This window comes from Sapajus apella, unplaced genomic scaffold (assembly GCF_009761245.1).
Source record: "Sapajus apella isolate SASKATOON/1434 unplaced genomic scaffold, GSC_monkey_1.0 scaffold140, whole genome shotgun sequence".
NCBI lineage: Eukaryota > Metazoa > Chordata > Mammalia > Primates > Cebidae > Sapajus > Sapajus apella.
In genome coordinates, this window is record NW_022437080.1 from 3,149,007 (window position 1) to 3,221,095 (window position 72,089).

Genomic DNA, 72,089 nt, shown 5'->3' on the forward strand with positions numbered 1-72,089 from the left:
GTCCAGATTACTATTAACGTGGAGAAAAGTAAAAGGGCAATTGTCTACCAGAAGGGTCTGTTTTTCATGAACCCTGGATCCGAATGGGGGAAAGGGCCAGATAAGAAGGAAGGGCTGTTTCCAGAGGAGACACTTGCTGAGAATAGTCAGCTAACCCTAGTAAGTATTGGAAGTGTTAATCCAATTTGCTAGAGATCATCCAATCTTGAGTGCCCCCTCCTTAGGATCCAGTGTAACCTCTCTCGTTCACTGCAGGATTCACACTTATGTAGATGCCTGACTGTAGGAAGCTTGTCTGGCTTAGGAGAGGGGAAGTCTTACCGTTCATAGTAATTTGGATTTAGGCCAGGTGAGGTGTTTGTAGAATCCACGGGCAGCACTCTGAGTTTGTCTTCGTGTTTCCAGTAAGTTCAGGCAGCTGTGGCCCCTTGAATTGCTTTAATATTAGCATCGTTGCCCCTGAAGAGGACTTTGTCGAACGCTCTCCTGAGAAACAACCAGATGGAGTCACGACTCCCTTGAGTTGCTCAAGGCTTGCTACATCATCATGCTGCGTTCAGTCTGTCGCCTGATAAGCCCACTCCAACATCCACAGCTGACCAAGATCTTTGGCCTCCGCTAACATTTTCCATTGACAGTCTGCCCAAGCCCTTAAGGGGCCTAATGTAAGGTAAACAGCCTTCCAAGCCTTAAAAATCCTCATCAAGGTATCTGTGGACCAGGACACAAATCCTTCTCTGGGGTCATTCCCGCCTTCCTCACTAATTCTGAAGGATGCTTTTGCAGGGACACCGTCCTCCCCTTCCCCCCACTCCCCTCCCCTCTCCTTCCCTTCCTCTCTCTCTCTCTTTCTTTAACTATAAGTTCTGGGGTGTATGTGCAGAACATGCAGCTTTGTTACATAGGTACACATGTGCCATGGTGGCTTGCTGCACCCATCTCCCCATCATCTGCATTAGGTATTTCTCCTAATGCTGTCCCTCTCATAGCCCTCCTCACCCCCTGACAGGCCCTGGAGTGTGATGTTTCCCTCCCCGTGTCCATGTGTTCTCATTGTTCAACTCCTACTTATGAGTGAGAACGTATAGGAGACACCATTTTTCCATCCCACACCGCGGCAGCTAGCCACTGAATTTCAGCTTTTTAGGTGGAGATCCCTCCCTACCAGAACACTAGACAGCCAGACAGCCCCTTCTTCTTTGGTTCCTGGGTTAGGAGAGACAGGGCCACAGGGTGAGGGAGAAGACATTTTCTCCTCCACGCAAGAGATGTCCCCTCCTTCTTGGTCCTCCCTTTTTCTCAGTTTTTTTTAAATTGCATTTTAGGTTTTGGGGTACATGTGAAGAACATGCAAGATTGTTGCATAGGTACACACATGGCGGTGTGATTTGCTGCATTCCTCCCCATCACCTATATCTGGCATTTCTCCCCATGCTATCTCTCCCCAACTCCCCACCCCCTGCTGTCCCTCCCTCCCCTATTTCCCCCCAACAGACCCCAGTGTGTAGTGTTCCCCTCTCTGTGTCCATGTGTTCTCACTGTTCAACATCCGCCTATGAGTGAGAACATGCAGTGTTTGATTTTCTGTTCTTGTGTCAGTTTGCTGAGAATGAACCAACCCAAATGTCTTCTCAGTTTTTATTACTTTGCTGCGTTCACCGGCAAAGCAGAGGGCAATTGATTGCCACTCATCACTGTCAGGGTAGTGTTATGCTGCCTTTTCCTCTACAGGACGCCAGTCCTCTTCCGCAGGGTCCCACCCTCAAGCTCTTCTTCCCTGAGGGTTCAAGCCCCTGCCTCCTGTCCAGCGGCATCCTGGTGAGAAGCAATAGAGCTTTGTCTGTGTTTCGTGATTTGGAGCACCTGTTCAGTAGGAACTTCAGAGTCCTTGAAGAGGCAGGGATATGACCTTCCTTGCCTTTAGTCACTTTAAGTAATGCTTTAGCTGGCTCAGCACAAGGGTTGGGCACAGCAGGTCCCAGCAGCAGAGGTATCGCTCCAGCTGTGCTTAGGAGACCAGCCTTGGCCAGATGTCTCTGCTTTACCAGTTCACTCACCTGCCACTGCAGTCTCCAGGGACAAGAGCGTCCTCTTGTCTTAGAGTTCCCTAAATCACCAGGACATTGTTAGGGACACAGGGGTAGCCTGCTCTCAATCCGGGGACATGCCGTCCTCCCCTTTCATTATTCAGGCCCAAATGTCTTATAATGTCCAGCAACTGCCTAGTGGAAGACTGACCTCCCTCCTGGGCAACCACAAATCTCCGGCCCCAAAGGTCAGTTCCAATAGTGTGGGTTTATTCAAATACTGGTGCTACCACTTGCCCAAGCTAATGAGTACCTGGGGGAAACCAAAAAAATATAGAGAGTGCCATACAACACACAGCAATGCTACACAGACTGACTGGAAGGCTTCCAAATTTTGAGTCCCACCCACTTGGACTGTCCAGGATCCTTTTGCCAACTGATTGTCCTACTGGCTGGGTGGGCCCCGTATCAATTTCTTAACCATTTCCAAAATTCTCCCCTTTCTTCACCACCACTTGTAGTGAGTCCAGGGGATTTTGGGGCTGACCAGGAGCAGTGGCTCATGCCTGTAATCCCAGCACTTTGGGTGGCCAAGGCAGGAGGATCACTTGAGGTCAGGAGTTCAAGACCAGCCTGGCCAACATGGTGAAACCATGTCTCTACCAAAAGTACAAAAATTAGCTAAGTGTGATGGCACATGCCTGTAATCCCAGCTACTCGAGAGGCTGAGGCAGGAGAATTGCATGAATCTGGGAACAGAGGTTGCAGTGAGCCAAGATCATGCCTTACACACTCTATCCTAGGCGACAGAGTGAGATTCTGTCTCAAAAAAACAAAAAACGGGGATTTCGGGACTGACCAAGAAAAAAGAAACTACAAGCAAGAAATGACCATTAGCACTAGCACACAATGAGCTTTATTTGGCAACACTTTGACAGGGTGGCACTGTGTCACCCAGACTGGAGTTCAGTGGTGCGATCTTGGTTCACTGCAACCTCCGCCTCCTGGTTCAAGCGATTCTCCTGCGTCAGCCTCCCAAGTAGCTGGGATTATAGGCATCCACCACCACATCCAGCTAATTTTTGCCCACTTCTAAGCAAAACTATATGTGACTCACCCATAATTCCCTGGAGATCAAAATCCTCCAGATGTCTCCTGATCACACATAGCCCTAGCTTTTCAACAGCTGTAGCAAGAGCTGCATAATACAAACCCAAAAAAGAGCAAGCTCATTTATTTGGAATCCAAGTCACATGTATTCTGTCCAGTCAATGTTGGTTACTAAATACAAACCTTAATTAAGGAAGTAATTTTTTTTTTCCAGGAAAGGTTGGGAGAGGGAATTTAAATGGTGTCAACTTTTGACCAAAATGTGCTTGTACTGACGCAACTCTCTTTCTCCCACACCTCTTGCAGGATAAGAGGGACCATTAATATAGAATAAATGCCAGAAAAGGTATAAATGTAATTCTATATCTCTCTAGAGAACATGTGAGCAACCAATTAAAAGTGCAGCCTTCCGAGGCCGGGCGCGGTGGCTCACGCCTGTAATCCCAGCACTTTGGGAGGCCGAGGCGGGTGGATCACGAGGTCAAGAGATCAAGACCATCCTGGTAAACATGGTGAAACCCCGTCTCTACTAAAACTACAAAAAATCAGCTGGGCATGGCGGTGCATGCCTGTAATCCCAGCTACTCAGGAGGCTGAGGCAGGAGAATTGCCTGAACCCGGGAGGCAGAGGTTGCGGTGAGCCGAGATCGCGCCATTGCACTCCAGCCTGGGTAACAAGAGCGAAACTCCGTCTCAAAAAAAAAAAAAAAAAAAAAGTGCAGCCTTCTTCGCTGGTCTTAGTCTGTTCTGCCTGGTGCCACATGCCTGTGGGCTCTTTTTAAAGCACAGACTTAAGATTGAAAGTATTGCTGAAGCATGATCGCTAATGAGGGGTGGCACTTAAGCTATCTGGGGGACCACTGTTGGACACAGTCTTACAAAGGCAGCTGTCCAGCTTTGGTGCTTGATTCCTGACTAGAAATTATGAAATGGAAAGGTGCTCTAAGGACTTGCTCAAAACCTGGTCTTTCCTTTTTTTCTTTTTTGGCCCCTTATAATAAAGGAGCATTGTTACTACTGGAAAGTGTTTACAGATTATTTCCAGTATTGGAATGTGTTTTTTTAAGTAATGGTAATATTTTGCCAGTGGTTCATTTGGATGATAACTAGTTCCTATTTTTAATATTAAAACTACATCCAACTCATGGTTTAGCCTTTGGTTGCATCTTTGTGTGGTGGGTTGTGGACTGCCACACACCTTCCCCGCTCTGGGCCTATGTGTTTTCTCTCCCCGTATGTTCGTTGGGTTAGAAACTTTTTTGCCTTTCCCTTAGGAATGGAATAAAGTTATTCTGAAATGATCTTTCACTGAAGTAAGGGAGAGGGAAATCTAAATATACCTATAAATTTTTTCAAGTTGGTCCCAGTATCATAAGATGGGTTGACCTGAAAGGGTATGAGGGTGGGGTTGGTTATCAGTATTTGTTTTCAGAATGAGGTGGGAACATCTTTCCTTTGCCACGTGCTTTGTGTTCGATATTTTCATGCTTGGTTAGAACAAGACAACTCAGCATAAAGCCTTGAGCATAAATTGTTGGAATAAAAACATCTCATTCTGATGACTTAGTTTAATTTTTTTCTTTTCTGTTAAATAGGGGTGGGAGGAACTGCACTTTGCCCCCAAAGGGAGGGTGTCTGCACTTAAAATTTAGAAACTCTTCAAAAGCTCATGATCTTATCAGATACTGCCTTTACCACACTCCTGACCTAGATTAGTAACAAAAAGATGAAATAAGTTCTTGTGAATTAAGTTATCTTAATTTGAGAATGTTTTCAATGTTCTAGGTATCTTTAGATGTGCTATTATGGAATTATTTTCTTGCCAAATACCTTTGTTGGCAAAAATTATTGGTCTCATGAGAGCTGATGTAACTCAGCTCTTTGGCAAACTTTAGTGGACTTTGGTGAGCTTGTAGTTCTACTTCACATCTTTAAAAAGAGTTGTTTTTTTGTTTTTTAACTCTCAAACCTACTATCCTTTCTGATCTAAAAACTCATCTTTGGGATAAAGAGTTGAGTGTCCTATGGTTGTCACAGTTCATGAGGTCAGGGACACCTAGCCTGGCACCTGGGCTCTGCCCCTCGGTAGCCGGGAGATGGGAGCAGCAGCAGTGGCGTCCCAAAGACGCTCCCAGTTCCCCTATCGGGAAGGGGGGGTGCACTCAGCTCCCTCCACATTCTGATGTTTTCCCCGATGTGCCCAGGTTCTTGGCCTCTCTTATCCCAAGAATGGAGGAAGGGGCCCAGGAGGCGGTGAGCTTACCATTGGAATAAATATCGTGGACCCAAAGAGTTTAGCAGACAGCGATTTATTAGATAAAGAGTTTGCCGAGAGCGATTTGTTAGGCAGAGAGAGTAAGAGAGGGAAGGAGAGACCGCTCCCACGCTGTGGTGGAGGGGATCCGAAGAAGGAGTCCGTCCGCACGGGTAAGGAGCCAGTGGAGTTTGAACTTTGGAGTTATTCCCACCCCATTCACGTTTTTATCCAATGAGAGGAGTTCTTTCAAACTTCCTCTGGAGTAATTGATCTTTGACTCTGATCTGGGATTGGTTGCTTGGGCCCACAATAGAGCCCCCTCCTCCAGAGCTCTCGGCTTTTTGAACAAAGAAGCTCACATGGTATAATCCCAGTACTCTGGGAGGCCGAGGCGGGTGGATCACGAGGTCAAGAGATCGAGACCATCCTGGTCAACATGGTGAAACCCCGTCTCTACTAAAAATACAAAAAATTAGCTGGGCATGGTGGCGCGTGCCTGTAATCCCAGCTACTCAGGAGGCTGAGGCAGGAGAATTGCCTGAACCCGGGAGGCGGAGGTTGCGGTGAGCCGAGATCGCGCCATTGCACTCCAGCCTGGGTAACAAGAGCGAAACTCCGTCTCAAAAAAAAAAAAAGAAGCTCACCTGGAATTTCTACCTAGCTCATGCGTGGGAAACCTAGACAAAGAACTTTACATTCCCGGATGGGGGCATGGATGGAGGCATGGCGCGGGGATACGCCTGCCTTTGAAACCACGCCCCTTGTGGACGAAGTTTTTTCTTTCCTTAACACAGTCCCTCACCTCCACAGCTGACAGATTCCGACAGAAGTGTATTTAAATTCTTCAGTAGACAATGCTGTGGAGGGCAAGGGAAGGGGTAGGTCTTGGTTATTAAGATACAAGCTACTATATTTTAACCACTGGCTGTGGAGGTTGGTGCCTGGATGGGGTCACTGTTCCCTTTTTACAAGCTACTGTATTTTAAACCCTGGTTGTGGGGGTTGGGGTGCCTGAGTGGGGTCACTGTTCCCTTTTTTTAAACAAAACAAAGGAAAAAAATTTTTACGTTTTGTAAAAATGGTAGGGAATTCCAATGTCCCTAGCCAGAAGGGACCAGTTCCACTGAGAAGCGAACAGTGGGAACTCAAAATTTTGGAGACACTGGAGAAAGGGACCTTGGCTTTCTGTTAACTGGCAAACGTTCCAGCGGGCTCTGTTTTTGTTGTGGTGTGTTATGTTGTGTGTACACATACATGGACCTGAGTCAGCTGAGTTTATAAGGTTCAGAAAAGATGGTACAGTCTTTATTTTTGTTAATTTATCTCAATAGAGAGAGAGGAGCAGGGGCGGGTAGGAGAAGAGAGAGAAGAGATCTAGAGGAGAGAGGGAATGAGAGAGGAAGAGAGAGAGGGAGAGAAAGAGAAATTATATCTAAGAGAACCTTATGAGGTCAATACCCACCCCTCTTTATCAGTCTGAGAGAGACTTTTGTTAGTCAATTCGGTAGCCTCTCTCATTCGTTTTTCTTCTGTCTCATGTCAATCTTACCTAATAAGAGACCACGCTTATTCCAGCTTACTTCTTCTCTTTAGTGAAGAATGAACTTGGCTTCTGAGCTTCCCATTTCTACATCCTGTCTAGCAGGGGTTACTGGTTTTAAATTTACAATAAAAATGTAAAAATTATATTAGAGTTTTAAACTTTGCTTTTGGTTGCCAGATTTGAAAGACTCTTTTTCTTAGACTATGAGTATCAATCACAAATTATATCTATAATTTTCCCAATTTTCCATTTCCCTCAAAACTTCGTACCACATGATAGAAAGCAAGAAGAACTAGAAAGCAAAGATATACTTCCAACATGATCTTTCTATGTCTTGAGAGGTTTCTTGTCCCATTTTTTCTTGAAATGATCAAATGATAAACAGCTCTATTGTCTATACTTAATTTTGATATGTATTAAATGTTTTAATCTTCCAAATTTGCCCAAGTAATTATCAACAGACTGGGAAGTTAAAAAGAAAAAAAACTAAACAATTTTGGACATTCATCTCCTGTGACAAACATCATGTTTGATTCCGCCATAAAAGAGATCTAATTTAATCCAGATAGGTAATTTTATATTATAGGAGTTAAGCATTTTAATCCCTATTTTTATAGGAAAACAATAAGGCTCAGAGTACTTAAATAACGAAATTGAAATCTGAGTGTCAAAGCCTTGGCCTTTGTATCACTGCCTGACATCTGAAATCTGTTAGTATTAGTAAAAGGCACGAAGGAACATGGGGACAAAAGCTACAGTTGCAGTAAATGTATATCCATCCAAGTATTATTTAAAGAAGTGCTTTACAGTTGCTTTACTAAAGAACTTAAGGTTATCTCAGAGGTTTTTATAGAAGTTCTCTTTTTCTTATCCAAGACTGGAAAATTTACCACACCTGTTTTTAGTGTGTGGGTAGCTAACAAAGCTGATCACCAACTTCTAATCTTTGCCACCTATAAGAAGACAGATATTTTTAAACATGTTTCCCTTGAGAATTCAGAGTTGTTTCTTTCTTTTTTTTTTTTTTTTATCTTTCATAATGGAAGTCTGGACTATGTGATAAAAATATTTCATTTTTCTGTTCTAGCACCTGGAAACTTGGAGCCCTTGAAATGTTCATATAGAGGGGAAATAGTTTAGTAAGTTGTGGGGTTTTGCTGTCCCAAGCTCATTGGTTCTCAAATTTTAGCACACATGTGAATCGCCTGGAGATCTTGTTAAAATACAAGGACCTAAGTCTCAAACTCAGCAATTCTGATTCAGCAGGTCTGGAATGGCACTTATGAATCTGAATGCCTCACAAGCTCCCACGTGCTGCTGCTGCTCGTCCGAGAGCCAAACTTGGAGAATCACTTCACTTGCTAAATCACATAGTTCCAAAAAAGAAACAGGAACATTTAACCACTAAGAAAATAAATAAATCTCTAATGCCAGACCTCCTGGAAAACTACAAGTCAGTATTTAACATTTTTTTAATGATAGATATTTGAGCCTATGTGTCAAAATCAGATTTAGAACAGCTATTTTGGTCATAAATTATGATCTCTATCAGAAATATCTACTGAAATATTCAAAAACAAACCCAGCAGCAATACCTGTAAATCTCATACGATAGCTAAATCCATTAAAATGTATATTAAAATTTTTGCAACAACTTTGTAAGTACTTAGAAATAAATGTAAGCCAATAATGTTGTTTTATATTTCAGAGTTCTCTCACTATCTTGTATACACATTTTAGTATTTTTAGTAATAATATAATTATAAACTTCTTAACTTTGTGTTACAAAAATTCCTCTGAAGCTGTATGGATATACATTATTTTTTAAGGTTACGTAGCATTCTGCTCAAATAACAATTCACAATTTGCAGAAAAATTTTATTTAATACATATTGATTGATTGCCTATTGTATACCAGTCACTTTTCCAGTTTTTCATTATTATAAATAGCATTAGTCAATGTTTTCTGTGGTGTAATCTTTATCACATTCACCAAAACAGGTTAAATAGCTCTGTTAATATTTTTTATTAATTATGAATAACATAACAAATAGTGTTAGCATAATTATCTTCATAAACATTGCATTTTCTGCAGTTGATTTTTTCCTTAAAAGAATATAAGATTATCCAGTTTATTTCTAAAACTGTATGCATTCAAATATTGATAAATTCCTTTATAAAAGTATTGTAATATATTATATTGCTTTCAGTATTGTTCTCCCTTAGTCTAGCCAACATGAGGAATTTATCATTTGTTAATTTTTAGACTTAAGAATAGAAGGCATACTGTATCATATATATGTACTACTGCAGTCAGATTGCCTGGGTTGAATTCTAGTGCTACCAGTTACTCTTTGTGAGGTGACTTTAGTTGCTTAATCTTTCTGCACCTGTAAAATGAGCATATTGATTAAATAATTCTGTAAAGTGCTCAGAAGAGTGACTCAAAAATAGACACTTAATGATGCTACATATTATGTCCATTAGTGTTTTATTTAAAATTTTATTACAAAGAAATCATGGACAACACAAATAAATGGAAACACATCCTATGCTCATGGATGGGTAGAATCAATATTTTGAAAATGACTACACTGCCAAAAGCAATCTACAAATTTAATGCAGTTTTCATTAAAATGCCACCTTCATTCTTCACAGAATTAGAAAAACAATTCTCAAATTGATATGGAACCAAAAAGAGCCCACATAGCCAAAGCAAGACCAAGCAAAAAGAACATATCTGGAAGCATCACATTAACCAACTTCAAACCATACAATAAGGCCATAGTCACCAAAACAGCACAGTACTGGTATAAAAACAGGCACATAGACCAATGGAACAGAATAAAGAACCCAAAAATAAAACCAAATACTTACAGCCAACTGATCTTCGACAAAGTGAACAAAAGCATGAAGTGGGGAAAGGACACCCTATTCAACAAATGGTGCTGGGATAATTGGCTAGTCACATGTAGAAGAATGAAACTGGATCCTCATCTCTCACCTTACACAAAAATCAATTCAAAATGAACCAAACACTTAAATTTAAGACCTGAAACCACAAAAACTCTAGAAGATGACATTGGAAAAACCCTTCGAGACATTGGCTTAGGCAAAGATTTCATGACCAAGAACCCAAAAGCAAATGCAACAAAAACAAAGATAAATAGATGGGACTAAAAATCTTCTGCACAGCAAAAGAAATAATCAGCAGAGTTAACAGACAACCTACAGAGTGGGAGAAAATCTTCACAATCTATACATCTGACAAAGGACTAATATCCAGAATCTACAAAGAACCCAAACAAATCAGCAAAAAGAAGACAAACAATCTCATCAAAATGTGGGCTAAGGACATGAATAGACAGGTCTCAAAAGAAGATATACAAATGGCTGACAAGCATATGGAAACATGCTCAACATCACTAAATAATCGGGGAAATGTAAATCAAAACCCCAAGGTGATGCCATGTTACTCCACCAAGAGCTGTTGGCCCAGGAGCCTTTAGTAAATTAAGTTGTGTTTGAGCTTTACTTTTACATATGGTGCTATTAGTGAAAACTTTACAATATAAAATAATTTGTTTCCTGCACTATGTCACTTAACTGCTTTCTTTACGTCTGTAATGTGTGTCACCAACTAACCTGGTTCATGCTTACATGGTTATTTGTTAGTGGTTTCTCTACCACTATAGATTGTCCTTCATGAATATGGAAACTTTGTCTAATTTGTCACTTCTGGATTTTCAGTTGGAGTTCCAATAAATTCACCTGAATAAATGATGAATGAAAGAATTAAAACTGTATGATGGTATTAATAGATATAGGAAACAGAAACAAGTCCACATATATTTATGATGAAAAGTTTAGCAGACCTAAAATAAGAAGGGACTTCTTCAATTTAATAAAGCCTCCTGGGGTAGATTAGTACCTTAATGGGCTCAATGAACCATGCCACCAATACTCATATTTGTTTCACAATGACTTAACTCCACAGTTGGCCATTTGATAAGTTTGGCCAATGTGACAGATTTAAGCAGAGGCTTGATAAGTGCTTGCACATGTGGCTGATGTTCTTGAAACACCTGTTCTTCAGATTATCCTTAGAACCTAGCCACCATTCTGTGAGAAGCCCAACCTAGCCATGTAGAAAGGTCATATGGAGAAGAACCCTATGGAGGACCAGCCAACAGCTCTACCTGGATTCTTAGGCAAAACCTAATACTAATTTTATTGGAACAGAGGAAAGCTGCCTCTAACAAAGCTCTGCTAAAATAAATAAGTTAAACAGTTTTGTTTGGAGTCACTGTTTTGGGGTGTCTCCTTATGCAAAAATAGACAAGTGAAACAGTTGTCCACCTGAAACCTAGGTCAAAACATGTACTCAGTGAGAACAAGACAGGACTGCCACCTGTTGTCACTCTCATCCCACACTGTTTGATTGTTTTAGCTGGTGCATTAAGATAAAGAAAATTTATAGAAACTGGAATGGAAATTTTAAAACTTTCCTTAATTATAGGAGCTATATCTGCCTACTTAAAAAATCCCTAAGAATCTGCAGATAAAACATTAGAAAAATGAGATAATTTAGCAAATCCCTTGGCCCAGGTATCAAATTTATTTCTATATACCAGCAACAAAGAGTAAAATGTAGTTTGGAAAATATAATTTTGATAACTACCAAAATAACAATGTCCAGATATAAATCTAATAGAACATAGAAAATCTTTATACAGAATATTATAAAACTGTACTGAAATACATTAGAGAAGGTCTAAATAAATATGGACATTTACTTTGATAATGGTTGAGGAACTATCTTTAGTAACTTTACTTTTTTGCTGACATATAGAGTCAATGACATTTTAATTAAAAGATACTTTTAAATTATAAAAAAAATTATTGCACTGATTCTCTTATTTATGCAAAGGGAGAAAGTGCAAGATAACCAAAAAAAGTGAAAAAACAGGAACAAAATTCAGAGATTTGTTCTAATAGCAAGATTTATAATGTATAGGAAATAAGATAGGAACAGACAGATGAGTGGACAGAAAGAACACCCAAGAGATCTGCATATATAAGTATATGTATATATGCATATATATGTGTATGCATGTATATATAGATATATGCGTGTATATATGCATATGTATGTGTGTGTATACACACACACACACACATATTACAAGTCAGTAAATGGCACTGGGGCAATTGGTTTTCCACATTAAGAAAGGAAAAATAAATAAATAATTTCTCACTATGAGTATATCTAAAAGTGAGTTTCAAGTGAATTAAAGATTGAACTATTTAAGTCAAATCTTTAAAACTTTTTAAAGTACCTATAAAGTGATTATATTTATGTCCTTGAAAATGGAAAACCTTCCTTAACAAAAGAACTAAAATAGACTTTAGCATAAAGAGAAAGACTTATTTTAATGATTCCACAATCTAAAATTAGAGCATGAAAGGAAACCACAGAATGAGTGAAAAATCAGGCTACGAAGGGAAGGAGGCATCTGCCGCTTCTAGTAAGTGACACAGTTTAATATTCTAAAGAGACACATAATTCCCTTAAAAATCAGAAAAAATCACCCAAATGAAAATAAGCAAAAGTCTGCAAACAAATCCAAATGCCTAGTAAATACGTAAACAAAAATGTCTAATAAAGTAGATAAAGCAAATTAAAAGTAGAGTGTGCTATGGACGTTAGTATCATTAGAGTGGTACCTCATTGGGTAAGTATGTAAAGCTCTGAGAGCTTGTGTGCAAGGTTGGTAAGGGTATAAATTGCTAAAACTACTTTGAAGAATAATTTCACATTATATTGAGAAGCTTTAGATGTGAAGGGGAAAAAATATGATCTTTTGAGGAATTTAGAGTGGATGCCTTTTAGAAATAGGAAAGTGGGAAAAGGAGGCTAGAGCTGTGCATAAAGAAATCAAATACACTCAGAAGTATGCCTTTAAAAGTTACTGGACTCAAGTGTTATGAACTCTTAATGGTTGTTGTTTCAACCATTATTATGAAGTATGGGTTTCAGTTGCATGGTTTTTTGTAATCTCCCTGAGGATAAAAATAAAACAAAGAGTTACAAAAGTGGGGATTCTGTTTATAATGCTGTGACTTCTGGTCTCAAATTGTGTCATGCTTCTTTACGGAAAGGCCGGAATTCTTTCCCTTTCCTTATTCTTTCATTTTCTTTTCTTTCATTTATTTCTTTCCTTTTCTTTCTTTTCTTTCCATCCATTCCTTTCCTTTTCTTTTCCTCTCTCTCTGTAAATACATGCATATTCACGGCACTACTCTGGTTGTGTTTTACTAATATATTCCTTTCCATTTACAAATCCAAATAGAAAGCTGTTATAATTTAACACTAAGGACAGCATTGAAAGGCATGGGTAATAGGACAATTTTAACACATGTGTTGATGTGATAACATAGCTCATAGAATGTCAACACAAGGGGGATATAAGACATGGCATAATGTGTGTGTTTGTGCATATCTGTGTCCATGTTAGTACTGAAAAGTTATATTAAAAATGAACAAAGGGAAAAAGTGAAGGGAGTCTAGGAGAAACCAGGAATAGGCTTCCAGCTGTTCTCGTCCAGGGAGTTACATTGATGTGCTTAATTGTGCCATTCATTATACGATAACACATGCAGAATAATGTCAACCAGGAAGTTCACTCAAGTTTGCTGTAGAGGGTTTTTATGGGGGATCAGTCATGTATGCCTATGGCACCTGTGTGACTGACCTCACTCAGCTACTCAGACTCCAGCCTACCAGAGCAAAAACAGACCATAAATCACCTGGTTAGTATAATCTATCTGATCAAATTTATATTGTGTGACCCAAGAAAACAAATTATATTTTAAAAAATTTTATTAGGCAGGATATTCCAAGAGCTTAGAGCTCCTCCCTGAGGAGCCTGCCAAGGGCCAGTCCTGAATATAGGCCTTTCTTGGGAGTATGCAGGGTTATGCAACACAGACCTGAAAACTTAACCCTTTCTGCATAATGATTGACTAATATATTTTGATATGTTAGATGCTTTAGGTCTTTTGCAGCTGAAGAAAAAGCAAAGCTATATTTATAAAATAATATCCAATTTTTCTTTAAAATACCATAGTGGTAAAAAATGGAAACTTTGGGGTCAAACTGCCTTGAGTTTGACTCCCAGGCTAGCTAGTAATTTGCTAGTGACTGCAGATAAGTTGATTAGTGACCGGTGTCTTAATTTCCTTATCTTTAAAATAGGAATATCAGTATTATATGGCTCACAGGATTTATTGTGAGTGTTGAACAAAATAATGCCTTTGAAGCCTAGAATAATCCTTGGCATAAGTAGCATTTATTAAATATCATTGTTATTATTATAGTTTTATTATACATTAGCATATGCATAAGAAAGTAGATCTAGGGATATGCACAAAAAGTGTTCCAAAAAGCTAAAAGCATATGAAAAGAAACCACCTCAAGCTATGTAGGCTATTTTATAAAGAGAGAAGTGTTATGGTTGTGTAAGATAGTAACATTAGGGGAAACAAGGGATAAAAAAGAAGTCTCTGTATATTTTTATAAATTTTTTATAGGTTTAAAATTTGTCCAAAATTTAAAAGTGAGGTAATTTTATATTATATTTGAGTAGTAAGTATTACAAAGTAAGGTAATGCCAAGAATTGGGACAGCTGAGGAAATGACAGGGACACATCTGCCCCACTGGTAGGAGTGTAGCCTTGTGGAAGCATTCTGGAGTACATTGTGGGTATAAAAATTCAAATTAAGACTCTCCTATGTGGATATTCAGTCAGGCTGGTAGGAGAAATTTTAGTGATAAAGAATATACACAAACCCTTTTGGAAGTCCCAAGGATTTTTTTCTATAGTTCTTGGCTGAAGGCAGCCTTGTCCCCTTAGTTAAATAAGTTAGAGTAGAAACAAAGGAATGTGGGGAGTTTACCTAACTAACTTGTTTACTCATGTGGTTCTAAAATTAACCTTTGATCATTCCAGGTGGCTCTTGGGGAGAAGACGACCAGGGATATTGCCCACTAATGGTGTTTGCTTTGGGCATCAGAACCTGTCCTTTAGTCTTCAACCTCTAGAGGTGTTGACCCAACACTTTTGTCATTTAATATGTGCTGAATAAAGGCCAGAGGGGCCAGTGTGTGGGGGCCAACAGCTGCTATCTCTTTACAGCACTCTTCAGGGAGCCTGTAAGTGGTCATGGAAACCTAGCCCACTCATTCGCTGTATTCTGTGTATGAGTGAATTAATTCATCTATCACTGAGTCAGAGTCTGCAGGACAGATCCCCATAGGTGGTGACCCCAACACTCATGCATTGGACCTGAGCAATTTTGCTTCCAGATATATATCCTAAATAAATCCTTATACAGGTCCATAAAAACACTTGTTTGGCATAATTTATGCTAATAGGAAATTAGAAGCAACCCAGATGTCCATCAACGGGAGAGTAGATACACAAAGACTGAAGATGTACACCATCAAAAAAAGTGCAATTGTTAAAAAAAAAGTGAGCTAGATGTAGACATTGTAACATGATAATTCTTAAAAGTAGTGTGGTGAGTTAAAAAAAAAGAAACTGAATAAGATTATAATGTAATGCTATTTTATAGAATAAAATATCCTAAAACAATACTAATAGAAATTAAGAGCCCATAAAAAGTTACCCATAAAACTTATAATAATTGTTTTCTTTAGGGAGAATGGTAGTAGAAACAGATAGGAAAGAAATGTTATAAATACATTAATATGAGAGAGATCTTACACAGATTAATGAGGATAAGGTGCCATGAACTCATAAATATAATGAACTCAATCTTCTGCACTTGAGATCCAACCATATAATAAAAGGAAAAAAGAAGAAGTAATATATAAAACTTTGTCTATATGTATATCAAAATTAAAATAGTGATAACCTCTAGGAATCACTATTAAAGAGGAAATTTTTGTTTTAATGTTATTTCTATAACATTTGAAATAATTTAAGGAGTCTGATGTGTAATTTTTGTACTCAAAACATAAAATGTGAATAATTAGAAATTAATAAAGTAACAAGACTGCCTCACTGAAAGCTATGTAACATTACTGAAAGAAATTAAGGACCTTAAAAATGGGGAGCTATGTCATGTTTATAAGTTAAATGACTCAATATTAAGATTTCTGTTCTCTATAGATTTGATGCAATCCTAATAAAAATGCCAGCATGCTTCCTTTTAGTAGGAATTAACATGCTAATTCTAAAGCGTAATGGAAATGCTAGTGACTTGGAATATTAAAGCCTAGAAAATCAAAAGATGAGAGGCCTTAAACTACCTGACTTCAAAAATTGTTATAAAGTTGCTGTAATCGATATAGTATGATATTGGTGAAAAATAAACACATAGATCAATGAAAAAGTATAATAAGCCTATATATTGACAAGGTGCTAAGACAAATCAATGGGGGAAATAATGCCTTTTCAGTAAATCATACTAGAAGCTGTATATCTGTATAGAAAAGGAATGAGCATTAGCACTCACTTTATATTACACTCAAAAATTAATAGGGATTACAGACTTAAGTAGAGAAGCTAAAACTATTCATTTTCTAAACAGTCTGAAAAATATCTTTGTAATTTTAGGCTGGGCACAGTGACTCATGCCTATAATCTCAGCACATTAGGAGGCCAAGGTGGGTGGATCATTTAAGGTCAGGAATTCAAAACCAGCCTGGCCAACATGATGAAATCCCATCTTTATTAAAAATACAAAAAAAAAAAAAAAAAAAAAAGAGCTGGCATAGTGGTACGCTCCTGTAATCTCAGCTACTTTGGAGGCTGAGGCACGAGAATTGCTTGAACCCAGGAGGCAGAGGTTGCAGTGAGCCAAGATTGCACCACTACACTCCAGCCTGGGTGATGGAGTGAGACCCTGTCTCAAAAAAAACAATCTCTATAATTTTAAAGAGGGTATTTTTTTGAAGATAGGACACCAAGCATGAATCATAAAACAAAAAGTTGATAGATTGAACTGCATCAAAATTTTTTAAAGTTTATCCTCCAAAAGAGCCTGATGGGAAAAAAAGACAATCACAGGAGGTTAGAGGAAACATTTGTAATGCATGTATCTGACAAAGAGTTTTATCCAGCATATATGCACATATGCACACATATGTATGTGTCTTCATAATAGAAAGATTCACAACTTGTTTTAAAAATGGGCCAAGTGTTTGAGCAAACACTTCACAAATGAAGACACACAAATGACTAAGAAGCCCACGAAAAGATGTTCAACCTTGTTGAAGAAGGCAATACAAAATAAACTCATAGATACATATCACCATCAAAGTTTTTCCAAACACCTGACAGTAGCAACTGTTGGTACAAATGTGGAACAACTGGAACTCTCATACACTGCTGAGAATATTATATTCCCTAGGTTGTCTAGGTTATCTAGGGAATATAATACAGAAAAACTACTTTAGAAATCAGTGCAATCGTTTAAAAAAATTAACAAACACCTAGCGTGTAAACCCAGCTAGTCCACTACAAAATATTTACCCCCCAAAATTGAAACATGTGTCCACGAGAAGACTAGTATATAAATATTCATGAAAGTTTTATTTACATTAGTCTCACACTGGAAGAAACTTGGCTGTTTACGAACCACCGAACGAGCAAAAAAAATGTGGTATATCTATACAATGGGGCACAATAAAGCAATTAGGAGAACCAACCACATGACTCAATCTCAAACCCCTTATTCTCAGCAAATGAACTTCAATATCAAAAAGTGCTTATGGGTTTATTCATATAAAATTCTAGAAAATGCAAGCTAATATATAGTAACAAAAAGCAGATTAGTGATATCTTGAGACAAGGAAAGAGGAAGGAAGGATTGTAAAGAAACACAAAAACCTTTCCAGGTGACAGATATGTTCTGTATCTTGATTGTGAGAAAGGTAGTTTAAAGGGTTCATATAAAGGTCAATACTCAATAAATTGAGCACAATTGTCAATACTCACTAAATTATGTATTCTAAATGGATATAATATTCTTTTGGTAAATTTTTCGTAATAAAGTTAATAACAAATGCAAAAAAATTGCATTCAAAATAGACATTATTATGTTTCTTCACTGGAAGTACATACAAGACAAAAAAGAAATTGTATTCCAAATAAGGTTTGTGAGAAGCAGTTACGAGGCTGTTCCAATACTAAGATAATGCTTGTCTGGACATGGCATTAGAGATAAAAGATGTAATCAATAATATTTGCTGACTGATTAGCAATGGAAGTTGGACAAAAGGAAATATTCAAGAATCTGACTTGAACAACTGGATGGATAGAAGAGCTATTTACTGAGATGACAAAATTGGAAATTACAAGCAAATATGTAAACAAAGAGCACATTTGAGAAATTGCCAATAACAACCTGATGACTGAGAGGTATGGCCCCCTAAGGTTAATCTGTCAATTACCTGCAAACATTTTTCTTCCTTCTCAATTGGCAATCTTTTGAGTAAGGACATTCTTTGCAAATAGTACATTATATTGGCCTGGGCATCGGGAATATTTTCCCTCTTAAATCTAACTCAGAATTATTCAGATGAATAAGAAATTCTATAGCATTCATCATCGTTTAGTACAATTTTGTCTCTTTCCCTTAAAATTATAAAATTCCCTCTGTGAGAGAAAAATACTCCATGTAATTAAATGTTAGTATTAACATGTTATATAGAAGTTTCGCTGTTTTAGAGTAGATAAATCAGTTCAGTGGGCACCCAGGGAGATGCAATGATAGTTAAACCCATGTAGGAGATGTGAGAAGGAGAAGAGGTAATTCTACTACTGGGAATGTATCCTCAAAAGTTCATAATATACATGTACAGACGTGTCCATGGACTAAGATGTTCATCAAAGTATTCTTTAGAATAATGACAATAAAAAGCGAAACATTTAAACAGGAGATGAGTTAACATAATTTTACCTATTTATACAGAAACATCTTTATGACATAATTTCACAACAAAAGAGCTTATTAATTATTATGTACAGTCAGATGCCAATACAGTATACAGTATAATGTTTATATGTAAATATACATTAATAGAAAAATATATAAAAGTCTATATAATAGATTATTACTTGCAATGGATTTGTGGTTTACATTAAAATGTTTTGCTCAATTTTAGAATTTTCTATAAATAATAGATAATTTGTTTAAATACTACATTCTTTTTTAAATGCACACATAAGGAAAGAATAATAGTTATTCACCAAGGTCCAGGCCTGTAAAATATGGCACTAATAATTTTTGTTACCAATTCCAATTTTATACTGGAAGAGAAGAAATGCCTGACCTTCAAAAATGAAAAAACACCTCGCTCAGGTATATACATATGTAGATATTATAACCATTAATTCAAAAAAATCATATAAAAACATTCCTCATTACTGAGCAATTCCTCATTCCTTTGGTCATTAAAACATGTAATTTGATTTACTTCAAAACTAAAGGGACAAGTCCAGTTTTGTACTCTTGTAAATTATGAGTCTTTCTTGAAGAAATTTGCGGCATTACATAAAAATGAATCAGATATTCAGAGTCACAAAATTTATGACTCCTTATCTCACACATTCATAGGTTTCATCTCTTCATTTGCAATTTATCTATATTCTGTTTTAAGGAACTAGGGGGAATCTCCTGACTAACTTTGTAAAATCAACTTGTCAAACTCTTGTACAGATCAGAAAAATGAAGGAATTCATATAAATATCACCCGTAATGGGGATACATAAGGGTGATGACAATTGTATTAATAGATTATAAGAGTATGTGCTTATATTTATAGGTTATACACACGCACGCACATAAACATACATACTGTCATTTGGGTAATAAAGCATTTGCCATGAGTAACGAACATAAATGACCTTTGAGTCAGACAAATATTAATTTAAATCACAGCTTAACTGCTATTTATTTGAGAACTCTCAGGAAAATTAATCTTTCCTAAATGTATTGTTCCCATTGGCCAAATTGGGACAATATGGCATAGCTGGAAGAGTTGTTTCCTTGAGTCAAAAGAAAAAAAAATGTGTATAAAGCACCTGATACGAGCGGCTGAATAAGTTATTGAAATCACCACTGTAATAATAGCAAAAGAACTTAATATGAATACTTAATATGCACAGAAAACTAGGAGGCCCACCAGAAACACCATACATGCACCATCATATTAGCCCAGTTAGCTTCATCATCTGCAACCTATTTGTTAATAATGAATTTTAAATTATACAGGCCAGACTCCAAACTAATTGTCTTTCTCCTTCATTTCAGAAAAATTTCCCAGAGATGACTTAAAATAACACTTGCATTGAAGGAAGGAAAACCAATATTCTTAGAAGCACAATATCTTCAATTTTAAAGAATTATATTTGAGAGGAACATATACAATAGACAGCTTGGAAGAGCATTCTGGGAAGAAATAAAATTCACCCCTCTTCCAATGTGAAACATAATAACAACGCCTTTTATTTGTATGGATCTTTCGAGTTTAAACACGGCTTTTAAACACATCTTTCTCTGAGCAAGCTCTTCCTTTGACAGCACCTTCCTCAGTGCTGCCTTCATGGCGTCATTCCATAAGCTATAGAAGACTGGATTGAGTGTTGGAGGGATCACAGTGTAGAATACAGAGAACACGAGGTCCATAGCTGAAGACGAATCTGAAGGGGGTCTGAGAAACTCAAAGCCTGCAGCTCAAAGAAAGAAGGTAACTACAAACAGGTGTGGTAGGCAGGTGGCAAAGCCCTTGGTCCGGCCCTGAGCTGATGGGATTCTCAGCACTGTAGAGGAGATGCGAAGGTTGGAGAGCACAATGGAGATCAAACAGATGAACGCTGTAAACCTTGTGAACCCAGCCAGTGCAAGCTCATTAATAAATTCCTTAAGAGCAGGCTAGTTTCCGCAGCTGAGGAACATCACAGGCTGTTGAACTGGTGAATGACTCTCTTCCCACAGAGAGGTTTGGAGAAGTTAATGGCAGCATGTGTGAGCCCAGAGAGGCTCCCCGCAATCCACACAGCTATCACGGCATGCCTACAGGCACTGGGATCCATAATGACCTCACAGAGAAGTGGTTGACAGATCGCTGTGTACCTGTCATAAGACAGCACTGTGAGAATGGCCACTTCTGATGAGGCCAGAGCTATGCGCTGAACAAGAGAAATGTAACTGTTGCCAATAAGTGAATTTGCAATGGACTGGGGTACTGTGACAGAGATGCAGCAGAGTCCTGGAAGAGAGAGGTGCTTTAAAAAGCAATACGTGGGGGAATGGAGACGGTGCTCCAAGGTAATTATGGTGATAATGAAGAGATTATCATAATGTCAAAGCCAGCAGGTGTGTCACCAAAAACAGCAATGCATGTAAAATCTGAAACTTAACGCTCATCAGAAAACCCCATGAGGAGGAATCCACGCACTGGAGTCAACTTCACCATAGTCTCTTTGAAGATACCAACTGTGACTCTGTTTACGAAGACAAAGAACAGTAGGAAGAGAATGCCTGACGTCTAATATATCTCTATGTCAAGTAGCTCAATTCCTCAGCATGGAGGTACTGACGTGAGATGAATTTATCTCCATTGTGATCAGTTAATAATCAATTCAAAAAAGTTTTAGCAGTTATTCAGAAATAGAATCCCTAAATGTGATAAACGAGCCAAAAACATTTTCTGGAGCAGAGTTTGGGTTGTCAAAGAGGGAGAAATTGATGGAAATGATATAATGTCTTTACCTTCAATAAAGTCAAAGAAAAGGATCCTAGCATACCAATCTCATTACATCTATGTGATGCCTTCGTATTACAATGATGCACTATATAGCTCTTTTGCTAACCAGCTAATAAGAAGTTACTGATACCGTCTTGCAAATGGATCTAGAAACAGCTCAGAGGCAAATCTAGAAGAGTGGTTAGCTCAAAGAAGAGTCATATTCTTTCCTCTGAAAAGCTCTTAACATTTATAAAAGATTACATTTGGTTGTAATAAAGTTTCCGTAGAAATTTTGACAAATAAAATGTCTCAGATGCCACGGATATCAGGCATTGAATTCTGAGCTTTGGAGATCTTGCAACTAAGTGACAAAAGTTCACCGTCAGAGAACGTTTAATTCTCAAAATCTTCATGACAACTTGGGGTTGGACATTTTCAATCAAATCCATTTGAAGAAATAAAGAGATTTGCTCAAATCTATGTGATAGCAGAATGCTAAGTAGTAGAGTATATACCTTTCTAGTGCTGTGTCTCATTGTGACTTCCCTAATGAGAAAAAACAATATTTTTTCTCTCTAGGACTTGAAATATATTAGATAGTGGGAGCCCATTTCTTAAAATAACCAACCAAGAAAACAAAGCCTCTATACCAGATGTAACAATTGTTAGGAGGATTAAATGATGTAAGTTTTCCTGTTGCATTTTAAATGTGCTATTATTATACAATCATCATCATCATAGAATCATTTTGTGTATCAGAATCACTCTGCTAACTAATTTTTGCCTCTTTGTTTTTCTTTTTAAATATTTGGATTTGTTGAAAGGTCAATCAGTATCATTTTCACTGAGTTTCTCTTACACAAAGACCATTCCTTCATCATTTCTGTCCATTTCTTCACCCTTGACCAATGGTATCTAACATATGGGTACTAAGTAAATACTTATTTAACTGGATATCTACATATTTGATTTCAGTACTATACAGATAAAAACTTAATGACAAAAAAACTTAATGACCAAGTTACATGAGTTACTGCATCTGATTTTCAAGTTACTGCACCTGATATTGTAATTTCTTTCACTTATAAATCCTAAGCTGTAGAAAAAGGTTAAAAATCACTTAAACCAAGATCTTTTGGTTTTGCTGTAATTTATTTTGAGAACTGACTGAAACTAATTTTTAGGAAACTTTTTTTTTTTTTTTCCTACAAAGAACAGTCTCAGGGCTAGAAGGGTCCTTAATGCATCACCAATGGTCACATTCCCTGCTTCATGGAAGCAGGAATCAGAGGAAAGCAGGGGTTACTTTCTTCAAAGTTTCTTTAGCTTTCTTGCTCCTTCAGTTTTCCTGGTCCTCCATTAGGTATGGCTTAATCCCCATTGCTGCAAATCTTAATGCCTGGCTTAACTTGCTCCAAATTTTGGATGGTAGTTTTGGAATTTAAAATAAAATGTGAATAGATTAATGCAATCCACTTACATTTTCAAACTTATTGTCTCTGGCTTGAAAATCAAAAGCATTGTGTTATTTGCCAATTCTAATACACATTGTTACTGTATCTAGGGAAAACCTCTGTCATTTAGGCTCCCCATTAAGGTTTCTCCATAGAAGGAAGGAGAAGAAAAATCATAAGAAAAAAACTCGAACACCCACACCATATTCTGCTTTCAACAACTCCCAACAACATATTTTTATTTTCATTTTCTTTGAAGACATAGAGAATAATTTTTATATCTGATTAATACATGGAAAATTTCATTTTAATTTCACTAGTTGCAAATTGTATTAATTAATTCATCACTTATCAAATTGAAGGAAGGGAACCATATACGTGTGGAGATACACTTAGAATTAAGGATGATGCTGTGAGAGCAAATAAAACCTGTCTTCAATTCTTCCAAGTCATACCGCAATTAAATACTTTATTTTATAATAAAACTAAACATTGTTAGGTGGAGAGTATAATGATTCTTTCAATGTGATTTGTTTCCCCCAAGCATTTTCTCTCCCTTCACTAACCACTCAAATGCAAATTTTATCCTACAAAACATTTCTAAGCTTCGTTTGTTTTTTAACTCTCATATGTTGAAACCCTCAATTTTTTTTAAAGTAGTTCCCTTTCAGGTTCAGGGGTACATGTGCAGGTATGTTATGTAGGTAAACTCGAATTCATTCCAGCAGCTGCTCTAGAGACTTAGCATACGAAATCTCTTCTTCACTGCTTTCCTCTATTTCCTGGGAGGTAGCATTGCCAGTAACTTCAATGAGAAAACGTAGGTCATTACATGTTAAGTCCCTCAGTTTCCTATCTGTTTACAAATGAAATTATTCTCTGATATGATTTAATTCCACCCACTCTAGGATTTCAAAGAAAGAGCTCGTTTTTCCTTTCCAAGTCAGTGACTAACCCCAGACTCAGCCTTGCTCTATCGCAAAGGGGATCTTTGCCATAGTGTGCGCTTGCGCGAGCGAGCTCTCTCGAGCGCACATTTTATGTGTGTGTGTATCTGTGTATGTGTGTGTCTAAAGTCCTCCCAAACTCCATGTCTAAAAAGCCTAATAATGTTGATTTGCTGAGATTACTTTTAATGAACCAATCAGATTGTTTCACTATGCTCTGTTGATAGATGATAGATTAGATATAGATAGATAGATAGATCATAGATAGACAGATATAGATTCTTAAGATTCATCCATTTTAAAGAAAAAGAAAAGCCTTCACTCCACACTTAAGACTTTGTTATAATCTCCCTTCTCTTTACAGCCATGTTTTATGAGCAAAACAGGGTCTCATTCTGTGCCCTGGCACATTTTGTTCAATTTTTAAACCGTCTTTGTTACGCTTGCTTCATGAGTCCTCACAAACAGCTCCAGCAAATCCACAAATAACTGTCACAATGGTACATTCAATGCACTCTTTCTTTTGTTTTATATATCAAACTTTCTTTCTCAAATATATGACACTATTGTATAGTTACTTCTTCTAAAACAGCTCACTTCTGTTGGCTCTATGATGCCACTTGGTTCTGGTTTTCTATTTCTTCTCTGAATATTTTTTCCTAGTCTCTTAATCTGAGTCTTCCGTTAACATTTATTGAAGCTTGATGGTTTCCAAAAATTTGTCTTGAGACTTCCTTTCTGTGCTTTGTTTACTCCAAAATATTCTCGTAAGTGCTTTTTAAAGAAGATAGATTAATTATTTTCCTACACAATAGAAAATAATAGTCGGCTGTTTCAAGCACTGCCGTAGGTCTTCTGGGTGCAGGTCCTCATATCCTACTTCATGATTCACACATTGCTACCCCTGAATGGGTATTTCCTGTGAGAACTCATCGCTTCTTCCAGCCGTCTCCTGTCACTGTTACCTTGCTTTAATCTGCATATCCAATCAAACGTCAAAATTTTATTTGCCTACTATCTGTTGTAGCGACCACCTCTTGCTGTCACATGTACAGATTAGTTCAAACCTTCATTATCTCTGGCAATAGTTTATTCTTCAGTTTTATGTGACTCTAATCCAACTTCAATGCTGTTACCAGGATAAATGATGATGTAAATCACATCTTGTAACATTAATTTAGCTTTTAACTCTTTATTGCCTTAATTGATCACGCAATGATGCACAAAAGGCATCCTAAGATGGCAAGTAATATCTCTACAATGCTTTCTGACTGCCATTCCAGTATCCTCTATTGTTGTGGCTTCTCCAACCCTATGCTAATCTCCATGTCTAATAATGCTGATTGACTTAATTACTCTTAATAAATCAATCCAGTTGCATCACCACGCTGTGTTTTCTCAAATCACACTATTCCTCCTGTCTGGGAGTCCTACTAGAATCCCCCCTCATTTATTTGGCAAATATTTAACTATCTTTTAACACAACTACATTGTCTCTTTACTTTTTTAAATTTTTTCTTTTTTCTTTTTTTTTGAGATGGAGTTTTGCTCTTGTTGCCCAGGCTGGAGTGCAATGGCTGGATCTCGGCTCACTGCAACCTCTGCCTCCTGGGTTCAAACGATTCTCATGCCTCAGCCTCCCAAGTTAGCTGGAATTACAGGCATATGCCACCACACCTGACTAATTTTATATTTTTAGTAGAGAAGGGGTTTCTCCATGTTGGTCAGGCTCGTCTCAAACTCCCGACCTCAGGTGATCTGCCCACCTTGGCCTCCCAAAGTGCTGGGATTACAGGTGTCAGCCACTGCGCCCAGCCCATTGTCTCTTTTCATTTAAAATTCATCTGAGTTTAACTGTTGACCCAAAAAGAATTGATCACTCTTTGGAGCCCAGATTGCATTCATTAAGATTCTTTATAATTTATACTAACTTTATTATATTTATTTGCATAGATTTCCCAGCTTATTTAAACTATGCTTAGTTAAGGTGTGAGAAATTACATATCTTATTTAGAGTTATAACTTTGATGACTCACATAATCACTGGCACTAAGCAGGTGCTACATAAATGTTGGATAAATTCCATAAAATTTGGAGCTTTACTCTCCAGAGTGGATCTCTTGGTAGGAACAAATCTCAGTTGATCCTGAGACTGAGCCTCTTTGTTCCAGAATCAAGCTGGTGTTTCAGTCCATGAAGTTTTCATGTAAGGAAAGGACTGAAATGGTTTTGTATGGACGAAACAGGATGGAACTGCCAGGGACATTTCCATTTCCCATTAAGTAAGTGGTACTTGAAATAAAGCCGGTGCTGTCCAGGCACCAGGGACAAAAATCCTGTGCAGGGAAGTTGGTGTTTCAGATAAACACAATGAGTTCAAAGCAGGGAACTTCATGGGCCTCTCCTTCAAAGAACTGCCTCAGTGGAAGGTAGTTAATTATTATCTCGGTTTAGCTAACTCTTGCAGTCTATGCATTCCAGGTAGGAAAAAATGCATATTATACACAACTTGTTTTCTGTAAATAAGTTCACAGGTTTTTCTAGTAAAAAGTATTTTTTCATTAACTAACAATTTTGTTTAACTGGTCACCGATAAAATCATGCATGATTGCATTGTCCTTAGGTAAAAAAACTACTTAGTAATTATTTATTTACCTAAACTCATGCAGAATAATAGAATCAAAGAATATCAGAATAAAACTAATACTTAGAGAACTAAGCTTTCTTCAAACATGGTGTCTTTTCTAAAATAACTCTGAAGCTGATAATCCAGCCTTCATTTTAACAATCCCCCAGAGGAATAATTTTTACGCAAAAGTGGATGATTTCCATTCTTCAATATGTGTGATTATGGAAAAGGAATTTTTTAAATTTTGGTAAGGACACTTAATATGAAATCTACCTTCTTAGCAATGAAAGAAATTTAAAAAAAATTTTAGGATCAAAAATTTAATATATATTCTACCTGGCAAATATTTAAAAATAGCCCTAAGTCCCATATATATATATCTGATCTCTCTCTCTATATGATTTATATATATATGATTTATATATATGATTTTATATATATATATAATTTATATATAAATATAAGAAACTGAATTATAAATGTTGCAGACCAATAAATTTATTTTGATCTCCAGCGACTAATATAGTACCTCATAAGTACCACAATACAGTATCTCAGTAAGGATCACACACGTTTTCATAAGGCTGTTTATGAACAACAAGAAAGACAATGAATGAATGATCAAAAAATACTCTTAGTTTTTTTTCATTTTGAGGAAAGAATTTTCTATTTTAACATAGTCTTTGATTGCGATCTGATCAATATTTTTGTGAAAGTTTTGGATACAGGTAATAGGTGGATTCAATATTATACTTGATGGTTAGTAGACAAAGAATTCAAAAATCTCAGCATACGACAATTACAGATAATTTAGAGAAAATTGTGGGAGAATTCAAATAGCATAAACTTTAATAAAATACTTCCCATAGATAAAGTCACATTAAAATTTGAGAGATGTGTGGCTTTCTTTGCTTTTTAAAGATTGGTTAAATCTAGTCAATACATGCCAAGAGCATCCAATGCTCATCAAAGTAAACAGTAAAAACAAAAAACCCTAAGTAATATTTCAATTGATGAGTAATATTTTCACTCTACCCTCCCCATCAGACCAAAACTGAATGATTCATTTCAGAATTAAATACGTTAAGAAGACTGTAGACAAATGGATGTGTTAGCAAACAAAAGTTATTAAATGTCATTCATTCCAATTACTAGAAAGCGCAGGGTGACCTATATTTTCAAATATTAAAAATCTTTGTCTTTTAAAAATAAATTTAAATGTATCTATGTTCCTAGAATCTAATAATAATGATTATTAGTTGTATTGAGATAGCTGTTTTCTCAAACAATAATTTTCAAAACCTGTTCCTGACAATACAGTAAACACACTGGCATTAAGAAGTATTTATTTATTTTAAAAGCAAAGATCTGAATCCTGTACAAAAGTTTTGTGTAGACGTTTTTGAGTTCAGTGAAAAATTTAATTTTGATATCGTTGTAAAACTCTTTCTTTCTTTTTCCCACCTACACTTTCAGTTTCCAACTCTTCCTTCTACAACTTTAATATTCTGACTCGTAATTCATGCTGTGAAGATGTTTTCCCACAAACCTCTAGGGTATAAGAAAGCCCATATTCATTTATATTAGTAATAATAACACCGGGCAGTCTGAAGCTGCTTATGTGGCTTACATCAAAAGGGTTTTCCACTCGAAGTTTAATTCAGGCAGGGTCAGGTGGCTCATGTCTGCAATCCCAACACTTTAGGAGGCTGAGGCGGGCCACTAGAGCTCGTGAGTTCAAGACCTGCCTGGGCAACATAGTGAGACCCTGTCTCTACAAAAAATACAAAAATTAGTGGAGCACGGTGACCTAGTCCCAGCTACTCAGGAGGCTAATGTAAGAGGATCGCTTGAACCTGGGACATCGAGGCTGCAGTGAGCCAAGATTGCACCACTGCATTCCAGCACTCCAGCCTGGGCAACAGAGTGAGACCCTGTCTCAAAAAAAAAAAAAAAGAAAAAAAGAAAATTTAATTCACATATTGATGGCGGCCATGGGCCAGCTGGTGTGGTTGTTGCCATCACACCAGCCGCTGCAGGGAGTGTGCCGGGAGGAGTTGAACAGCTCCCCACCCTCACCCCTCCAGCCCTATGCCCGGCTCCATTGAGGTGGCCCCCAGGGCAGCCGGCTATGGGGAGAGGTGCTGTCTGCCTCCTCCCTTACCTCCCTGCAGTGACTGGCATGATGACTGCCACCGGGGTAGCAGCATGGCGGGGGAGCAGTGCGGTCAGAGCTGGGACCACCCTTCCATGGCCAGGGCATTAAGTAGGAGTGGCGTCCACTTCAGGGACCTGGCCAGCAGAGCAGCCACTATGCCTACCCTGCCAAGGGTGCCGAGTTCCTGGGCCTCGGGAGGAGGCTTTGCTCAGGCTGCCCAAGGCCAGTCCTCTGGGGTGACCTCGGAGTGTGCCACTCCCAACAGCCAGTCCCAGGACCTGTGTTCTGCTCCGTCTAGGGTGTCCCTGAACGCCCCTGCACAACCAGCCACAGTTGCAGCCACCAAAGTTGGTGTAGTATACCCAGGCCTCCAGTGTGCTGAGAACAGGCAGGAGCCCTGCCCACCCTGGGCACAGCTGCAGCCATCCAAGTCAGTGCTGTAGCCTTGGGCTTCCATACATTCTTCACTGCTGGGAACAGGCAGGAGCCTCACATCCTCAGGCACAGCTGCAGATGTCCAAATCGGGGAAGCAGACCTGGGTTTCTGTGCTCTTGGGGCCTGGGAAGGCCCCCCTTGCTTCTGCAGGCTCGGAGGTGGCCTGGCCTCTCCCCACTCTCTGCACCTGGTCCAGTATAGAAGTAGGTTGGAGCTGAGCCCAAGGACTGTCACAACCCTGCTGAGTATACCACGATTGGGAGCTGCCACCTCAGCCCCCTCTGAATGTTGGGCCAGACGAGAGTTGATGGGGGGAAGCACTGGCCTCCAGGTGCCCCTTGACATGAGCAGCCTGTGTGCCATGGAAAGCGTCAGGAGGCAGACTGGCTCCTAGGTGGAAGGGAGCAGGTCCCTGTAAGGCCCCATCCTCCGGCCAGGAAGGGCCTGAAGGCTGGGGGCCAGGCTGCCACGCCCATGAACTGGAGTGGGGACTTATGGTGCCTTTTTCTGCCCACCCATGGCCACAGATGGACCAATCCACATGTACTTCCTCCCCTCTGAGGTCAATAAAATCCCCAGGATCAGCAACAGCATGACAGAGGACAACTGAGAGATGACAGGGTGACCAGCTGCAGAGAGGAGCCACCCACTCCAGGCCTCCTCTCTGCTGAGAGCTGCAGACAACATGGGACAACCTGCCTTCAGAGAGGATCTGTCCTCTGTGGGTCTCCTCTGAGCTGTTCTAATAGTAAAGCTTCTTTTCATCTTACTCACCCATAATTTTTCTTGTCATTCTTCCTAGAAGCAGGACAAGAACTCGGGCAAAGTTACCATCACATAGAGGTTTCTGACCAGAAAAAAATGACACTCTTAAGATCCCGTAACAATATTACCTTTAAATTCTCCCTGTTGTCTGTGAGGAGTACTGACTGTTGAAACCTTCACTGTTTTTCTCCTTAATATGAATAGAGTTTGTGATTACTGATTGGAAAATACTTACTGCTAAATTAGAAGGGGTTAGCATCTACATGAAATTTAAGGAGCACCTTATCTGATATCCCATAAGATTTATTTTATTTTTAAATTAACATGTAATATAATTGACTTTTTAGCATACATTTCTATCACTTTTAACATATGTACAGTTTCCAGTAATAGCCACCACAATCAAGATACAGAAGGGTTTTTTCACCCCCCAAAAATTTTTTTCATACTAAATTTTTGTAGTCACATCCTCCATTTATAACGTATGCTAAAAAACTGTTTCATTGTCCTTTATGATATTTTTGCCTTTTCAAGAATGTCATAAATAGAAAATTATATAGTATGTAACCTTTTGAATTTGGCTTCTTTGCCTTAGCATAATGTCTTTAAGATTTATCTGAGTTGCTGCATGTACCAAAAATATGTTCCTTTTAACTGCTGATTAGTATTCCATTATATAGAGTACCATTGGTTGCTTATCATTCACCCACTGAAGAACATTTTGGTCGTTTCTAGTTTTTGACAATTAGAAAACAGCTGCTAAAGACCCTTGTGTATAGGTGTTTTTATGAATACAACAAGTTTTCCTTTCTGTAAGGTAAATAATTAGGAGTAGAATTGGTGGGTTATATTATAAGTGAATACTTAACCTTACAACATATCAAACTGTACCAAGTAACCATACAGTTTTGCATTTCAACCAACAATGCATGAGATTGCATTGAGGATTGCTCTGCATCCTCACACTTGGTAGGGTTAATATTTTTAATTTTAGATATTCTAGGATGCATCTTAGAACATTCTTATGCATTTTCCTTATGATGACTTATGTTGAGGCTGGGCGTGGTGGCTCATGCCTGTAATCCCAGCACTTTGGGAGGCTGAGGTGGGCCTATCACCTGAGGTCAGGAGTTTGAGACCAGCATGACCAACATGGAGAAACGCCATCTCTACTAAAAATACAAAATTAGCCAGATGTGGTGGTGGGTGCCTGTAACCTCAGCTATTTGGGAGGCTGAGGCAGGAGAGTCACTTGAACCTGGGAGGCGGAGGTTGTGATGAGCCAAGACTGCACAATTGTACTCCAGCCTAGGCAGCAAGAGCAAAACTCTATCTCAAAAAAAAAAAAAATCATTTTGAGCATCTTTTCATGTATTTATTTGCCTTCCTTATATCTTCTTTGATGAAGTGTCTGTGAAAATTTTGCTCATTTTTGATTTGGAATGTTTGATTTTTTAACGTCGAATTTTTGAGAGACCTTTATACATTCTGGAAACAAGTCTTTTGTGTGACTGGGAATTCCAATATTTTCTCTGTTACATTAATTTTAATTCTAGTAACAGTGTCTTCACACAGCTAAAGGTTTTAGTTTTGCTAAAGCCCAACTTATCAAATTTCTAAAAACTCTTTGGCTAACCCCAAGTCACCAAGATTTTCTCCCATGTTTTCTTCTAAAGGATTTCTAGTTTTTAATTTTACATTTTATGATAAATTTTGCATATGAATATAAAATATTTCCAAAACTAGTTATAAAAAGACTATAATTTTTCAATAGAATTTCCTAAATACCATTTCTGAAAGTCAATTTTCCATATTTATAAGGTTCTCTTTCTAGACTTTCAATTTTGCTCCACTGTCACATGTCCCATCATAAATACCACACTCATTTGATTACTGTAGCTTTTGGTAGTTCTTGAAATCATGTAATACAATTTCTCTAACTTTATTTTTTTTTATTATTTATTTTTATTTTTATTTTTATTTTTTTTGGGGGGGGGACGGAGTTTCGCTCTTGTTACCCAGGCTGGAGTGCAATGGCGTGATCTCGGCTCACCGCAACCTCCGCCTCCTGGGTTCAGGCAATTCTCCTGCCTCAGCCTCCTGAGTAGCTGGGATTACAGGCACGCGCCACCATGCCCAGCTAATTTTTTGTATTTTTAGTAGAGAAGGGGTTTCACCGTGTTGACCAGGATGGTCTCGATCTCTTGACCTCGTGATCCACCCGCCTCGACCTCCCAAAGTGCTGGGATTACAGGCTTGAGCCACCGCGCCCGGCACTTTATTTTATTTTCTAAAATTATTTTTCTTATTCTAGTTCCTTTGCCTTTCTATATAAATTTTAGAGTCAGATTATGTATATCTTCAAAAAATTCTTCTGCAGTTTTCATTGGAGTTGCATTATACTTATGAAACAATTTGAGAAGAATTGATGTGATTATCTAGGATGACTCTTCCATCCCATCCCATGAACACAGTACACCTCTATTTGTTTATGTCATTGTTGATTACTTTTGTAAGCATTTATAGATGTTAGCATACAGTTTATATATGTATTTTGTTAGAGTTATACCTACTTTTTCATTTTGGAACTGAAGTACATAATTGTGTGTTTTTAGTTTTGATTTCTAATTTTTCATTGCTAAGATAGAAAAGTACAGTTAATTTTTTTTTTTTTTTTTTGAGACAGAGTTCCACTCTTGTTGTCCATGCTGGAGTGCAATGGTGTGATCTCAGCTCACTGCAATCTCTGCCTCCCGGGTTCAAGTGATTCTCATACGTCTCAGCCTTCCCGGTAGCTGGAATTATAGGCATGCACCACCATGCCCAGCTAATTTTTTGTATTTTTAGTAGAGATGGGGTTTCACCATGTTTGCAGGCTGGTCTCGAACTCCTGACCCCAGGTGATCCACCTGCCTCAGCCTCCCAAAGTGCTGGGATTATAGGCGTGAGCCACTGAGCCTGGCCAGTGCAGTTAATTTTCTGTTTTGATCTTGTATCTTGAGACTCTGCTAAAGTCACTTATTTGTTCTAATGTTTTGGCGATTCCTTGAGATTTCTCATACAGGCAATCATGATGTCTAAGAATATGCACAGTTAGTTATACTTTTTCCTTTCTATTCTTCCTGCCTTATATTTCCTTTTCTTGCTTTATTGCACTGGGTAGGATCTCCACTTCTCAAACAAATCAGCAAGAAAAAAAAGTCCCATCAAAAAGTGGGCTAAGGACATGAATAGACAATTCTCAAAAGAAGATATACAAATGGTCCACTACAATCTTGAAAAGGAGTGATGAAAGCAGACATTCTTGCCTTGTTCTTAACCTTAGGGGAAATATATTTACTCTTTCACTATTGTGTATGATGGTGTCCGTAGGTTTTTAAATAGGTATCTTTTATTAGCAAAGGAAACTTTTTCAGACTCTTATGTTCCTGAGAACTTTTATCCATGTATATAACAGTTAAAATCTTACAAGACATTAACTTTATTTCAAAATTGTTTTCTGCACCAATAGGTATAATTGTTTTATTATCTTTTATAGATATTAATATGGTAGGTTACAATACGTAATTTTTGAATATTGAACCAGCCTTGTATTCCTGGAATTCATATCAAATGATTGTAGTGTATTATACTTTCTATATATGTCTGGTTTCAATTTAATACATTTTTGTTTAGATGTCAATGTTCAGAAAGAATTCAGTCTGTAATTTTCTTGTACTATCTTTACTTGAATTTGGAATCAGGGTTACACTGGTCTCATAAATTGCACTGGGAAGTGTTCACTCATCTTCTATTTTCAGGAATAAATTTTGTACAGCTGCTGTTAATTCTTCTCATATGTTTGGCATAATTTACCTTCTGGACTTGGAGATATTTTCAGGTTTTCAGCTACAAGTCTCAGTGCTTTGACATTTATAAAACAATTCAGTTTTTCTATCTCATCAAAAGTAACTTCTGCTGGAGTGATGGATCAGACCTGTAATCCCAGCATCTTGGGAGGCTGAGGTGGGAAGCTCACTTGAACATAGAAGTTCGAGGTTACAATTAGCTCTGATTATTCCACAGCACTCCAGCCTGGGTGACAGAGAGAGACTTCATCTCTAAAAAAATAATAAAATAAAAAAGTAACTTTTTGAAAGTGTATGGGTTTTGAGGTCATTGATTTTATCAAAGCTGTAGAATACACTTTTGTAGAGTATTTGTGGTATTTCTTTACTATAATTTAATGTCAGAGTCTCTACTGATATCCATTGCTTCATTCTTGATGTTGGTAATTTGTGTATTTTCTGATTTTTGTTGTTATGCTGAAGTTTTAGCAATTTCGTTGATCTGTTCCCAAAACCAGTTTTTGGTTTAAGTGATTTTTATTTATTTTCTATTTTATTAATTTCTAATATTAAATATTTTCTTTATTATTTCATGGCTTCTGCTGAATTGAATTATTTTTCCCCTAGCTTTTTAAAATCTTCTATCCAGACCACAAAAAATTTTCTCTATATTAGCAATAAGTCTGTTTTGCTATATTATTTATGTGTCTACTGGAGTAGCACATTTAAATTTTTTTCAATAACTTTTCTTTGCTTTCACAACTTGTCTCACTGGTGCAAAATCTCTAGCATCTGGCCTGCCTTAGGTTTTGATACACCTTCTTCACTAAGCTTAATCATTTCTAGCTTTTGATTTAAATAAGAGACATATGACTCTTCCTTTCACTTAAATACTTAAAGGCCATTGTAGGATTATTAATTGGTCTCATTTCAATATTGTTGTGTCTTAGAAAATAGAGAGGCCTGAAGAGAGGGAGAGAGAGAGTGGAATGGCCAGTGGGTGGAGCAATCAAAACATATACCATTTATCAATTAAGTTAACTGACTTATGTGGGCACAGTTTGTGGTTCCTTAAAAGAATTACAATAGTAATATCAAAGATCACTGATCACACATCATCATAACAGATACAATAATAATGAAAAGTTTGAAATACTGTGAGAATTACCAAAATGTCACATAGAGACATGAAGGGAGCACTGTTGGAAAAATGGTACTGATAGATTTGCTCATTACAAGGTTGTCACGAACTTTCAGGTTCAATAAAGTGAACCACAGTAAAATGAGATAGGCCTATATTTGGTAGAGCATCATTCTGGGTGTGTTTGTGAAGGTGTTTCTGAATGAGATTACATGGGAACTGGCAGACTGAGTAAAGCAAATGTGGAGGCCTAAAGAGAACAAAAAGGTGGAGTAAGAGAGAATTTGCTATGATTGTCTTTGAGGTAGGACATTGGTCTTCTGCCTGCAGGCTGTGACTCATACTGGATCTTACACCATCAGCTTCCCTTGTTTTTTGACCTTTGGACTCATTGAACCTTACACCATCAGCTTTCCTGGTTCACTGGCTTCCGGACTACAAATGAAACTATAGCATTGGCTATCCTGGGTCTCTAGCATACCAGCTGCAGATCATGGGACTTCTCAATGTTTAATGTACTATGAATTACATCCAGTCCTTTTAGGTATACGTATATTTAAACGTTGTGGTTTACATCTCTAGAAGTTTGATTTTTTTAATGTATCTTCCACATCTGTAAACTTTTGAACATATGGTAAACAGTATAAGTGTTTTAATGCCATAACTTGAATAATTCTAACATATGTTTCAATTCTGAGTCAGTTTTGATTTACTGATTTTTCTCCTTACATCATATTTTCCTTCTTTTTTTCATGCTTAGTAAATTTGCATTGGAAAATTTTCTTTTACTGGGTATATTTGTATTCCATAAATATCCTTGAGTTTCTTCTGGAGGGCTACTAAGTTACTTGAATACAGTTTGTTGCTTTAGTCACTTGTTTTGAAGATTTGTTAGGTAAATTAGTTTAGAGCTAATTATTCAAACTCTTGAAGCAAGACGCTTTTGATTGCTGAACTCAATGCCCCAGGAATCCTTAGGTTTTCATTCTGGCACATAAATAGTGTGAGAATTCACAAAATTCCCAGCCTTTGCATAAGCATTGGGCACTATTTACCTTAACCCATTAAGTAGTTCTTTCCTCGTTCTTGGATAGCTTCCTTGCATCCATATGAAGATCAGCACTGAGCTGAACTCAAGCAGGGTGCTCTCTCGGTGTATTAGTCCATTTTCACACTGCTGTAAACAAATACCTAAGACTGGGTAATTTGTAAAGGAAAGAGGTTTAATTGACTCACAGTTCCACAGGGCTGGAGGGGCCTCAAGAAACTTACAATCATGGTGGAAGGTGAAGAGGAAGCAATGACCTTCTTCACATGGTGGTGGGAGAGAGAAGTGCAAGCAGGGGAAACGCCTTATGCTTATAAAACCATCAGATCTCATGAGAATTCACTCACTATCGCGAGAACAGAATGGCAGAAACTGCCCCAGTGATCCAATCACCTCCTTCCCTCCTTCTGAATGAGATTACATTTGAACTGCCAGCCTGAGTAAAGCAAATGTGGAGGCAAATATGTACCAAATATTTTTATTTAATAACTTACTATTATTTTTAACATATGGGGATTACCATGGAGATGAGATTTGTGTAGGGGCACAGAGCCAAACCATATCACATGGCAAGTCGTAAAAGATTTTTCTCTGTTTAGCATTATCTTTTCTGACGCTTTTTATGACAAATTCTGTCTTAGTCTGGATGCTCAGCTCTGTCTCCTTCTTTACATCTCAGTTTTGTTCAAAAGTTGTACTCCTTGATGTAAAGGTGAATGTCTAATTGTATTTCGGTGACTTGTACATACTTGTCATCCATAAATATTTGCCAAATAAAGGAATAAACATTTTCACCATAAGATAAACCTCATCATAGCAACACCTCGTTTAAATATTGCTGTTTTTGTTGTTTTATAACATGTACCAAATATTTTTTATTTAATAATTTACTAATATTATTTTCAAATTGTGTTAGGTAGTTAATCCAAATCAACAGTATATAACTGTGATGAGTCAGGAAACTTCAGTTGTTTCTAAAAGTATTGTGAATTCTCCACTGCTCCTCCAATAAAGGTGATAATAGACTTTGTTCTGATATAAATATTTTTACCTTATTGCATATTTTTTCCTACTGCTCCTATAGCACAGAGCATTTCTATTTATTGGCTTGCTGGATATTTGCATAATTGATGTAATATTTGATATTTAATAACTTTTAATATTGAGTAACTTTACTAATGTTTTGATAATACTTTCAGGAATACTTAAAAAAATTTCCTTATTAGACATGTTCAGCATTGACTTATTTTGATTTGCCTGCTTGACAGTACAGGTACTATAATTTCTTTAATGAGATATTTAAATATATAATCTTCTGAAATCTCAGGTGGCATACATGCAGAAATATTATGCCTTTATAAAGTCAAAAATTTTAAACTTTTTAAAGATAAAATTTTTCTCTGGCATATCTGTAATATTGAAAGTGAACCAAAATGTATTTCTAAGGCTTAGGGGACATGTTTTGAGCAGCCACCCACATCAGCAAAACATTTCTCCAAGCACCCATATTTTTATATGGTGGCTTATATGAGCGATGGCTCAGCCCTGTTGTCCTGCACATGAGGAGGCGAGGCTAGGTGTTCTAGACCAGCCTGGACAACATAGAAACTTCTCATCCATTAAAAAAAAAATACATGTGATTTTCACATAATATATTCATGTGTGTTCCAATGCAAAATAGTAGTTTCAATGTTCAATTATTTTGAGTTGTATTTACACTTCTAAGTTAAACAAACAAACTTAAGAATATGTTAACATTTTTATGATCCCCAAGACCCTGCAACATTCAACCTCTGAAGAATATACAGCTTTAGAAGAATGAATAAATAAATATAATAAGCATTTTTACATAACACATATTAGGATATATTTTATTTCATGCCAATAGTAGGTTCCATGTAAAAATGAGACATGGGTTGGGAAAAATACTGTAATCAAAAAAATTCATAATGTCTAGGATCCTTTTCCAGATTATACTAGAATTAAGGAAATGGACTCGCATTCTCTTATATAGCCATGGGCCTTCAAAAGTGTTCCCCAAAACCATTCTCCATGCTCCAACTTCTCATCTGCCTCACCACTGGGACCCACAGAAAGTAAACATGCTCACAGTACAGGAACTAGAGCTTTGCACTGTTTGTTTTTTGTTGTTGTTTTTTGTTTTTATGTGGAACGCTTCATGAATTTGCGTGTCATCCTTGCGCAGGGGTTATGCTAATCTTCTGTGTATCGTTCCAATTTTAGTGTATGTGCTGCTGAAGTGAGCACTGCACTGTTCTTTTAAGAAGGAGGCAAGGTAAGGGTTGCAGCAGTCCTTGGAGAAAAAGAAGCAGCTCCAGACCCAATTGTGTTAGATGTATTTGCTGAACACTTATGTCCGAATCATGGCGCAGAGAAATATGTGCAGGATACAAATATGAATATTTCATGGGCTTGGGAAGGAGTTAGGCTGCAAAGCAATGCTACATGATGAAGTGTTCAAGTAGGACCAGTCTGAGGAGAGGACACCTCATGGGTTTCGAGTTAGTTAGTGTGGTGAAAAGAAGCAATTTCGGCCGGGCGCAGTGGCTTACGCCTGTAATCCTAGCACTTTGGGAGGCCGAGGTGGGTGGATCACCTGAGGTCAGGAATTCAAGACCAGTCTGGCCATCATGGTGAAACCCATCTAAAAAAAAAAAGGAAAGAAAAGAAGCAATTTCAAGACGCAATTGAACATGCTGAATGGGAAAAAAACAGAGGTTGTTTTCATATGTGGAGAAAAAGGGAAGTTCATATGAAATATTTTATGGCTTGTGGTAATCTTATTTTATCTTTTAAAGGAGACTAAAGCATGTTTTGTTTAAGATCCTGTCTTTAATATTTGCAATTCCAAATTTTTTTTTTTTTTTTTTTTTTTTTTTGAGATGGAGTTTCGCTCTTGTTACCCAGGCTGGAGTGCAATGGCCCGATCTCGGCTCACTGCAACCTCCGCCTCTTGGGTTCAGGCAATTCTCCTGCCTCAGCCTCCTGAGTAGCTGGGATTACAGGCACGCGCCACCATGCCCAGCTAATGTTTTGTATTTTTAGTAGAGATGGGGTTTCACCATGTTGACCAGGATGGTCTCGATCTCTTGACCTCGTGATCCACTCGCCTCGGCCTCCCAAAGTGCTGGGATTACAGGCTTGAGCCACCGCGCCCGGCCAGCAATTCCAAATTTTTATAGTTCTTGTCACTGTTGAGCTAAGGTAGACCATTAGTGTGTCCAGTCACATACTAATTTAATCTAGATTCCAGAATTCCAGAATTCACACCATCAGTGCATTTATTCCCCCAAAATAACTCAATAAAACACTGAAGGATTTTCAGAAGATTGTTGATGTTTATCAAGACTTGAGAGCATATGTTATAAAGGGACCTGAATCCATTATTTTGAAATAACTACAGAGAAGTAAAATAAGTAAAAAAGATCCATTACATCTATGGACAGATTGCACGGTGGAAAGCATAATTGTGTAAGACAACAAACTTGAGAATATGTATTAAAAGGGAAAGAATGATGTTTTTGATTCACAGTGAATGCTTATTCATGATTTTATAAACCATCAAATAGAAAATGATGCGGAACTATGTGGGATACAGAGCTATAGTATGTGTTAAATATAATGTCCCCTGAGAGAAATGATTTGAAGCACTTTCAAATATTGTCTAGGTTCTTCTCTCTTTCTCTCTCTCTTTCACACACACACACACACACACACACACACACACACCCTTGAATCTTTGAATTAAGACAAATGTTAGTATCTGCATTTGGTGACAATGTGACTGTAGTCAAAGATAACAAATGATTATTCTCAAGAGACACACAGCTTGCACCTACTCTGCATTGATTTTTCATTAAGGAGCATAATATTTTATTTGCATTTCAGGCAATGACATGGATTTTTTGGTGAACTCACTCTATTTTGTCTACGTATCTTTAATAGGTTTGCGAGGCAGTTTACAGCAAAAGGCCATAAAATTGTTTTCTAAATAAAGATAATAGATCAAAGTTTTCAATTCAACATGGTATTCTCAAACCCACACACTGAAATAGGACTAGCTTACCCAGTCAAGTGGTGAAGAAAGCTGCCTTGTCAAAACATGTAAATTCCCACTGAGTTTGTGTCCTTAAATTAGAATTTTTTTCCATCTCAGGTTTTTCTATTGCTGATCACTGTCCAAAGCATCTCACTGTTTCTCTTTCCCCCCAGAGTGAGCTCTATTTGTATTGACCTATGCCTCATTATTGGGTACCACAAGAGCATCAGCTTGACTAAGACAACACATTTATGGCAAAATTTGTATTTAAAATAATTCATGGCAAAAAAATTATATTTAAAGTCATCACTCTAAATTTCTTCATGAATTTCCCTTTCCATATTTCCATCTTAATGTTTTTGGACTGTCTCTTGATTTTACTCACCTCTGAGACCTTAAAAAAGCCTTTGAGGATGATATAATTAGACATTGAATGTTAGAAGATGACTAAATGGTGGCAATATACGTTGATCAAAATTAACTCATGACAGTAGGGACATGTTTTTCGAAGAGTTGGGATCATTTCTAATTTAATTGGAATTCATTTATAAACAATTTGTGCTAAATATATTTCCTAAACTTTCTAAGTATCTTTTTCTCCAGATATTATACCATTTTCCCCACTTAAACTAGATTAACTAGTCATTAGGGATAGGGAGAAAAGAGACTGACTTGCTGCAGTTCAATGTCATAGAGCAGATATTCTCATCAGTGAATAAATGCTATGTAGATTTTACCAAGAGTTGTTTCTTTCTTAGTCTTGTTCCACTTGTGAACTTTATTTCACTTGATACTGTTCCCTCATCAATTCCATGTCCGACATCTTTTTGAAAGTCAAACGCATCTATCCTTCCTTCTTAGGACTTCTTTTCAGAGATCATCTTGTCTTAATCCAAAACTCCTTAGTCAGTGCCCTTCTTATGACAGCGTTCACATCCTTGTTTCTCAATGTGTAGATGAATGGGTTGAAGGTGGGTGTGACAATGCCACAGAAGAGAGCAACGATCCTCCCCCGGTCATGAGAATAGCTAGAGGGAGGGGGGGCGTACATACTGATGGGTGTGAAGTAGAAGAGACAGACCACCAGCAAATGTGAAGCACAGGTATCGAAAGCCTTCCAGCGACTTTCAGCAGAGAGACTTCTCATTACTGCCTGAGCAATGAACACATAAGTGCCCAGGAAGATGGTGAGTGGCACCAGGAGAAGCAAAACGCCTAGTACATTGAGCCCAGCTTCATTCATACGAGTATCAATACAGGCTAGTTTCAAAAGGGCTGGAACTTCACAGAAGAAATGGTCCAACACTCTCCGTCCACATCTTGGAGCCATCACTGTGAGAGTGCATTGGACAAGGGAGTTAGCAAAATCACTGATCCAGGTGCCCATGTGGATACAGTGTTTCTGCTTCATGATGATTGGGTAGTGAGGAGGCTTGAAAATGGCAGCATAATGGTCAAAGGCCATGATGGCCAGAAGCATGCATTCAGTAGAACCCAGGGCCAAAGCTATATAGAGTTGGACAACACAACCCCCATAGCTAATGGTCTTTTCTGGTCCCTGGAGGTTGACCAGCATTTGTGGGATAGTGCTGGTGGTGTAGCAGAGGTCCAGAAAGGATAGGCTGGAGACAAAAAAGTATGTGGGGCTGTCAGGCTGGGGATCCAGGCAGAAAACTAGCATAATGGAGATATTTCCAAATAGGGCAAAGATGTAGGCCACCGGAAAGATTACAGAGTGTTGTCTCTAGCCAGGGATGGCCAGAAAATCCCAATATGATGAAATCACCTATTGAGCTTTGATTGTTGATCCACACGTCAGTACTGAGAGGTGAAATTCCACCTGAGACCTCTAAATACCCACAATTAGGGATAGATAGACATCAGCAGTAAGAGGAAGCCACTGAGAATTAGAGATCAGAGATGCTGAGATGAAATTCTCATTTTTGCTCTAATCTGCATCTGCATCTTCATTACAGTAAAATGTCATTTGCATCTATAACCTGATGATGATAAAATGTGGAGTCAACACCATCAATGTAATATTGAAAGATTACTGAGGAAAGAATAAATGCCACACCAGCAACATAGTTGGGAATTTTGCGTCTTTAATATACATCTTCTGGTTAGGTATTCACTCCATCTGGGTTTTCATATCTTCTCTTCTAAAAAGTTTTATTAGTACTGCCATCAACTCTACCTGTCATGGATATTTAACGGTGGCAACAGAGTGTAGAGTCAAACAGGTTGGGAAAAGGCAGAGCTTCCAAAAAACGGGTCAAACGAAGACCAGCATGAAGACTGAAGGAGGATCTGCAGCCAGGGAGAGTGAAGACATCTTGGTGTGTACATCCGCTTTGTGCTGATCCTGATCAGAACCACCATGAGAACTAGAGTACTTCATAAAGTCTGCATGATGAAAGGATGGAGTGCCAGGACTCATTTTACCCCTCCCAAGCTTTAATGATGGTCCCACTCAGAGAATCTAAAAATAGGGTGGAAAAAAGGCCGAAAAATTCGAACAAAATGACACATACACAAAAAATCGGGCCTTAGAAATTTGTTTTGTTGTGAAAAATGCAACTTTAAAAACATCTGGATAAACTTGATGGAATTTTAACCTCTGAGAGAAATAACCAGAAAGAGCTTAAGTATTTGAATATTTGAAATTTGAGAAAGTATATGAATTTCTAATCCTTCCAGCACATATAAGCTTAATCATTTCCCCCCCTCCCTTCTTTATTCTTGTATCTTACTAATTACTGATACTGTTTCTACCACCTAAATTGCCTCTATCCTGCTCTTCCCCATCCAAGTTAAACAATTCCTTTATCATAAAATTTCTAAAGAATAATTCCAATTGCAAATTTTTCCATTCTCTACAATCCCAAATTTCTTTTTTGTTTGACTCCTATCTTTTAGCAAATTGGCCGTGTGTTTTTCTCTAGTTGTTTTGTAAAATAAATTTATAAAAGACTGAGAGTTCCTCCAAATCCTTGTCATTCCATTCAGTAGCTGTGTGACTTTGGAGATGTGATTTCATCTTTGTGTGCTTCAATTTTCTCATCTTTCAAATGAGCATAATTATACCTATCTCATAGAACTAGTGTACATATTAAGGAATAGAGTATAAGTTGCAGACATAGCTCTGTTCTTGTCATATACTAATACTTCAATAACTATGAACGTTATTATCAGTTATAATAGTTATTAACAGTAACAATAACTACTATATACTTACCTAATTATGAATTCCCAGATATATTGTAATTGTTTTCTTTTTATGCATCTATAAACAGTTTACAATGATATTGGTAATAATAAGCAACTATTTATTAGGGGATAGTAAACAAAATGTGTCTGCTCCGAAATCAGCTCAGGATCCTCTGTTTACTTTTCTGATCCTCTCATTTGCCCTACGTCATTTTCTTCTTGTGATCCTGACTTAGTAGGATTCAGGTACTTCGCTGGCCAGCTCTATTTTTCAAATTCTGTCATCTGAGTTATGAACGGGTGAATGAAATGAGTGACAGTGTTAAATGATAGGGATAAAAACTTGCTTCACAGCTAAACATAAGAATCACTAGATTCAAAACTGATTTTAATGTCCATCCGTTAACACTTCTAATTTCTTCATTTGCTTATAGAATGACAATTCTTTTGGTATGCAGAGGTCATCATTCTCTCTGAATTATAATTGCATACATGTCACATAAGATGGCAACTGGACCGATTTCTTCTTTACCATTGTCTCTCACATGTATCCACTAAATTTGTATCTATCTAAAAACGTTAAAGCAGACATATAGAAAATAGTTCAGTGTCCCATGGTCTCCAGCTTTCACACTGGTATTCCTACTTACAATTGTTCTTTCGTCTTCAAAACCACCTAGCTGGTTTGGAGAGCAGTCTTTCCATCCTTGAAATGGGACCATGTACATTTCACTTCCAAATTCTTCAGTGGCTCTCCATATTTTGACAAATTATATTAAAATGCAATCTTGAACTCAGGCTTCATATAACAATGACTTGAACCAGCACAGACATATTCACCGATTCAACCAAACTTGTGACCTTCCCTCTTGACCCCTTGTGTTTTTGCTGATGTGAAATGCCACTGTTGTTATCTATCCTATAAGGATCATCTCAAATACACAAATGTCCTTAAGTATTTCCTGCTTTCCTTCATTACTGGTCATCCAGATCATTTTATTTGTAATTTCTTCATGATATACTCATTTTTATATATGACATATATATGATTTGATAATTTCTTTATGATACTCATACATATATTCATATATATATGTCTATATAGACAGATGTCTATATATGAGTATATGTATGAGTATATCATGATATATAGATATATATCTGTATATGAGAGAGATAGAGATTTTCTTTTGTGTCATTTTTGTACTTGACATGTTTTCCTGACTATATCAATTACATACTTTTTAAAAAGAGTCAGCATGTGAAGCAAGAGCATATGTTAAATGTAATTGATATTTATTACATATTAATCAATTTGGATCCAGTTGAAACCAGCAATCGTGAAGCTTTTTCCTTTGGTGCTCTAATATGTTATTCCTAGACTACATTAACATTGTGATATCATTATTTTTCACCTATGACCTCAATCAGTTTCACTGGTATTTCATCACAACCAAACTCATATACATCATTTATTTTTAAATTCAGAGACCAAGAGGTCAAAGCAGAGTTAAAATATGCTCTATTGGCAGTTTTAGTTTTTTATTGCTAATTCTCAAATTGATGTAACTAATTAACCAATAAATACATTGATTTTACTTACTAAAAACTAATGGACTTTAAATATGTCACTTCATACCCTTGTGATCTGGTTTGTTCAAACAGATCAAGATAATTAAAATACTTGCATATAAACTCCATAGTACTTTAATGACAATTAGATGTAAATTTCCTTTGTGAATTAAAAAAAAAACTGTACAAGACCTTATATAATACAAAAGAAACAGCTGCAATATTAGTAGGACTACTCACATGGTAAAATTACATAGAGGTGATTCTAGAAACTTCTGGGACTTTTTTTTTAAACCTTATCATTTTGTATCTCTGCAATGCCACTCTTCATTCAAACTGGTCCTACTCAGTTCCTTTCTTCTCCCATTTCTCACCTGGGACAGTGAGTCTTTAGGAATAGAGCCTTAGAAATATGATTACCTTTTATATTGTATCCCCAAAGAAATGGAACACATATCACTGCCAGTTGATTAGAAGATTATTAGAGAAATATATTTTGATTCAATACTGAGAAACAATTTTATCGTTACATATATCTTTCTGAATCAAATTTTGCCTTATCTATTATAGTCAAAGGAAGACTTCTTCTGTGTTGTAGGATTTCTTATAGAAGGATACTCCTTAATCAGCATTCAGGTAATTCCTTGTCCAATTAAGATCCTAAAAAGACAATTTTGGAATGCTACCTTCATTCTATCTGGACTGTTTTCTTGCTAGAGTTTCTTTCAGAATCTCATCTAATTACCTGCACTCAGATAATGTTCTAAATCTGAAGGAAGCTGAGTTTCTTTTCCTACATTTCAAAATCAGTAGTATTTTCACGATCTTTATATTTTTCTACTACTTCTCTTCCAATAGGCACAGCTATTTATTTCTATCAAGTGCTATTAAGTTTCTGAGATAAGTTTGGAATATTATGAATAAAATTAATTATATACTCTACCCCAAGAAAGCAGTAAAGTTATTAAAGAAGAATATGTAGCCTGTTCCCTTGGTTTTCCATACACTTCATTCATGCCTAAATATTGAAGACTTATAGCAAATAGAGGTAAAATCAATAATAAGGAAATAACAGCAGTAGATAAACTCAGAAAGTAGAGTTAGGAGAGAAAAAAATGGAAAGGAGAGAAAAAAATGGAAAGGAAAGGAAAAAGAAAATGAGACAGAAAAAAGATAAGTACATAAAGATAGTACGTTCTTATCTATTATATAGCAATAGTCACATAAGTTGCTGTTGAATATAGGAATATAAAAGGAAATGAAAAAAATTGAAAATAAAAATTAAAGATCTAAGACGAAATTCAGTAATTCAGTTTAAATGCCTAGAAAGGACTGCAGGGAGCTCTTGCCTTTCTGACTGTATAAGAATAATACGGAAATAGAAGAGTTTAATTTGCCTAAATCAGAAGTTAAAACATGCTGATGAGTCCCTTGAGAGTGAAAAACTGGAGTTGGGAGACAGAAGAATCTATAGATCCTGGCAAATGGGGTGCACAAAAAAAAATGAAGGATGAGCAGAGTAGAAGTATCTGACCATGTGGTTTATGAAAATGTGAAGCCCATTATTTTAAATGTTTACATCCTAATACAGTCTTCATTAGCTTTCTAAGCATGACTCTAAGAATTAATAAATGAAACTGAAACAATATTTAGATTTTCATTCTACCCGACTTATTTTATATACTTCTTAATATTACTTTGTAAGAACTTTTGCTATTGTTTTAATTCCATGCTCTCTCCCTATCAGATTCCCTTGTTCTAAATTGTCATAGATTTAAACAACCTTTTGTTGTTTGTTTTGTTTTTGTTTTGTTCTGAGACAGAGTCTTGTTTAGCCACCCAGGCTGGAGTGCAATGGTGGGATCTCTGCTCACTGCAATCTCTGCCTCGCAGGTTCAAGTGATTCTCCTGTCTCAGCCTCCGGAGTAGCTGGAATTACAGGTGTGCGCCACCAAACCTGGCTAATTGATTTAAACAACCTTTGATTTATCTGAGTGGTAAGGCTTTGAGAGTTAAATTTTCTCGAAAATCAATATGTTAATATCTACAATCTTCGTAATGGAAATAGCAGTTTCAATCTAAAAAAAGGTTTTAAAAATGCACACCTAAAATATTTAAATGAAAATATAAAGTTTCAAAGGTAAATAACATGATTAGTAACACATATTTTTTCCATCAGTCTCCTCATAATAAAATAGTATTTGACTATGATTTGCAACACCAGATTGTTCACATCAAATTTTCTATCCATAAACCTAAATTTTAGGTATATAATTGCTTTCATAAAGTATGTTTGCTTTCTTCACGTAATATGCCTCTAAAGTAAGAATGATTTTTTTTAAAAATGGAAGAAAGGACACTCAGGCACCACGAGGTTGTAGGACTTGCTCAAATTTATAGATCTAGTAAATTCAGAAGAAAAGATTTGAATAATACAATATTTTGAATACTTCATTGGTATACTTTTCAAAGCTTATTGTCCTCTCAAACAAAAATGTATGTGGCTTGTAGAATTTCTTAAGAATTTTATTTTACAGTTTTACTCCTGAGTGCTCCCTTTACCCTACTCCATGAAGCGATGACAAAGCAAGGTGACCTTTGACTTTGATTAATGTTGCCTCCCCCTTTGGTATTTACCTAATGCTGGGTTGTAATCCATCAGTTTGTCTGGTATGTGACATGGAGATGGGGAGTCCTGGAAGACTGACCTGGGGCCCAAACATGATCCTCAGACCAGTTTGCTGTTTGAATTTCTTCTCAGTCCTCTATAACATCAACTCAGTTCTCTCTGACCTACTGAAATGCCAACTTCAAAAACCAATTCCAACTTATGACCATCCGTAGTATCTTAACTCTTCAGTGAGTTTTCCCAGGAATTTTCATGCCATTGCTGGCTTGCTCTCACCCTTCTGTTTAAGCCTCCAATACTCAAAATAATTAGTATTTACGGCTGCCAGCATGTCCAGGGAAAAAACCAGAGGAACTAGAAAATGAGGGACACCTCAGAAGAAATCAAGAAAATGATCCTAACAAAATACAAACTTTGGACTTGTAAATTTGGAGAGTCATCTAAGAAGAAAGAAAATTAATTTGAGCAAGACTTGATCTCATGGTTGTGAAGATGATTTTTAAAAATTATTATTATACGTTAAGTTCTGGGATACTTGGGCAGAATGTGCAGGTTTCTTACATACCTACACATGTGCCATGGTGGTTTGCTGCATCCATCAACCCATCATCTACATTAAGTATTTCTCCTAATGCTAACACTCCCCTATCTCCCCAGCCTCCAACAGGCTCCGGTATGTGACATTCCCCTCCCTGTGTCCATGTGTTCTCATTGTTCAACTCCCACTTATGAGTGAGAACGTGCAGTGTTTGGTTTGCTGTTTCTGTGTTTGTTTGCTGAGAATGATGGTTTCCAGCTTCATCCATGTCTCTGCAAAGGACATGAACTCATTCTTTTTTATGGCTGCATAGTATTCCATGGTGTATATGTGCCATGGACATTTGGGTTGGTTCCAAGTCTTTGCTATTGTAAATAGCGCTGTGATAAACATACGTGTGCATGTGTCTTTATAGTAGAATGATTTATAATCCTTCAAGTATATACCCAGTAATGGGATTGCTGGGTCAAATGGTATTTCTGGTTCTAGATCCTTGAGGAATCACCATACTGTTTTCCACAATGGTTTAACTAGTTTACACTCCCACCAACAGTGTAAAAGTGTTCCTGCTTCTCCACATCCTCTCCAACATCTGTTGTTTCCTGACTTTTTAATGATCACCATTCTAACTGGCATGAGATGGTATCTCATTGTGGTTTTGATTTGCATTTATCTAATGACCAGTGATGATGAGCTTTATTTCATATGTTTCTTGGTCACATAAATGTCTTCTTTTGAGAAATGTCTGCTCATATCCTTTGCCCACTTTTTGATGAGGTTGTTTGTTTTTTTTCTTGTAAATTTGTTCTTTGTAGATTCTGGATATTAGCTCTTTGTCAGATGGATAGATTGCAAAAATTTTCTTTCATCTGTAGGTTGCCTGTTCATGCTGATGATGGTTTCTTATGCTGTGCAGAAACTCTTTAATTTAATTAGATCCCATTTGTCAATTTTGGCTTTTGTTGCCATTGCTTTTGGTGTTTTAGTCATGAAGTCTTTGCCCATGCCTATATCCTGAATGGTATTGCTTATATTTTCTTCTATGGTTTTTGTGGTTTCAGGTCTTATGTTTAAGTCTTTAATCCATCTTGAGTTAATTTTTGTATAAGGTGTAAAGAAGGGGTCCAGTTTCAGTTTTCTGCATATGGCTAGACAGTTTTCCTAACACTATTTATTAAATAAGGAATCCTTTCCTCATTGCTTGTTTTTGTCAGGTTTGTCAAAGATCGAATGGTCATAGATGTATGGCATTATTTCTGAGGCCTCTGTTCTGTTCCATTGGTCTATATCTCTGTTTTGGTACCAGTACCATGCTGTTTTGGTACCAGTACCATGCTGTTTTGGTTACTGTAGACTTGTCTTATAGTTTGAAGTCAGGTAGCGTGATGCATCCAGCTTTGTTCTTTTTGCTTAGGATTGTCTTGGCTATATTGGCTTTTTTTTAGGTTCCATATGAAATTTAAAGTAGTTTTTTCCAATTCTGTGAAAAAAGTTAATGGTAGCTTGTTGGGGATAGCATTGAATCTATAAATCACTTTGGGCAGTATGGCCAATTTCACAATATCGATTCTTCCTATCCATGAGCATGGAATGTTTTTCCATTTGTTTGTGTTCTCTCTTATTTCTTTGAGTAGTGTTTTGTAGTTCTTCTTGAAGAGGTCCTTCACATTCCTTGTAAGTTGTATTCCTAGGTATTTTATTCCCTTTGTAGCAATTGTGAATAGGAGGTCCCTCATGATTTGGCTCTCTGTTTGTCTATTATTGGTGTATAGGAATGCTTGTGATTTTCACACATTGATTTTTTATCCTGAGACTTTGCTGAGGTTCCTTATCAGCTTAAGGAGATTTTGGGCTGAGATAATGGGGTCTTCTAAATATACAATCATGTCATCTGCGAACAGAGACAATTTGACTTCCTCTCTTTCTATTTGAATACGCTTTATTTATTTCTCTTGACTGATTGCACTGGCTGGAACTTTCAACACTATGTTGAATGGAAGTGGCACAAGAGTCTTGTGCCAGTTGTCGAAGGGGATGCTTCCAGCTTTTGCCCATCCAGTATGATATTGGCTGTGGGTTTGTCATAAATAGCTCTTATTATTTTGAAATAAATTCCATCAATACCTAGTTTATTGAGAGTCTTTAGCATAACGAGGTGTTGAATTTTACCGAAGACCTTTAAAATCGACATCCTAACATCACAATTAAAAGAACTAGAGAAGCAAGAACAAACTAATTCAAAAGCTAGCAGAAGACAAGAAATAACTAAGATCAGAGCAGAACTGAAAGAGAAAGAGACATGAAAAATCCTCAAAAAAAATCAATGAATCCAGGAGCTAGTGTTTTTTAAAAGGTTAACAAAATAGATAGACCACTAGCCAGACTAATAAAGAAGAAAAGAGAGAAGACTCAAATAGTCATAACTGAAAATGATAAAGGGGGTATCACCACTGATCCCACAAAAATACAAACTACCATCAGAGAATACTATAAACACCTCTATGCAAATAAACTAGAAAACCTAGAAGAAATGGATAAACTCCTGGACACCTACACCCTCCCAAGACTAAACCAAGAAGAAGTCTAATCTTTGAATAGACCAATAAAAAGTTCTGAAATTAAGGTAGTAATTAATAGTGTACTAACCAAAAAAAGCCCAGGACCAGGCAGATTCACAACTGAATTCTACCAGAGTTACAAAGAGGAGATGGTACCACTTCTTCTGAAACGATTCCAAACAATAGAAAAAGAGGGACTCCTCCCTAATAAGCCAGCATCATCCTGATACCAAAACCTGACAGAGACACAACAAAAAAAGGAAAATTTCAGGCCACTATCCCTGAGAAGCATTGATGTGGAAATCCTCAATAAAATCCTGGCAAACCAAATTCAGCAGCACATCAAAAATCTTAACCACGATCAAGTCGGCTTCATCCCTGGGATGCAAGTCTGGTTCAATATATGCAAATTAATAAATGAAATCCATCACATAAACAGAATTCAATGCCAAGATGATTTTTTAAATATAGGTTATAAAGTAGGTAAATTTTCCCTTCACATATGTTTACTATTCTGATAAAGATAGGACAACTTCATGTAGCTGTGAAAATAATCTTAGTTTAAAATATGATTTTTTTCATGTTTCTTTCTATAATGTTTCCTCATTCTCAATTTATTATATAAGATACTTTATAAACATAAGACATATTGATTCATTGGATAAGCATTGTCATTATGTAAATTAGGAAAATAGATTTTTGTTATTCATATTTAGCTGATGACAATTCCAAAACTCAGAAAATCAAATAAGTTGCCCAAGATCACAGACAGGTAGACTAGGAACACAAACCAATGCTTCCTAATTTGATCTAGTTTTTCCTCCTTCAAGTTATTGAACATAACTAATCCACGCCCCTCAGACTGAAGACTGAAATTGTATTTCAACATATGTCCTGGCCCACTACCTCCATTATATTAGCCTTTCTTTTTTTCTGTCACAGTCTTTTTGGATTAGTAGGAAAAATAATAGACATGAAAATGCTAAGATTATATATACTTAGTCTGTGTTCTTGGACAGATAAGCTTAAATATAAGACTTTGTATTTCTTTATCATAAGGATACTTATCAAAACGACTAAATTAACTTGATCTCAAATAAATCATATGAAGCAAAGTTTTTGAAAACATTTTATATCAGACTTCAGAAATGAACCCAAATGTGTGTGGAGATTTACTTTATCATGAAGGAGGAATTTCATATCATTAGGTAAAAGCAGAGCTCTTCAGCGGAATGTGTTTGTGCTAACTGATTTAAAAATTAGGAGAAAAAATAAATACATTCCTACCTTTAAATTAATTTCAAAACAATAAAAATTTAAATGTAGAAATATTAGGCAAAAATTTTAAGATAACTAAAAGGTCTTAAATTATTGATATATCTGATACATAAAAGTAAAATTTCTGCAGATACAAATATTATAAACAAAGTGAAGCAAAAAACCAGTTACGAACTTCAAAAAGATATCTGTGAAGCATGTGAAAGAAAAAGGCTAAAATCCTTCATGTATACATGTCTGTTATTAACGACCAACAGTCACATTAAACTACAGTCAAGGACCAGGACAGAGATTTTTAGATGTCTTTCAAATATATGCCAAAATGTTTATCATTACATATACAAGAAATGCAAATTAAAATCACAATGGAATACAATTTTTACTTATCAAATTGGCAAATAGCAAATATTTTATTTTTTATCATGCTGGAAAATCACTTGACTTTAGCCTTCTTAAAAAGCAACTTAGAATTATACATCATGTGTAAAAATGAACGTGCCTATTGACACAGTAATTCCGTTTCTCGACATTCACCTGACACAAATTTGTGCATAATCCTTCAGAGGTGGGTGTACAAAGGCCTTTGTGGCAGTGTCGTTTGCATTAGCAAAGAGCTAGGCATCTCATAAATGACCACCGCTCTTGAAGTTGTTAAACACATCTTCATAATGTAATATTATGCATTTATTAAAAATAGTGAGATAAGTTTGTAGTTACAAAATTGATATATTTAAGGAGAAAAAATTTACAGGATACTATTTATAACACAAGGTGTTATCTATTAACCTATCAATATGCAAATATAAATAAATGTATCTATAAAAACACATGCACATATATACAACGACCCCACACATGCTAATATGTGCAGAGAATATCTTTGGAAAAGTGAAAAATGGCAAATGACAAAATGGAGGAAGGAGTGGAAGAGGGATTTGTTTGCCCCATAAATATCTTTAATGGGTATATTTATTGTCTTACATTTTTTACATTTTTTGAATTTGCAGCAGTACTGAGCACAAAACAAAATTATGGTGACCTTCCAGGGAAGTTTCCTGAGGAGTGCACGTAGAGTTTAATTTCATGATGGAAAAAATATGCTTAGAATCTAAAATGAAATAAACCAACAATTTACCTAATCAAAAAATCTTTGTTACTCCTCTCTTTATTTTTTAAACTTTATGGTTTTAAATACAAATTTGTTTCTCAAAGTAACATATGTATACAATTTAGAGTCAAATATTTCCACATAGATTTAAAAAACAACCACCAGTATTCCACTCCCTCTCCATGTAAGCACTTTCAGCTTTTGCACTTTTATCTGGCAGTTTCTCAAATATTTCTAACTTAATTCAACATTTCCAAAACTTCAGTGCTTTTGAGTGCCAGGTACTGCTTCGTGCACTTGGCATACATCCGTGGACAAAAGAAAGATCTCCGCCTCTCACAGGTTAAAATTCTAAGGCATGTCAGTGGAGGAACCAACTCTACAAAAAATTTTTTAAACATGTTGATTCTGAACCAATATAAGTGGTTGTGTGACGGGCAAACATAAACCCAAGATGCCTTGAGTAACTGGTCTCAAGGTTACAACCTTGTTTGATACATTTTATACGTTTCAGGGAGGCAGAAGTTACAGGCAAAGTCATAAATTAATACAGTTAGGTGGGGAGGGCAGGTATCAATCTTTCAGGCACATTTTCTGATTGTTCTGATTTTAGCCTCATTCTACATCTGTCTTTTAAGAAACACGGTTTACCTTTCCAAAGCCTCCATTGATCTGCAGGGTTCTTCAATACAAATTCCCTTTATTACTGCCACTCCCGCACCAAATTCTTGTAAAAATAGTTAGATTTCATCTTTTTGTCATTTACTACTTCTCATCTATTTGATATCTTACAAAAGTTTATTGATCTTTTCTCTGCTTTCAGCTCCTCTCCAGTTCTATTTGTATTTACATATTTATAGCATTTTTATTCAGTATAATTTGTATGGTGTTTACAAAGGAATGGGAATAAACACTTCTATTCCATGTACCATGCTTAATCAGAACTCTATTTTTTTATACTATTTAGGTTACTGGTTATGAGAATTAGAAAAATTTGTGCCAAGTTTGAAAAACTACACCTTGACTTTTTATTCATTAAAAATTTATACACTTGACAGGGCGCGGTGGCTGACGCCTGTAGTCCTAGCACTTTGAGAGGCCAAGAAGGGAGGATCACCAGAGGTCAGAAGCTGGAGACCAGCTTGGCCAACATGGCAAAATCCCGTCTCTACTAAGCATACCAAAAAAAAAAAAAAAAAAAAAAAGCCAGGTGTGGTGGCACACATCTGTAGTCCCAGCCACTTGGGAGGCTGAGGCAGAAGAATCACTTGAACCCAGGAGGCGGAGGTTGCAGTGAGCCAAGATTGCACCACTGCACTCCAGCCTAGGAGACAGAACGAGACTCCATCTCAATTTAAAAACAATTATACAGTTATAACTATAAAAATGTAAGGTACCATATTATTTTTACTCCTGATATATATCATGGGAAGCCAATGACCTGATTCCTATCTTCCAGACCTAACGACCTCTAATCCTTAGCATATTCAGGACGTTTTCATCTGGAATGTAATTTTCTTTACTCCACATGTGTTTATAGTTTTATTTCTTCCTTCACAATAATACTCAGTAGTCAGTAGCAGTTCTATTCTTTACTCTAAATTTCTCCAACAGATAGACATTAATATGCTTGCCTTCTTGTTTTTTCTTGCATCTAGTAAAACCTTAAATTGCTTTTTAATTCTTTTATACGTCATGAAATACTTTTTAGAGGAATATTCTATATTATTTGTGGACTGGGCTAGCATCTTCTCATCACTGACAATGATAAACACACAGTGGTACATAAACTATTACTGACTGAAGGAATAATGAGTACATTGATATGTTGATCTATGAGTCGATGCATGAGTTCTTAGTGCACATTTCTATTTAAAGGGCAGCTCTTAAAGGGCAGAAATCACAGTCAATTTTATGTCATATAAACTTATTATTGATTGAATTTTGATGTAATTTAGCAGGTATGTTGTTTGTTTGTTTGTTTTTGAGACTGAGTCTTGCTCCATAGCCCAGGTTGGAGTGCAGTGGCGTGATCTCGGCTCATTGCAACCTCCTCCTCCTGGGTTCAAGCGATTCTCCTGCCTTAGCCTCCTGAGTAGCGGGATTCCAGGTGTGAGCCACTGTACCTGGCTACTGTTTTGTATTTTTAGCAGAGAAATACAGGGGTAAAATCCAAATTCTCTAGTCTAATCTCTCCACAATTCTCCATGAAGCAAATGCAAGCTTTTTACTGTGATAAATGAGAAATGTATTTTAGAGCTAGTAGTTTTCAGGAATTGTTAGAATATAAATGGAAAGGAATACAATGTAGAATCACCAGGGGAAATGGCTTTAAAACACATCATACAAATGAGAGGGGTTTCACCATGTTGGCCAGGCTGGTCTTGAGCTCTTGACCTCAAGTAATCTACCCGCCTCAACCTCCCAAAGTGCTAGGATTACAGGCATGAGTCATCGTGCCCAGCAAAGTATGTTGTAAAAATAAAAAAAGGTAAGAGGATAATAGAGGGAAAGAGATGACTTGTGGTTATAAATATTAAACATAAGGAAAAACATTAAAATGAATAATTATGCAGGTGAATAACAGCTCATGCTAGCGCAGCTTGCTGTGTGTCCAATCAGGACTATCATAGATGAATCCAGCTTATAGGTCGGAAGGTAAACTAGATGACTAAACATGAGGTGTTCTGCATAATGTTTGCACAAGGATATCTTTGTTGAGAAATTGAGTTTTTATGTGAGGAATTGAGTGTGAGGAATACATCGACCCCTATACTCTGGGAATGGGGAACCACAGAAATCAAAGCAAGAAGCAAATACTATAATTGAGTGACAAACATTAGATCACAGTTGAGTCAAAATCATTACATAATAGCACACTGATTATTATTGGCTTCTCTATGAAAAAGTGCCTATTTACATAAAACAGCTGACAAACATATTTGCTCACATGTCAAAAGCAGAACCTGTTTGATTATTGCAAGTAAACTTAGTAGAGTATTAATAATGACTAGTGACTATCACACAATATATGACCAGAAAACATCTGTGTTTTTGCCATCAACGCTACTCAATCTGATATGATTATTACTGAGAAAATCTACAATTTCTTAATCATAACTGACATATACTGAGTCCTTACTGTCTGTCTTCTAATTATCTACCAAAGTACAATGAATTTTTGAGGTTGTCCTCATCTTAGAAATGTTCTTATTTTAGAAACTTAGGCTCAGAGATATTACATCACTTACCCAGCGTTATTCAGCTGGGAAATAAGTGGTGGAGATAGGATATAGCCTCTGATGTCTCCAAGTTCAAATAATATTTTTTACGACCACACTGGAGTATCTATACTTCTGAAAACGAAACCTCTGCTATCACCATTAAAAGCAAGTGTTCCACCCTTCTATAACTTAATAGAGAAAATAAATCATGTGTTTTCCATATTATAAAGACAAAACAAGAATTGATTTGTTTTCTTATATTTTCAGATATTTGTTTTTCCACTTGTATATAAACACAAGTGGATACATAATTATAGACTAGGTAAGGATTTTGACTGGCTACAATTGAAAGCAATAAGCAGGTATTAGATCAAAATATGAAAAATAGTATCACCAAAAATGTAGATCGAAAAACGTTAATTAATTTTTATTGATCATGTATTACTAGGTGCTTTATTTATATTTTAAATAGCTTAATCAACATAATAGTCTAACTCATGTTTTTTTACTCCTAAGTAAACTTGGGTCCAAAAATCCAATAAAATTAACACAAACTCAAAAAGGAAGCTGTAAAGTAAAAATCCAAATTCTCCAGTCGAATCTGTCCACTACCCCCCAGATATTAGAAACAATATCACAAAGAGAGGTGTATACTCCTTGCGATATTGGGAGTAAGATCATCCTCAGCCCCATCCCCCTGTGATATTGTTCCTAATATCTGGGGGTGTGGGGGAGAAGATGATATTATTCCCAATATCACAGAGGGTGTATACCTTCCCTGTGATATTGTTTCTAATATCCAGGGAAGGAGACAATGATATTACTCTCAATATCGCAGAGGGTGTACATCCCATTTGTCATATTTTTTCTAATATCCAGGTGGGAGATGATGATATTACTCTCAATGTTGCAGGAGGTGTCCACCCCCCCCAGAGATATTGTTCCTAACATCCAAGAAGGGAGAGGATAATATTACTCTTGTTTTTTTTAAAATATTTTATCGCACTTTACATTCTGGGGTACATGTGCAGAACATGCAGGATTGTTGCATAGGTACATACATGGCAATGTGGTTTACCGCCTCCATCCCCCCATCACCTATATCTGGCATTTCTCCCCATGTTATCCCTTCCCAACTCCCTACTCCCTGCTGTCCCTCCCCTAGTCCCCCCCAACAGACCTCAGTGTGTGATGCTCCCCTCCCTGTGTCTATGTGTTCCCATTGTTCAACACCTGCCTATGAGTGAGAACATGCGGTGTTTGGTTTTCTGTTCTTGTGTCCGTTTGCTGAGAATGATGGTTTCCAGATTCATCTATGTCCCTGCAAAGGACATGAACTCATCATTTTTTATGGCTGCATAGTATTCCATGCTGTATATTTACCATATTTTCCTTGTCTAGTCTATCATCGATGGGCATTTGGATTGGTTCCAGGTCTTTGCTATTGTAAACAGTGCCACAATGAACATACGTGTGCATGTGCCTTTATAATAGAATGATTTATAATCTTTTGGATATATACCCAGTAATGGGATTGCTAGTCAAATGGAATTTCTATTTCTGGGTCCTTAAGGAATTGCCACACTGGCTTCCACAATGGTTTAACTAATTTGCACTCCTACCAACAGTGTAAAAGTGTTCCTATTTCTCCACATCCTCTCCAGCATCTGATGTCTCCAGATTTTTTAATGATTGCCATTCTAACTGGCGTGAGTTGGTATCTCAATGTGGTTTTGATTTGCATTTCTCTGATGACCAGTGATGATGAACATTTTTTCATATGCTTGTTGCCCTCATGTATGTCTTCTTTTGAAAAAGTGTTTGTTCATGTCCTTCGCCCACTTTTGAATGGATTTGTTTGTTTTTTTCTTGTAAATCTGTTTTAGTTCTTTGTAGATTCTAGATATTAGCCCTTTGTCAGATGGGTAGTTTCCAAACATTTTTTCCCATTATGTTGGTTGCCGGTTCACTCTAATGATTGTTTCTTTTGCTGTACAGAAGCTCTGGAGTTTAATTAGATCCCATTTGTCTATGTTGGCTTTTGTTGCCAGTGCTTTTGGTGTTTTAGTCATGAAGTCCTTGCCTATGCCTTTGTCCTGAATGGTATTGCCTAGGTTTTCTTCTAGAGTTTTTATGGTGTTAGGTCTTATGTTTGTCTTTAATCCATCTGGAGTTAATTTTATTGTAGGGTGTCAGGAAGGGGTCCAGTTTCTGCTTTCTGCACATGGCTAGCCAGTTTTTCCAACACCATTTATTAAACAGGGAATTCTTTTCCCATTGCTTGTTTTTGTCAGATTTGTCAAAGATCAGGTGGTTGTAGATGTGTGGTGTTGCCTTCAAGGCCTCTGTTCCGTTCCATTGGTCTATATTTCTGTTTTGGTACCAGTACGATGCTGTTTTGATTACTATGGCCTTTTAGTATAATTTGAAGTCAGGTAGCGTGATGCCTCCGGCTTTGTTCTTTTTGCTTAGAATTGACTTGGCTTTGTGGGCTCTCTCTTGGTTCCGTATGAAGTTTAAGGGGGTTTTTTCCAGTTCTGTGAAGAGGGTCATAGACAGCTTGATGGGGATAGTGTTGAATCTATAAATTACTTTGGGCAGTATGGTCATTTTCACAATATTGATTCTTCCTAACCATGAACATGGAATGTTTCTCCATCTGTTTGTGTCCTTCTTATTTCCTTGAGCAGTAGCTTGTAGTTCTCCTGGAAGAGGTCCTTAACATCCTTTGTTAGTTGTGTTCCTAGGTATTTTATTCTCTTTGTAGCAATCGTGAATGGCAGTTCATTCTTGATTTGGCTCTCTTTACGTCTGTTATTGGTGTCTAATAGGAATGCGTGTGATTTCTGCACATTGATTTTGTATCCTGAGACTTTGCTGAAGTTGCTTATCAGTTTCAGGAGATTTTGGGCTGAGATGATGGGGTCTTCTAAATATGTAATCATGTTGTCTGCAAATAGAGACAATTTGACTTCCTCCTTTCCTAAATGAATACCCTTTATTTCTTTTTCTTGCCTGATTGCTCTGGCTAGAACTTTCAATAGTATATTGAATAGGAGTGGTGAGATAGAGCATCCTTGTCTAGTGCCAGATTTCAAAGAGAATGCTTCCAGTTTTTGCCCATTCTGTATGATATTGGCTGTGGGTTTGTCATAAAGCTTTTATTGTTTGAGATATGTTCCATCAATACCTAGTTTATTGACAGTTTTTAGCATAAAGGGCTGTTGAATTTTGTCAAAGGCCTTCTCTGCATCAATTGAGATAGTCATGTGGTTTTTGTCTTTGGTTCTGTTTATGTGGTGAATTACGTTTATAGACTTGCGTATGTTGAACCAGCCTTGCATCCCCGGGATGAAGCTTACTTGATCATGGTAGATAAGCTTTTTGATGTGCTGTTGTAATCGGTTTGCCAGCATTTTATTAAAGATTTTTGCATCTGTGTTCATCATGGATATTGGCCTGAAGTTTTCTTTTCTTGTTGAGTCTCTGTCAGGTTTTGGTATTAGGATGATGTTGGTCTCATAAAATGATTTGGGAAGGATTCCCTCTTTTTGAATTGTTTGGAATAGTTTCAGAAGAAGGGGTACCAGCTCCTCTTTGTATGTCTGGTAGATTTCTGTTGTGAGCCCATATGGACCTGAGCTTTTTTTGAGTGGTAGACTATTAATTGCTGCCTCAACTTCAGCCCTTGTTATTGGTCTATTCAAGGTTTTGACTTCTTGTTGGTTTAGGCTTGGGAGGGTGCAAGTGTCCAGGAATTTATCCATTTCTTTCAGGTTTACTGGTTTATGTGCTTAGAGTTGTTTGTAGTAATCTCTGACGGTAGTTTGTATTTCTGTGAAATCTGTGGTGATATCCCCTTTATCGTTTTTTATTGCATCTATTTGATTCTTCTCTCTTTTCTTTTTTATTAATCTGGCTAATGGTCTATTTTGTTGATCTTTTCAAAAAACCAGCTCCTGGATTTACTGATTTTTTGAAGGGTTTTTTTTTTGTGTCTCTATCTCCTTCAGTTCTGCTCTGATCTTAGTTATTTCTTGTCTTCTGCGGATTTTGAGGTTTTTTTATCTTTCTCCTCTAGCTTTTTCAATTTTGATGATAGGGTGTCAATTTTAGATCTTTCCTTGCTTCCCACGTGGGCATTTATTGCTATAAATTTTCCTCTAGACACTGCTTTAAATGTGTCCCAGAGATTCTGGTATGTTGTCTTCATTCTCATTGGTTTCGAAGAACATCTTTATTTCTGCCTTCATTTCATTGTTTATCCAGTCAACATTCAAGAGCCAGTTGTTCAGTTTCCATGAAGTTGTGCAGTTATGAGTTAGTTACTTTCTTTTTTTTTTTTTTTTTTTTTTTGAGATGGAGTTTCACTCTTGTTACCCAGGCTGGAGTGCAATGGCGCAATCTCAGCTCACCGCAACCTCCACCTCCTGGGTTCAGGCAATTCTCCTGCCTCAGCCTCCTGAGTAGCTGGGATTACAGGCACGCACCACCATGCCCAGCTAATTTTTTGTATTTTTAGTAGAGACGGGGTTTCACCATGTTGACCAGGATGGTCTTGATCTCTTGACCTCGTGATCCACCCGCCTCGGCCTCCCAAAGTGCTGGGATTACAGGCTTGAGCCACCGCGCCCGGCATGAGTTAGTTTCTTAATCCTGAGTTCTAATTTGATTGCACTGTTGTCTGAGAGACTGTTTGTTATATTTTCCGTGCTTTTGCATTTGCTGAGGAATGATTTACTTCCAATTATGTGGTCAATTTTAGAGTAGGTGTGATGTGGTGCAGAGAAGAATGTATATTCTATGGATTTGGGGTGGAGAGTTCTGTAAATATCTAGTAGGTTTGCTTGGTCCAGATCTGAGTTCAAGTCCTGGATATACTTGTTAATTTTCTGTCTCATTGATCTGTCTAATATTGACAGTGGAGTGTTAAAGTCTCCCACTAGTATTGTGTAGGAGTCTAAGTCTTTTTGCAGGTTGTTAAGAACTTGTTTTATGTATCTGGGTGCTCCTGTATTGGGTGCATATATATTTAGGATTGTTACCTCTTCTTGTTGCATTGATCCTTTTACCGTTATATAATGCCCTTCTTTGTCTCTTTTTATCTTTGTTGGTTTAAAGTCTATTTTATCAGAGACTAGGACTGCAACTCCACTAGGATGGAGGAAGATTTACCAAGCAAATCTTCCTCCATCCCTTTATTTTGAGCCTATGTGTATCCTTGCACATGAGATGGGTTTCCTGAATATAGCACACCAATGGGTTTTGACTTTTTATCCAATTTGCTAGTCTGTGTCTTTTGATTGGGGCACTTAGCCCATTTACATTTAAGGTTAATATTGTTATGTGTGAATTTGATCCTGCCATTTTGATGCTAGCTGGTTATTTTGCCCATTAATTGATGCAGTTTCTTCATTGTGTCAATGCTCTTTACCATTTGGAACGTTTTTGGAGTGGCTGGTCCTGGTTTTTCCTTTCTATGTTTAGTGCTTCTTTCAGGACCTCTTGTAAGGCAGGCCTGGTGGTGATGAAATCTCTGAGCAATTGCTTGTTTGTAAAGGATTTTATCTCTCCTTCATTTATGAAGCTTAGTTTGGCTGGATATGAAATTCTAGGTTTAAAGTTCTTTAAGTATGTTGAATATTGGCCCCCACTCTATTCTGGCCTGTAGGGTTTCTGCCAAGAAATCTGCTGTGAGTCTGGTGGGCTTCTCTTTGTGGATAACCCAACCTTTCTCTCTGGTTGCCCTTGGCATTTTTTTGTTCATTTCAACCCTGGTGCATCTGATGATTATGTGTCTTGGGGTTGCTCTTCTTGAGGCATATCTTTGTGGTGTTCTCTGTATTTCCTGGACTTGAATGTTGGCCTGCCTTGCTAGGTTGGGGAAGTTCTCCTGAATAATATCCTGAAGAGTGTTTTCCAGCTTGGATTCATTCTCTCTGTCACATTCAGGTACAGCTATCAAACTTAGATTAGGTCTTTTCACATAATCCCATATTTCTTGGAGGCTTTGTTCATGTCTTTTTACTCTTTTTTCACTAATCTTGTCTTCTCATTTTATTTCATTGAGTTGATCTTCAATCTCTGATATCCTTTTTTCTCCTTGGTTGACTTGGTTATTGAAACTTGTGTATGCTTCACAAAGTTCTCCTGTTGTGTTTTTCAGCTCCATTTGTAGTCTTCTCTAAGCTGTTTACTCTCATTAGCATTTTGTCAAACCTTTTCTCAAGGTTCTTAGTTTCTTTGCATTGGGTTAGAACACGTTCTTTTAGCTCAGAGAAGTTTGTTATTACTCACTTTCTGAAGCCTGTTTCTGTCAATTGATCAGATTCATTCTCCATACAGCCTTGTTCCCTTGCTGGTGAGGAGTTGTGATCCCTTGGAGGAGGAGAGGCATTCTGGTTTTGGGTGTTTTCATCCTTTTTGTGCTGGTTTCTTCCCATCTTTGTGGATTAATCTACTTGTGGTCTTTGTAGTTGGTAACTTTTGGATGGAGTCTCTGAGTAGACGTCCTTTTTGTTGATGATGAAGTTATTTCTTTCTGTTTTTTAGGTTTCCTTCTAATAGTCAGGCCCCTCTACTGTAGGACTGGTGAGGTCCACTCCAGGCCCTGCTTGCCTGGGGATCACCTGCAGTGGCTACAGAACAGTAAAGGTTGCTGCCAGTTTCTTCTTCTGTTATCTTTTTCCCAGAAGGATATCCACCAGATGTCAGCCTGAGCTCTCCTTCATGAGGTATCTCTTTGGATATATGGGGCTTGGGGAGCTGCTTGAGGAGACAGTCTGTCCCTTATAGGAATTCAAGTGCTGAGCTATGAGCTCCATTGTTCTGTTCAGAGCTGCTGGGCAGGTACATTTAAGTCTGCTGCAGCAGAACTCATAACCGCCTTTTTTTTCCCAAGTGCTCTGTCCTGGGAAGGTGGGCTTTATTTATAAGTTCCTGATGTGCTGCTGCCATTTTTCAGAGATGCCCTGCCTAGTGAGGAGGTGGCCTAGTCACAGTCTGCCAGCAGATGTGTTGCTGAGCTGCCAGCTGCTGTGTGAACTTCCTTGTGGTTTTGTTTATAGAGGTATAGTTAGAACTGCCTTGGTAATGGCAGTGTGCCTCAGTAATGGTGGACTGCCTCTGTGATGGTGGACTGCCTCGGTAATGGCGGACTGCCTCGGTAGTGGCGGACTGCCTCGGTAGTGGCGGACTGCCTCGGTAGTGGCGGACTGCCTCAGTAATGGCAGTTGCCTGTGCCCCCACAGAGCTGGACTGTCCTGGATCCAGCTGTGCTTGCTGTGAAACTCTCAAGTGCAGAGCATTTCAGATTGCTGGTCTTTGTGGGGGTGGGACCCACTGAGCTAGATCACCTGGCTCCCTGTTTCAGCCCCATTTTTTTCAGCTGAATGGGCAACTCTGTCTCCCAGGCGTTCCCAGCGCCATTTGAAACAGCTGCACAGATTTTTGTGAGTTTTTGTGCAGAGACCCACTGCGCCAGCTGAAACAGCCATGCTGGAGACTTGTGGCACTTTTCCACCCAGGAATCTCCTGGTCTTTGGGCAGTAATAACTTGTTTGGAAATGCGGTGATCACTCACCCTCTGCATTCTTGCTGGGAACTGCCCTCCAGAGCTATTCCTATTCGGCCATCTTGGATCATACCCCCCCACCCCCCAGTGATATTACTCTTAATATCGCAGTTAGTATAGACGCCCTGTGTGATATTGTTCCTAATATCAAGGGGGGAGGATGACATTACTCCCAATGTCAAAGGGATGGTACACCCGTCCTGTGATATTGTTTCTAATATCCAGAAAAAAGAAAATGATATCACTCCCAATATTGCAGGGGGTGTACACACCCCTGTGATAGTTTTTCTGTTATTCAGGGGAAAAGAGGATGACATTACTCCTAATATTGAGAGGAGGTGTACATCACTGCTGTAATATTAATACTCAGAAAAAGAGAGGATGATATCACTCTTGATATCTCAGGGGGCGTAAAACACCCTCTGATATTGTTTGTAATATCCATGTGGGACAAATGATATGACTCCGATTATCACAAAGGTCATACACCCCCCCTTATGATATTGTTCCTAATATCCAGAGGAAGAGAGGATGATATTACTCCCACTATTGCAGAAGGTGTACACCACCCATGTGGTATTGTTCCTAATATCCATGAAGAGAGATGCTGATATTATACACCTTCTGTGATACTGGGAGTAGTATCATCCTCTGTTCCCCTGGATATTAGGAACAATATCGGCTAAGCGTACACCCCCTCTGATACTTGGAGTAATACCATCTTCTCTCCTTCTGGATATTACAGGCAATATCACTAGTGGGTGTACAGCCCCTGAGATATTGATAGTAAAATCACCTTCTCTCATCCTGGATATTAAGAACATCAGAGGGAGTTGTTTACTCCCTGGAATTTCAGGAATAACATCATCCTGTTTCTTTCGAGATATTATGAACAATATCACAGGGGAGTGTACACACCTTATGATATTAAAAGTAATATCCTCCTCTTCTTCCCTCGATGTTATGAATCATGTCACCCCCTGTGATATGGTTCATAATATCCACAAAGGGAGAGGTGGGTAATATTACTCCCAAAATTGCAGAGAGCATACACCCCCTTGTGATATGGTTCATAATATCCAGGGTGAAAAAGGATCCTATTATTACCAATATCACAGGAAGTGCACACCCCCATGTGATATTGTTCTTAATATCCAGAAAAAAAAGGAAGATATTACTTTTAATATTACAGAGAATGAACACCCCTTTTGTGACATTGTTCCTAATATCCAGGTGAGAAGAGGATGATATAACTTTTGTACACCATTTTTGCGACATTGTTCCTGATATCTAGAAGAAGAGATGATGCTACTTCCAATATCCCAGAACTGTACACCTTCTCTGGGATATTGTTCCTAATATCCAAAGGGGAAATGATAACACTACTCCCAATGTTGCAGGGGTGTAAACATTTTCTGTGATATTGTTGCTACAGATATTGCTGTGATATTGCTTCTCTGGGGGGGGAGATTATATTACTCCCAATATCGCAGGGGATGTACACCCACCCCCGTGATAGTGTTCGTAATATCCAGCAAGGGAGAGGATGATATTACTCCCAATATCGCAGTGGGTGTACACCGTTTTGGTAACGTTCTTCCTAATATCTAAAGTGGGACAGAGTGATACTAATTCTAATATCAAAGGGGGTGTACACGCACTCTGTGATAGTGTTCCTAATACCCAAAGGGGGGGAAGATGGTATTACTCCCATTATTGCAGGATGTGTACAACCCACTTGTGACTTGGTTCATAATATTCAAAGGAAGAGAGGATGATGTTACTCCTTATATCACAACGGTGTACACCTTCCCTTTTCTATGGTTCCTAATACCCAGGCTACTACATAATTCACGATATTTGTAATTGGATATTACAAACCACATCACAGGGAGGGGAGAGATAACATTCTTTCCCCCGCTGGATACTAGGAACTATATTACAGGGGTGGTGTGCACCCCTGCTATCTTGGGAGTAATATCATCATTCCCACCGCCCTGCATTTTAGAAGCTATATAACGGGAGTTGTGTACAACACCTGTGATATTGACAGTAATATCATCCTCTCTTCCCCTGGATGTCAGGAACAATATCACAAAGGGGTTGTACACCTCCTCTGATATTAACAGGAATATCATTTTCTTCCCACCTGGATATTAGTAACAATAGCAAAGGGGGTGTTCGTAAACCCTTTTGCAATAGTGGGAGTAACATCATCCTCTCTGCCCCTGGATATTAGGAACAATATCCCTGGGCGGGGGTGTACACCCTGTGATATTGGAAGTAATAACTTTTTCTCCCAACCTAAATATTAAGAACAATATCACAGGGTGGGCGTGTACACAGTAAGTTTACAGCCCCCTGTGATATTGAAAGTAATAATATTATCTCCTATCCTAGATATTAAGAAAAAATTTAAAAGGGGGTGTGTACACCGCCTGCAATATTAAGAGTCATATCATCCTCTCCTTCACTGAATATTAGGAACAATATTACAGGGGGGTGTACAACCTTTGCGATATTAAGAGTCATATCATCCTCTCCCCCTACCTCCGAATATTAGGAACAATATCGCAGGGGAGGTAAACATGTCTCGTGATTTTTAGAGTAATATCATCCTCTCCCTTTCTGGATGTTAGAAAAAATATCACAAATGGGATGTACACTCCCTGGAATATTGAGAATAATATCATCCTCCTCCATCTGTATATTAAGAATAATATTACAGGGGTGTGTGCACATTCTGCGACATTGGGAGTGATATCATCCCCCCGATATTAGAAACAATATCACAGGGGATGTACACCCCTGCAATATTGAGTGTAATATCTTCTTCTCCTTCCCCGGATATTAGAAATAATATCAGAGAGGGGTTGTACACCCCTGCAATATTAAAAGTAATATCCTCTCCTTTTCTGTGTACTAAGAACAATATCAGTGGGAGGGTGTACACCCCTTCTGTGATGTTGTTCCCAATATCCAAAAGGGGAAAATAATATTACGCCCAATATCACAGGGAGTGTACATCCCCCCATGATATTTTTTGTAGTATCCAGCAGGGGAGTAGACAATATCATTACCAATATTTCGGGAGGTGTACACCTCCTTGTGATATTGTTTTTAATATCCAGGAAAAGAGAGGATAATATTACTATTAATATTGCAGGGTCTGTACACACCCCCTCTGATACTATTTGTAATATCCAGGTGGGGAGAGGATGATATTACTCCCAATATCGCAGGGGGTGTACACTCCCCAGTGTATTGTTCCTAATATCCAGTGAGGGGAGAGGATGATATTACTCCTAATATTGCAGAAAGTGCACACCTCCCTCACCATGATATTGTGTTTAATATCCAGGGGGGAAGAGGATGACATAATGCCCAATATTGCAAGGTGTGTACACAGAGCATGGGCATAAGAACTCTTGGGCTGGATGTAGACGGCTGTGATGGTTCCTTAGAAGAGGGACACTACCATCGAGTGAGAGCCACATGTCCCCAGGGCTTTGCACAAGGCCTGGGCTGACTTGATCCTCGTGGCCACCTTGTCTACATGTCCATAGGACAGCAATATCAGTGCTAAGGGCAGGAGGAGCAAGATCAATGAAGTAACGAAGAGCTGGACCTTGTTGGCGTGAACGTCTACACATGCGAGCTTAACCATGGAGGGTACCTCACAGAAGAAATGGTGGAGCCACCGGTGTCCACAGCGAGGCAGCCTGAGGGTGACAGTGCCCTGGATCAGAGTGTTTCTCACTCCACTCAGCCACGCAACCGCTGCCAGAGTGTGGCACGGCCATGAGTTCATCACAGCTATAGAGTGGAGAGGTTTGCAAGCTGCTGCATAGCCATCAAAAGCCATTGCAGCCAGGAGAACACACTCAGTGGAGCCCAATGCCAGGGAGATATAGAGCTGGATGACACAACCCAGGAATGTGATTGTTCTGGCAGGTCCTTTTAGGTTCCACAGCAACTGGGGGACAATACTGGTGGTAAAACATATAAGGAGAGGTGAGTAAGAAAAAAAAGTACAGGGGGCCGGGCGCGGTGGCTCACGCCTGTAATCCCAGCACTTTGGGAGGCCGAGGCGTGTGGATCACGAGGTCAAGAGATCAAGACCACCCTGGTCAACATGGTGAAACCCCATCTGTACTAAAAATACAAAAATTAGCTGGGCATGGTGGTACGAGCCTGTAGTCCCAGCTCCTTGGGAGGCTGAGGCAGGATAATCGCTTGAACCCAGGAGGCAGAGGTTGCGGTGAGCTGAGATGATACCATTGCACTCCAACCTGGGTAACAAGAGCAAAACTCCATCTCAAAAAAAAAAAAAAACAAACAAAAAAAAAAACATGGGTGTTTTGAGTTTAAGGTCTACAGAGGAGATCAGAATAATTACTGTATTTCCCACATGGGTAAGGAGATAGGATATCAAAACAGCCACAAAGAGTATCTTTTCCAGGTGGGGCTGATGAGAGAAGCCCACCGGGATGCAGTCTCCCTCGACATTGCTGTTGGTCGTGCTCATCACCCTGTTCAGAACAGGAGCAAGACGTTACAATTCAGGGAGGATAATGTGTTGGCCACTGGGCACAATATTAACCTTTAATAAATAACTAATCAAAACACTGACTCAGAGATGTTATAGTGACCCAGGGAATAAGTTTTGGTACAGAAAGAAGACATTAAAGAAGATACGTAATACAGAGACACATGAAGGTTATTGTGGAAGCAGTGATTTCCTGACAGGTAGCTATTAGAAGCTGAGATAAAATGTATCACAGAAAAAATAAAGGGAGAGGCCGGGCGCGGTGGCTCAAGCCTGTAATCCCAGCACTTTGGGAGGCCGAGGCGGGTGGATCACGAGGTCAAGAGATCGAGACCATACTGGTCAACATGGTGAAACCCCGTCTCTACTAAAAATACAAAAAATTAGCTGGGCATGGTGGTGCGTGCCTGTAATCCCAGCTACTCAGGAGGCTGAGGCAGGAGAATTGCCTGAACCCGGGGGGCGGAGGTTGCGGTGAGCCGAGATTGCGCCATTGCACTCCAGCCTGGGTAACAGGAGTGAAACTCCATCTCAAAAAAAAAAAAAAAATAAAGGGAGAAAGAAACAAAATGTCAAAGGAATAAAGTACATTTGATTAATTAAAACTTAGGACAAATGGTTCAAATTCAGCGAAAAAAACTCAGTAATATAATGGTTAATATATACAAATAATTCATATAAATAGCATTTCCGTTCTTCAATTGTAAAATTTGAATTGGGCATTTTTTTAAGGTTTTTCTCATATGAATGGTAGCTAGCTTCTAGAGATTATAGAGGTTATTTTTCCTATAGAATGGCAAACATTTAGCTATTGAAAGTAATAATATTAACATTTATAACAACGTTTTATTATACAGACACATAATTTCAATGACATATTTTCTTTAGGGATTAGTTAATTCATTTAGTCAGCCAGTGTATTGATGATGTAAACTCATGCTGTTTATTCAGAGCAGCCCACCTTCTCTTCTTTGGAGTGTGGTGTTAGGGAAGGGAGTCACCTCTTTGGTCTTGTGTGTTGAATGAAGAGGTGGTTGGATCTGAATGGAAGGAGTAGAGATCAGGGAAAGGAGGGCTCTTTAGTGAGACAAAGAAGCTCCCTCCATGGGCATCAAACCAAAATAGAACATTTATCTTCTAGAAGACTAAAAGACTAAAATTTTTAATCGGCTTTTTAGAAGTCCAAACAGTTATAAATGCAGAATTTTAAAATATATTCAATGATACTGGCCGGGCTCGGTGGCTCATGCTTGTAATCCCAGCACTTTGGGAGGCCAGGGCGGATGGATCATGAGGTCAGAAGTTCAAGACCAGCCTGGCCAAGATGGTGAAACCCCATCTGTACTAAAAAAAAAAAATACAAAAATTAGCCAGGCACAGTGGCAGGCGCCTGTAATCCCAGCTACTCAGGAGGCCGAGGCAGGAGAACTGCTTGAATCGGAACGGCAGAGGTTGCAGTGAGTTGAGATCACGCCACTGCACTCCAGCCTCAGAGATAGAGTGAGACTCCATCTCAAGCTAAATAAATAAGTGAATTAAAAAATATATACATATATTCACTGATACAAAGTATATACCCAAAGCTCATAACTTTACCTCATATTTAGGACAAATAGGCACTTTCCACATGGCATCAGCAAAAATTACTCCAGCCTAAAAATTCTTCCCTATAATAATTGCATATCCTGAAACGACATTATTACTTGTTCTGAAAATCCGTTGTAAAAGTAAAATATATTAGATATTTTTCACTGATTAGTTAATGCTTTGTATTTGTTTCACTTGTCACGTAAAAATGGTACTTAGCAGAACTCAGTGGAAATGAAATGAAGTCACAGGAAAAGTCAAAGGAGGGATCTGGATACCCCATAATAGGATGAAGATACTGAGTGAACCCTCGAAATAGGGGGAGGAGAGCACAACGGTAAAAGGAGAACACGAAAGGACAAACTAACATATAGATGTAAATATATGCTGTCTATAGTATATTCAACGTAACATATACTAAATCCAATGCAACATATACAAACTAACGTATATACATAAATATATGCTGTCTATAGTATGTTCAATGTAACATATACTAAATCCAATGCAACATATACAAACTAACATATATACATAAATATATGCTGTCTATAATATATTCAATGTAACATATACTAAATATATATGGTTCTAATAAATTCACTCACAGTTACACATGTGCATACCCATAAAGACACACATACATGCATACCTCTTTCAAGTCTCTCATTTATGTTAATGCCCACCCATTTAGCTACACTAAATAGTACTCATTTTACTTCTATCAAAGGAATGAAAGAAAGCCAGACACATGTCACTCTTGGTCTAACCACTTTAATGCAGCCTATCCATTGCCAATTCACCCATCTCAATCCAAGGACACTCTTCCTGTGTTTGTGACACACACTCACACACCATACCTCCAAAGAAATGTGCTGAGAGATCAATTCAGTCATGAACCAGCCTCTTATTTATAAGAATATGTTAGTTTTAGGCTTGTAGAAGAATTTTATTTTATTATGATGCAAAATTTAACATCACATATGCACTATATCATCTCTCCTCACCCAGATGAACACCACTTTATTTATTTATTTATTTATTTGAGACAGAGTTTCGCTCTGTCGCCAGGCGCCAGGCTGGAGTGCAGTAGCGCGATCTCAGCTCACTGCAACCTCTGCCTCCTGGGTTCAAGCAATTCTCCTGCCTCAGCCTCTCAAGTAGCTGGGACTACAGAGGCATGCCACCATACCCAGCTGATTTTTTTAATATTTTAGTAGAGATGCGGTTTCACTATGTTGCCCAGGATGATCTCGATCTCTTGACCTCGTGATCCGCCCGCCTCGGCCTCCCAAAGTGCTAGGATTACAGGCGTGAGCCACTGCACCTGGCGAACACCACTTTAAACCAGAATTTCAGTTCGTCATTAAAAGTTAAGAAGCATGGGCATGGTGTAGAAATAAAATCAAAGCATAAAAAGAAGTAAATATATTACAAGAGAGGAAGTTTTCCACATTTTTTCACACTAATCATCATATTTTAATGCCAAAAGGAAGTTTTAGCCCTAGAGTTCAAATGATTATTACCTTCAAGTGACAAATCAGTGCCTAAGGCTCATGTACTGGTTGTAGGGGCTTTTATTTGAGAATGGAGATCCCTTAAGTTCAGCATATCAGGAGAGACGGTAGAGGACACAGGACACTGAATCCAAAAAGGTCCCAGGGACACCATTCTCCCAACATGGCAATTGATATCAGGCTCTGTAGTATCCAAAGATGAACCAGCCCAGGAGATTATTCTGAAAGAAATACTTTTGACTCTCTGATCTTTCAATATTGTTTAAATCTAGGCAAAACTGCAAAGATAGTTAACTATTTTATATATACAAGTGCATATAATTAATTTATCCTGTTGATTCATAACTTCAAATTCTCTCTCTTTTTTTTTTTTTGAGATGGAATTTCACTCTTGTTGCCCAGGCTGGAGTGCAGTGGCGTAATCTTGGCTCACTGCAACCTCCACCTCCCGGGTTCTAGCAGTTCTCCTGCCTCAGCCTCCCCAGTAGCTGGGATTACAGGCACCTGCCACCACGCCCAACTAATTTTTTGTATTTTTAGTAGAGATAGGGTTTCTCCATG

General features: G+C 37.8%; 1 protein-coding gene, 1 non-coding gene and 2 pseudogenes across 2 annotated transcripts; all 4 read right to left on the reverse strand.

Moving 5' to 3' along the window:
* Positions 1-20,501: 20,501 nt before the first annotated feature.
* Positions 20,502-21,447, reverse strand: LOC116540456 (annotated as a pseudogene).
* A 16,839-nt stretch (positions 21,448-38,286) lies between these two features.
* On the reverse strand, positions 38,287-38,393 carry LOC116540486. The gene has a single exon (XR_004264461.1). It is a non-coding gene; the product is annotated as a U6 spliceosomal RNA (small nuclear RNA).
* Positions 38,394-41,062: 2,669 nt separating this feature from the next.
* LOC116540479 (olfactory receptor 2G3-like) lies at positions 41,063-44,117 on the reverse strand. Its single transcript, XM_032264001.1, is given in 4 exon segments — positions 41,063-41,918; positions 41,920-42,006; positions 43,928-43,965; positions 44,046-44,117. Coding segments are annotated over 4 exon segments (1,053 nt in total).
* A 19,404-nt stretch (positions 44,118-63,521) lies between these two features.
* The window catches only part of LOC116540480, a 20,519-nt pseudogene continuing 11,951 nt past the window's right edge, over positions 63,522-72,089 (reverse strand).